Here is a 72,089-nt window from a genome sequence, read left to right on the forward strand (position 1 = left end):
AAAAGCTGTCTCTAACTCTTTTGTTTTCCTTCTTAAATATGTTATCACAGAGGCGCTGATTGGCTTGGCCTTGGCCAGCGGCGGGCCCGTCTTGGAGCCGGCTGGCATTGGCTCTGTCAGACACAGGGGAAGCTTCTAGCAGCTTCTCACAGAAGCCACCCCTGTAGCCCCTCCCACTACCAAAACCTTGCCACACATAAACCCAACACAAAGTTCTTGTTATAATCAGGGTAAAATTGGGCTCAGTTCCATCATCCACAATGCCCTTTCAGATGCCCTTGGGTACCTGAGACATCCCCTTGAGGCTGATATATCTGATCAGAGCCTGTGAGGCAACCTGTACCTTTTTGTAGAGACATATAGAGTTCAGATTGAGTCACTCATCTATTTTGTCAAATGACCAAATTCTGGAGTAGGACATAGCTGTCTAAACAAGGATATTAAATTCTGGGGTAGGACACAACTGTCTAAACAAGGGCATTAATGTCATTTTAGATTTCATGGGATAATGCCACCTAGCCCCCAGCTGATTCTCTGCTATGATTTATGTCTACTTTAGGTGCTGTCTTATAATTGACAGCCCCAAACACCTGTCTGGGATAACCTAAACCATCTCAAAAACCACTAGACAACATTATTAAGAATCTAAATCCTATTGCAGGTGTCTATTATTTATATGAGTGAGTCCCATGAAGAATTACCAGTCTGCAAAGTTGAGCACAGCCTTATGACAGTCTGATGAGGGTCATAAAGAAAGTTCGTCAGCTAAAGAATAAATAAAGATTAGAACACTTATGCAAGACACCTTTTCTATAGAAGTAATATGATCGTGGGCAAAGAATGCTTACGTGAATTCAACAATATGTCCTTCAAATTCATAAATGTTCAGACACACACCCAAAATCTTAATGATTTGGGGAGCTGAACTGAAACTAACACTATACAAATATTTTGTAGATCTCTTCAAAGAGATTCAGGTATCTCTTGATCAATGTTTTACCTCCTCTCTTTAGGATCAGTCTGGTCATTTTTAGCCTTGAACAGACACTCTGCCAAGAGAGTATACTCAGCTGAAAAATATAAAGGAATTATTTATTGGTTTACATGCACAAGAGATAGGTAGTATCTAATTTACATGCACAAGAGATAGGTAGTATCTAATGTAAACGCTGGTTTGCTCACCATCTTTCATAAGACACCTGAGTAAGTGCTGGCCTCTACAAGTCCTAGGAATGAGTATTTTCAGTATTACTGAGTTGCCATCTTCCACAAACACCATCATGGTGATGATGATGATGATGACTCAATTTTCTGATAACTCAAGCTCATGATCCAATGACTCTTGGCTTACCTTTGTGTTGGCTTGTTTGGTTTGTTGAGTTTTGGGGGTTTTTTGTTCATTGGTTTTTAGGATAGTTTACCTTTCTTTCCTTCTTAAGTCCTTGAGATACTAACAATCCCAGGTCATCTATCCTATCTCTGTTTCTAATTTTGCCTTTCTCATCTCTCTACATACTTCCTTGGAGCTATTTTTCGTAATTTAATGTTTTTCTCAGAAGGCTGGGCCAGAAGCCTGGAGTGGTGTTCTATGAGATGTAGGCCTTATATTCTCATAGAACAGGCAACTCCATCTCTAGGAGGGAGAAGGAATGTTTTAGAGGGTCTAACAGAAGAGAAAGCTTACAAATGGTCCCAGGGAGCCAAGTGGTCTCTGAAGCTCAGAAATAGATAAAGTTGTAAGCAAAAAGAAGAATTCGGAGCTTAAATGCCAAAAAAAAGTTGTATGTTTATTCTGCAAGGACTGAATAGTTCATGTGATATGAATAGAGTGAAAAGGAGGGGAAATGCAGGATGAGAAAAAAAAATTGAAATAAAAAGCAAGCAATGAACTGAGGTCAAGTGGCTTCCATGCTCTGCTGCAGAATGATTTGCCCTGTCCATGTTTTCAAAGCCAAAAGAAAGAAGCAATGCTAGGAAGGTAAAAGCTGTCGGTAGAGAAAACAGCATCAAATGAAGATGAGGTCCTGGAAAGAGCAGACAAATAACATAAAATGTTAAGGATAGTGAAGTCTGTGATCCCATTTTAATAAAGGTTTACTGGGTTTTTTCTCCTTATTAAGGTACTTTGGAAAGAAGAAATTAAAAACATTAGCATAGGATCTTATTCTTAGGAGGTTCTGAGTTTATTGAAACAGAAAGGAGAAGCTGCTGGCCTTACAAACAAAACAGAAGTCAAAGAAAACAATTCATAGATGACCTATACCATAGATTAGAGGTGCTCTGCAAGGGATATTTTGAGTTTGTGGGAGTCAAAGAAACTGCATGTTTACACTGTGGAAACAAATAAATCATATTTTATATGTTAGAGAAAGGGTAAATCCTGGGTGCATAATTCAAGAACAGTTTCTGTGTAGTTGATGAGCTACAAAGGAAATAGGGTAATTTTGTTTTTCTTTTAGAGTGGTTTTCCCACCAGCTTTTTCTGTATTCATGCGTTTGCTTCTACACATAGATGAGAAATCAATGGTAAAACCATGGACTTGGGGTCTAGGGAAGAAGGAGGTAAAGATTTGGGCTGGAAAAAAGATCCTGAGAACAAAGAGCTGCATGAAGACTAATGCCAGGTGGTGCCCAGCAACCTTGGCTGGTGACACTCAAGACTGGCAACTGCAAGCAGTTCCACAGCAGAAAGAGACACAACCTTCTGCCTGACCTTCCTGGAACAGCAGTGAAGGAAAGTCAAGATCTAGTGAATGTAATGCTGTGGGGGAAAGAGTGAGTGAGCGAGCGAGCACTTGAATTAAACAGACAGGGTAAAAACTCTAAGCTTGTTGGTCATTAATTAAACCCCAGTATTCAGATCCACTACAAGTTTTGGTTTACTCTGCCTTGCCTGTGACGGTAACACAAATTACATTCTCAGTATAGTACCATTTCTGAAATTAGCATCTCATTCTCAGAATATTTAGAAATACACTAAAAAATAATAATAAAAAAATCTACAGGAAACATCAACTATTAGTATAACTGGATACTCAAGCCACACATTTTGGTGATTTATTTATCATTACAATTATCAAGTTTCACACCTGTTTCCATTTTCTAATATTTTATACAATTTTCCATTACAATAATTATGACGATAAAGAAGTAAAAGAAAGAAATAGATGATCTAATGATCTTAAGCAGATCATCAGAAGATGTAGTTTCTTTTTCCTTTTTTCTTCTTTTTTTTTTTTCCTTTTACTAATGAAATGTTGATATTAAATGCCTGATAGGAGATATCTCTGCCTCTCACCCTTTACCTGTCAATACCATTCTTTAACAGTAACTCAGGGAATCTGGTAAATCTTGAAAACCTCCGTGGGTTTATGTGCAAACATTGGTCTGCAAGGAGACATTAATTCTGGAGAAGACATATGTTATTGTTTGTCAATGTCATGTAAACTCCTAAAACCAGAGAAGCTTATAAAAGAAAACAGACATTTATTCCATAAAAGCAAAATTACAACTATTTTTCAGCTATGGTGTTACAAGAGAGCAAAATGCAACAATGAAAAGTAATTTTAGAGTGTATGTAAAAAAAGAAAAGCTCTTTCCTGTCCACTTAAAGTTCACTAAGATATCATTCAGTCATGGAAAATGAAGAAACAGATCCGCAGGCAGCTATTTTGTAGATGTTTTATTTCTCAGAGTAGTAGTCATAGAGAGATTCCAAATCATGCCTGGAAAGAAAACCCTTCGTTTGAGTGGATATGTCTCAAAGGATTGTTTTTATTTGGCAGAACTACGTACTTTGAGGGAAAAATGTAGTTGGAAAATGAATCAACAAAATACTAATTTTTATTTTTTCTACAAAATTACACCCAGTACTGTCAGTAACTGTCCTAAAAGACAAAAGATGATGGTATAGAAATGGAAAAAGTTCATTTGTTCAAGTTGAAGAATATAATTTTAGTGGCTTTACTGCCTGTTTTATCATGAAAATTATATGCAATAAAAATATCAGGAAATACTGACTAAATAATTATAAGGCAATGCTATAATATTGTATCACAAGAAAGATTATACTCATAGTGAAATATTGTGATATTGTATCAGAGGAAAGATCATACTTACATTAAAATATGCAAATATTGTGTTCCATGACATTAATTATATTTATGTTTTTAAGAGATATTTAATTCTTCCTATTTTTTTCAAGATATATAATTTAATTTCTTTAAAGCTATAAAATCATGTTCTTTTATCTTATAATTGGTCAGTTAGATTTCAGACAAGCAGCAGTAAAAATTCAAAGAATCTGTAATACGCATAAAAAGGAACTGTGCTTTAGAATAAATATATTATCAGTGGTCCTAGGTGGCCAAGAAGGCCAACAGCATCCTGACTTGTATCAGGAATAGTGTGGCCAGCAGGACTAGGGAAGTGATTGTCCCCCTGTACTCAGCACTGCTGAGGCCGCACCTCGAGTCCTTTGTTCAGTTTTGGGCCCCTCACTACAAGAAGGACATTGAGGTGCTGGAGTGTGTCCAGAGAAGGGCAACGAAGCTGGTGAAGGTTCTGGAGCACAAGTCTTAGGAGGAGTGACTGAGGGACCTGGGGTTGTTTAGCCTGGAGAAAAGGAGGCTGAGGGGAGACCTTATTGCTCTCTACAACTACCTGAAAGGAGGTTGTAGCCAGGTGGGTGTTGGTCTCTTCTCCCAAGTAACAAGTGATAGGACAAGAGGAAACAGCCTCAAGCTGTGCCAGGTGAGGTTTAGATTGAATATTAGGAAAAATTTCTTCACCAAAAGGGTTCTCAATCATTGGAAAGAGCTTCCCAGGGAAGTGGTTGAGTCACCATCCCTGAAGGTATTTCGAAGATGTGTAGACATGATGCTTAAGGACACGGCTTAGTGGTGGCCTTGACAGTGCTAGATTAGTGGTTGGACTTCATGATCTTTTAAAGGTCTTTTCCAACCAAAAAGATTCTATGATCTTATGATTCTATGATACTTCCCGCCCTCACATCCACACCTTTTTGCAATACCTGAGCAGATTGTCTTTCTTGCCAGATCTGATATAGATTCGCCATTCTGTATGACATTAATTTAAATAAAATTAAAAAAGCTTAAAATTGAAATGTTCACCAAAAAACCCCTGTGTCTAACTAAATACACTTTAGGTTTCATCACCAATGAAGTTGAGCAAAATCAAATAACTCTTCTAACTGTAATACAATTAATTTACCTAGTCAAATAAAAGAATTACTTAGATGACTTATGTGACTTACATGATACTTCCATACCCTTAAATTTTCTATGTAGAAACAACTCTTTATTCCATTTTTTTCTTCACTTCCTGTTATGCTTCAAACTTAGCTTTTTGCTTTTAAACCTTATATGCCACCTACCAGCTCAATCTTACTTTTGCATTTTTATGAAATTCTTAAAACTTCACTCACTCTGTAGTTCTTCCACTTGTTAATTTGGAGACTGTCAATTCTTGCAACCATGTGAGATGAACAGCACACAAAATGGTGTTAAAAGTGTATTTTCACACAATAAGCCTGTGAAAATCAATCTTTGCATTTTTTAAGAACATTTATTTAAAGTAAAAAGCTAAAGAGATTCCTCATTTTAGACACTGCATTCTTCTGACATCTCTTTTCATAAAAAGGCTCCTTACTGATGTGTTTATGTTGCAGCAGATTAATTTTCTTTTCTCCTATTTGTTCTTGTCAGAGAAGACCTAGAATAACAAAGATCAGAGCTGGAATAACAGGAAAACATCCATACCAGAATGCCGGTACCTGTCTGTAGCACTGAGATCTCCCATATGTCAGAGGCCTAAAGTAACAGGAAGGAAAAAATACTACACATCAAAGAAACCTATTTATTTTATGTACTAAAAAACACAAAAAAAAACCCCAAACAACTGAAAACTCCAACCCAAAATAAAAAAAAAAAAAAACAACCAACCAAAAAACCCCAATACATTAAAAACTGTCAAAAAAGGACCTTAAACAAGATAAACCTTTAGAAAGACCTGTTAGGAAAATCTGATATCCTTAAAAAATAAATAATGAAGAGACAATCTGATTTTTTATAGAAAAAGTTATAGCACTCAAGTCTTCTGCTAATAAAAGAACATATGATCAAGAGATACATAAATTGTCGACATTTCTCATCTTAGTTGATTTCTTAATACAAGTCAGTCATGAATGCAAAGAGCAAGACCAAGGGTATTTTTGTTGTCTAGACTATGAATAATGTACAACTTACAGCATTCAATGTTTTTTCATATGATATGAAGGAAATAACTCTGTAAGCAAAGCTGACCTACAGTTTCTGAACCTAACAACTATAGCTCTATAATTACTTCCTTAATTCATGTCATTTTTATTAAACATATAGGATTTTCTTTATCTCCATGTACTTTATTAAAAATGTATCATGCATTTTTATTTCATATGAAAAACTGTTTATGCTATTTATACAGAAATTATGTCATACCTTATTAGAAACAGCAAAACATTGAATTAATATAATTAGAAAAAAATAGACAAAAAATTGGAACAAAACAGACACCACCCCCCAAGCATTTAATCCATAGTGCATTACCATTGACCCATTTAGTGCAGGGAGGACACAATAAATCAATGTTTGTTAACATATGCATAAGCAGAAAAAGGCAATTTCATGGATCAGGCAACATAGTCATGAAACGTCTGTGAAGTAGTGGTGCATTGACTGTTGAGGACAAAGCCAAAATGACAAAAATTCTTTGACTTTCATGTGCATTCTTAATTCCTTTTTTTGTTATTATTTTAGTCAAACTCTCACTTTTGTGTCAGTATCAATTGTTAACAACATATCCATAAAAACTCAGATAAGTGTTGAAAACATTTAAATTAGTTTTGTTTTTTAAGTTATTGGGGTGGTGAAGAAAGAAAAGAAAATCATCAGCATAAAATACAGTAAAATGCACAAAATTTTGTTACCAAAAGTTTCATTCCAGGGCTGGATCTGAACCTTCACTGGTCCAAAGAGATAGTTTACTTTCAAAGTCAGTGGAGATATGGACAGAAAAAAGTCACCATTTTGCCAAATTTGAGATTAACTCTCACCTGGTTAAATAGATGGCAGTGAATAAAACAATGTGTGTATACATATTAGTGCCATTAGATGTGTCCACAAGGTGTATACATTTCGAAAGGACAAAAGCAGACATAAAATCTGAACCCCCTCCTGTGAATCAGGAACTAGACAAGTAATGTATCTGTGTCCTTAAAATAATCTCTTCCCTGCTGCCTTAACTTTATGCAGGTCCAAAGCCTCTTTGAATTTTTTCCAGTGCTATGTTTCTAATAAGGCTCAGCTGATTACTTAATTCATAATAGAACTGTCTTCAGCTAAAAATATTAAACCTTTTGTCCACCTACCTTGACCTCCACATTAGCATGTAAGGAATATGACAGTGAAAAGAAGATGCTGAATTTTTATTAGACATTCTACTACTTTCAGTTCTGTTAATTTAGAGCTGAACAAAGGTGTCAAGAAATTGCCTTTTTGTATTATTTAGAAAGAATAATTTATGCATTATTAAAATACAGTATATCCTGACAGAATTTAAGAAAAGGAAAAAAGAAAAAAAAATTAAAAAGAAACAAAAAGAAAAAATCTTATGCATGTATGTTCTTTAATGATTTACCATTTAAAAAAAAAAAAATAATAATTTCACTGACATCTACTAAACAAACTAACATTATTTTCCTTCCTGAGTAGAGAGTGTTTAGGTTCATCTCAGAGTTTTCAAAAGCATTTAATGGATCTTTAAAATGATAATGCCTAAGGTCTGAGCTCTTCAGTCCTCATTCATATAAAGCTGTTAGTTGAAGTAAAAAGACAAAAACTTGGCCCTATTTTATATTTCACTTTAAATATTAAGTAATATCACAATTAAACTCTCTTCATAATAGATTTGCATTTACTGTTAAAGTGCATTTTTGTTTGAATGGTATTTTTAAGTTAAGGTTTAATTATCTTGTAGGTATTTCTATAACACTGTTCATGGAAAAGTACATTGTTATCATGATATTGATCTTCAATGAGTAAAGGTTACTTTAGGAGCAAATATACACCAACTTGTCTGTTAAGATAACTTCTAATGGCTGTATTAACAGTGTGCCCAAATGACTGGTAGTTATGTCACACAAATTATTGTGTATGGGTGAGAAAAAAATGAAAGACATTAAAATGTGTACTACTTTTTTGGTATTTCCTTCTACATACTAGAAAAAATAAAACAAAACAAATCAATAAATCAAGCAACCAGAGCTGGGTAGGTATACTCAAGGTCTCTTTTGGAAGGTGCTTTTGGGTTGGTTTCACCCTCTGGCAGTGTATTCATTATAGGGTAGACAATCACCCTGTTATGTATTGGAGTGTAAGGTGATACAGATTCCTTCAAAGAGCATCATTAAATAATTGAATGAGGTGAACAGTATCAATCTTCCGTCTCCCATGCTTTCTTCTTTTTTTCCCCCCTCAATTACTTTAGCACTATCATTCTGTTTTAAGATGAACCACAGCTGAAATAAATACAAAAGCAAAAATTCCAAAGACAAGAAGAAATCAGTTTTAGGAGAGCCATTATCAAATCATCGGTACATTTCTTAATTGGGGCTTTACACTTTGAAGCCCCATAAGCTATGCAAGCTATGCAAGTAGTATATGATCTAGCTTCTAAAATGGTGTAGAAAGAGGGTTTTTCTGGACACCTGTCTCTGCTTATAGACCAATTCATGTCACCATGTTCTCACTATTGTGTCTTGCTTTATGAAGATGTTGCAGCTGTTTGTTAAAATATCAGTGGTAGGATTTATTCACATCTCACTGGGCAGAGATAAACTGGAAAGGGAGAAGTAGAACATTAGACTTCAAACTTGATGCTCTGAAGGGCCTAAGGCAAAGGACAATGGCCTTCATGCAGTTTAGGTAGCCCTCGTAGCTAGTCTGTGCACACAAAAATAATTTAAAGTATCAGCACAGACCAATTTCTAATGCATCGAGGCATACATGCAGGAATATTTGTTGATTTTTAAGTAGGCTATAGTGTTCTAATTTTGAACAGAATCGATAGTCTCATCAGAAGTAAGGAAACTTAGACTATCTTATCCCTATTTTTTATTTTCTAGTGCATGTTCTAAAATAGGTTCAATACGTGATAATTTAATGTCTCACTTTAGATATAGATTGTAAATAAATGTACTTAAACACTAGTCTGTAAACTCCAAATTTTTACAAAGTAATTGCTTTGACTTCTGAGGACAAAAATGTGCATCTAGTAATTAAGCAGTTAAGAACAGTGCCTGAATTATTCTTAAATAACATCACACCTTGAGGGCATTGCAAGAAATGAAACAAAATAGATTTTTTTTTTTCCACTATTGCAGATCTGGTATTAACAGACTCTCTGGAGTTTATAAGATAATGGTTAATTAAAACTATTGCAAGAGATAATTAAAAGTACAAACTTATACACATGTACACATACAAAGTGCAGCATATTAGAACTCAGTAATATTAATTTAAATATTTTAAAATGTCTCTGACAACTTTTGTAAGGCTTACTGTCATTAATCAGAACTGACCTGATCCCCCCCAAAACACCCAAAATACCACCCAAAACCACCTACTCCTACAGTTTTAGTACATGACTGCATTAAGCTTTTAGTTTTAAAAAAAAAATTATTACTTGCATTCTAACACTCTACCGTAGTTGCTTCACCTTATGAATGCTGTTTAAGGAAAAAAAGTAGAGGTGTCATTCTGCATGGTGCCAGTGGAATATTGCATATTGCAGTCTATCTTGATTTTATCTATTTTTTTCTGTGCTAAAAGTTCATTCCAAGTTTCTTTTTTGGGAGGGAAGGGTCTTTGTTTTATTTTGTTTTCTTATAAATCAGAGTATTCAAGATTAGAAGCACTTTCAGTGTTTCTGATGTGCTTACTTAAGACAGAGGAGCAGGCATATTCAGATTAAATATCTAGATGACTTGAAGCCCCATCACAAAACTCATGTATCTGTGATTAACAGCTGTGTGATAGTTAGTACAGTGGTTTTAGTAGATATCATCATTACCGGAGCATATACGATGTGTTCCATCCAGAACAAAAATGGCTTGAAGCAGCATCCAGAAGAAAAGTTGAGCTGAATAGTTATGGAAACTTAAACTCATATAAGCTATATAACAACTGTATTTTTGTACATCCACAAAATTTGTATAAGCAAGATTTTGTTATGTTCCAGTTTCTGTTTTTTGCAAAGCATTAATGGAAGCAGGAAGCCAAATCAGAGACTAAGAAAAAGAACCTTGGGTGTTTTGCTAATTACAAAGAATTCATGGCCAGCTGGAAGTCTGTGTGCTTAACTGCTCTGAATAGTCTATGTTTTACATGTAGTAGTCTGTGCATATTTGCTCTGATTGCTCAAGGGGAAATAATTACTGTTTATGAAAGATTGTCCATTATTACCCAATTAGAGGGAAAATACTTTCTATAATAGGGAAAATCTGGCTGCTATTCTGTAGACTTTGACATAAACCCTCCCCCACTGATACGGTGCTCCATAAATAATCCCAGTCATGTTTTTCATGCAAGGTGCTACATAAGCAAAGGGTCAAAATCTTCTGAATTTTTAAATACTTCTTGAATCACTATGAATTTACTGAAAAATTGTAATTGAACATGAGACAGCATTTGAACTGTAAGGAATTAATGTTCAGTTGTGATTTTATTTCTTCCTCCATACTAGTTTTAGAAAGGACAGGAACACAAAAAACACAGTACATGAAAGAATGCAGTCTGCTTCTCAGTTTCTGACCCAGAAAAAGAGTAGACAAGGTTTCAACTTCTTCCCATCAATTCTTTGTCTGGGGGGTGATATGTGGAAAACAGTATTTATGCTGCACATCCCTGTAGGACTGGTATCTGCATGGGTCTGGCTGGTTGATTAAAGTAACCTTTAGGGCTATTTACAGTTCAGTAAGGCAAAGAGATAATTTCTTCTATTCTTACTTTAATTAGTTATTTATAAAGTTTATATTAAAACAATTTAGATGGTAGCAATTACAGATTTGGAGTAAAGGAATGCAGAAATATATGAAATCTCTTGCTCTGAGAAAGATCTAACAGAAAATATTTCTTAGTGATGACATTAAAAAATTGATAAACAACAAGCAAGGTCGCTACACCATCATCCAGAGGCAATGCTGCAAAAGCCTTGTGTCTATTCTGAGACTTAATTAAAGATGAAAGATGCCCCTCAGTTTCTATTAGGAATGTGTCCTAAAAGAAGTGGTATTTCTGGGTCTGACACTGGTATTAATCTTAATTTTCCTAACGTTTGTCCTTCATTATTTTACAGATAATAATATTTTAGTCCAAGGTTTTGAACTCTCCATGGGTCTGCCTGGAGTTGTGTTTGTGGAGTTGTGTTTGAGGCCTATACAGACAAGAATATTTTGTCCTTGACAAAACAGAAGAAACAGTATTCCAAGTATGAATTGTCAGTTGTACATTTTCATCTTTTTTCGCTTCTTATGAAAAATATTATCTGGGTTTACCCAATCTCATAAGGCCTTTTCCTCTTTGAATAAAGCTATGACCTAACTCAGAAAGCCAAAATCACTTCTCACCTCCCTGCGCTAACTTCATACTGGCTCCAGATTTGCAGTGAGACACAAATGGACCAAGATCTGCACGCTGATTTCTACAGAAAATGAGCCTGTGTATGCAAGCATGCAAGCTGGATCAGTCTCAGGGTACTGCAGCCAGCCTGCTAGAAGCCTCAGTGTGCACTGACAAGTCAATTAAGTTATATTTTGAAAGTCTTTCACCAACTAAAAAGCCCAATCCAAACCAACCAACAAACAAACAAAAAAAAAAAACCCAAAGTTTTTTCAGAAAGATGTTGAGATCGGCTTAAACTATTAGATGTCTCCTGTCAATTAAATAGCTATGGAGACAAGCAGATGTCTTGAAACACATATAATCAAATAAATTTTTATAAAGTTTTCTCTTAAGGAAAAAGAAATAAATGCAAATTTTTAAGAGTGGGAGATCCTAAAAAAAAATCAAGTAGCTGTTACAGGCTTGGTCATATTCTATAGTGTATTGATGTAATCCCATACAACTTCACAAGGGAAGATATAGGTGTTAGCCTCAGGTCCCTCAGGCTTGTGAAATTGTACATCTCTATCTAAATTATTTTTACAAGAATTAGTATTTTCTTTTTTTACATAAAAGATTTGTAATCCAGATATGGAGCTGAAGAAGGAAACAACAGTAATTTCTTTCAGTTTATAACTGTGAAATACTTATTCTACTTATCTGAAAAGAGTAAAACATGTATTATCCTTGCTGTTCCTTTGGGCTATTTTACTGTTCAGAAATAGTTATTCAGGGTATCTGTCTTTATTTGTGATCGCTCTAGGGCTTACCAGGTTGCATTTCTATACCAGACACCAAATTTCTAAGGCTTTTTAAAATATCTGTATAAATCATCTGCATATGATTCCCAAAGAGAGACAGGAATAAATGTGACATAGTTATATAAACAGTATCTTCTCCATAGGAAGAGACAAAGTATTCCTAGGGTGTTAGGCCACTGCAGCACAATTTTTCACTCGAGTGTGGCTGCACGTGCACTGTGGTCTTTACTGCATTATCAGTACAAGAAAGATCCTACTTTTGAAATAAATCATTAACTTTGGGCACATTAACAATCCAGTTCATGCTAATAGACCTGTTCATGTAAATATATGTGTAAAAGTTTGCAGAATTAAAATAAATACCTCAGATTAAATATTCTACATTTATGTTTGTGAGGTAGGGGACTCTCATAAAAATTAAGTGAGCTTAATTTTCTTTTTGGTTTTAAACAAGATTTTTTGATTGCTGAGGGGGAAAAAAAATTAAAAGCAGTATGGCGACGATAAAAAACCCCCAAAACCAACAACCAAGTTAACTTAAAAGGACAAAGGAAGACGAGAGATTTAGGTCTGAGTGCTAGATACATATCTGAACTCTTCAGGGTCATGAAATCTCTGCCAGCACTGATATGTTCTTTGGCTGAAAGCACAGCACATCACTTTAGTACTGTCTCTCAGTCTATTAAAAATCCGACTGTGAAAGAAAGGTCAAGTGAGAGCTGACAAAATGACTTAGTTTCTTCATTTGATGTTGCAGTTGTTTCTTTAGTTGAACTATTATTTTTTATCACCTTGGTTTCATGGTCCAATTCTTTTGATAACAGTGATAGAAAATAAAAAGTGTATCATAATACTAGGCTCATTTTGTAAACTCCGTGTAGGCTGAGTGTGCTACATTATTACATGTTTTTTAAAATAATTAAACTAAAAACAGGACAAGATCTCAGTTCCCTCATTTTCAGGTGCCTGAAGCCTGCTGGGATAGCTAAAAGCAGAGCTCTAGCAGCACTGGACTAGCACTTTATTAAAAACCCAGACTCCATATCATTTCCCTCCTCCAGTACCTGTAGTGTTCATATTGTATCCAATCCCAGTGCAGTTACTTATTCTCAGAGTTTCTTCCAGGCCATGAAGCATGGGTATTGGAGACTTCCTAATTTCTAGCTCCACAGAAGACAAGTCCACAAATACGTCTTCTATGTTCTCTCAAGACTGTAGACATGAACCAGCTTCCTTTCCATCACTGAGGCTGACAGTTCACCTCAGATTCTGTCAAAAAACATGCAGGCCACCAATTTTAGAAAAGACAAGAGATTCTAGCCCCCCTAAATTTTTGGATCCCTTGCTGCAAAGAGATAAGGACAGTTATGCTGATTGTCAAGTGCAAAAATTTTTTTTTTTTTCTGTTTTGCTGATGTCACTTTGCCTGGGAGAGAAATAGATAAGCACATGATAATCAGACTGACTTTCTGCAACATGAATTCTTGCATTACCATTTTATAATTACATTAATTGTTCTGAGGTCTTTTTCCTATACAGTGTTTTTATTCTGTGGAAGTTTTCTTCGTTATCTCTAAGCTGAAGCACCTTGACTTTCATAAACAAAACCATAAGCAAACAGAACTGGAGACAGATGACGTTATGACAGCCATGATACTTACTCTCTTGTGCTCCCCCTCAGAAGCTGTTATACTGTAAAGGAGCTGGATTTGCCTCCCAGGCTGTCCTGCAGCTGGTCCTGCAACATGACAAGAGCATGCTGAGGCCCTGAACCTGCCCAGGGCTCACTCTGACCCCTGGTCAGTTTGTGGCCCAGGTTGCTTCAGACCTGGGAGCTGCAAAGCTCTTCCGACTCCAGGGTTCAGACATGGACATGGGCTCAAGCGGGTGGCTGAGGTTTCCTTGAGTTTGAGTGATCTTTCTTCTGATGCAGTTTTATTTTAGTGTTTCAGATATTTTGGTATCCTTTTTCTCACTTCTGAAGCCATCTTCACTGATCCAAGAAGAAACGTGACACAGATTCGATGATCCTGTAAGTAACATGTCTGATCTCAAATTTACAAAATTTACCAAACAAAGAACTATCTAGTAAAAAGACAGATGTGATTCAAGTGTTATTATGACTTTTATCCTGGGAAGGTATATTTTGTTCCTTTAGACACTAGGTCAATGGCAGGAGTCAGAGGAATACTCTGAAGAGATGTTACTTGCTGAAGTAATTTCATTAAATATTTTGTTTGCAGCTTAAACATCATGTCTACTGATCAGCCAGGGCAACCTCTGGAGATGCCTCTTTTTCTTAGTTCACAGGTGAATTGTGGATACCAATGAGTTATTATGTCCCCACTTCCCCCTCCCCTGCTTCTCTCCCCCCTGCCCTGTGGCACCGTGGCCCCAGTGGCGGCAAGGCAGGTCTATCTCAGGGGGCCAGGATGGCCTTGACAGGTTGGAGACAGTCCCTTCTGCCCCTGCTCTCCTCTGACTGTTGCTGTTGTGGGTTAATGTACATACAGGTAAGAAAAAAAGAAATTGGTGAAATCTGAATACTAAATATAAGGAAGCAGGAGGAATCAGAACGCTAGTGAACAAAAGTATTTAAAAACCCCTTCCTCCTATGGATTAAGGCTGTAGAAAAAAGGTAAGGAAGCAAGAGTAATTGCATGACTAGAGAGAGCGCAAGCAATTCTTCATTCTGTTATAAAGACTGCTGGAATTAAACTGCAGTGGCAAATGTGTGCAGTCATTTCCTCCTGGAAATACAAGGTGGCAAGAGGTCTAGCAGTTTCTGAAATTTTAGAGAGACAGCTTATTTTTTAATCAATGCTACCCGAGCACTAGTCTCTTCTGGTTCTCCCCTTCTCACTCTTTCTTCCACTTCCTGAGGGATAGGGGGAAAAAAAGAAAGAAAAAAAAAAGAAAAGAAAAAAAAAGTAGTAGACTTGAGTAATAAAAAAGATTTGCTCCAGTGATCCAATGTACTGTTTTTTATGTAAACTGGCTGTCTCTTAAGGTTATCACAGAGCTATTCACTGAAAACCCCAGACCTGTACTGCAGGGCATATAGCCACATCATAAGAAACCATGGTCTTCTGCTAGCGATATATCGTAGAACCCTTTTTGTGGCAGGCACTTTGATGTGTTTTCTTACAAGAAAGATAGAGTAGGATAAGAGTCTTCAGTCTTTATGCAGCCATGGGAGACTGATTTCTATCTCATATGGAAAAAATAATTTTATGCCTCACAGGTCTGTTTCAACATAAACTATAATGCTACGCAGTAAAGAGAGTTTTTAATTTTACTACTTTAAAGCTGTCATGTGTGGTTTTGCTTTGTTTAGGTTATCATCCTTCTAGCATATTTCTATATCAGTTTCAATATCAAAAGCAAAAGCTGCATTAATATCCAGAAGATAAAATCAGCTATACAATTCTTCATGTGCAATGTCATTAAGCAAATCCAGGCAAACCTAATTTATATAAAGTCTAAAATGCCTACATGGTAGACAGGGCAGACTACAAGAAAGTTGAATGAGTTTGACCCTGCTTACAGACTTCCACTACAGTAGTTGCACAGAATTAATCAGAGGCTCAGTACTCATGGTTTGTCTGAAACATTTTGGAGGCTTTTTTTTCCTCCCTGAAATCAAAATATGCTTTTTAAAAAAAGATTTAATTGTAGAAGATCATTTCAGTGCAAGCCTGCTAGAAGATAAAATGCAGGAACTATCACATTTTTAAAGTACAAATATTTTAGTCTGAAAATCAAGAGATCATGCTTATTTGCTTTTGACATGTACTTCTTACTATATCTTGAGTAATTTCCTTAATTTATCTGATACATTTGCCCCATTAAATTTGCAAGACAATAGTAAGCCTTTTCTTCCTTCCTACAACATTCCAGTCTGCTTTTAAAAACTGCTTTCTGAATTAGTTATATTAGTATCTTTTTCTATCTTTATGAAAAACATCACAGCCTTTCAGTAATTTCCCTGCTCTCCTTTTATTTCCTTCATCCCTGCACACACACAGACACAATCACACATACTATCTTTTTTAGTTGGAAAATGTGAAAATATGTCACCAAATTAGAAAAATTTATACCCAGTTTGCAGTGCAGTAGCAAATAAAGCCTTGCCCAGTTAAGAAACAAGTTCCATGGTCCTTTTCTGCTGTTTCTTTGAATTTTCATCATAATCTAATCCACAGTGAAAGTCATCATGTATAATTTGGAAGAATGTTCTCATTTGGGAGCTCTTAGTGTTGTGGAGGGAAACTGGAATGATGGATGACCTTGGCAATGAATCTGAGGAACAGCTGTGCTGGTTTCTTGGAAGATATACATTCAAATACAGTTGAAAATATTCCTATTAGATACTTCATAAAATGCCATAGCTTCCAAAAGAAAAAAAAAAAAAAAAAAGATATATAGCTCAGTAGCTGAAAGAATCTTTAAGCTATGACCATCATGCAATATATTTTCCCAAAAATGATCCTACTGATGAACACTGAATAGGTCTGGATATTTTATTTCAAGTCTTTCATCAAGTGTATTATTTTGCACTTTGCAGCATTATTATTTTTGAATATGTATTTAAACTTTTTCATTCAGGTCTTTAAGGCAGGGAGGGGGATTAATAATTTAGCTGACTTCACCCTTACTTCAATATTTCTTCTAAACTAGTCATTAGAAGTATTTTTCATTTATGTGTTTTGAAGCTTAAGAGCAGTAACTGTGATTAGATTGACACATTTATACTTGATAAATTTATAATATTTATCTTGAAAGAATTCTGTATTTGTTTTCTGACAAATAACAGATACTGTGAAACAACAGATAAAAATAAATAAATACTGTAAAAACTCCTTTTGTTACAAAACATGGTATATTTTGAAGATTAATGTTTAACACATTCTTACTGCATACAGACGGTGCTTAAGGATTAAAAAGAAAAGTAGTACATTAGTCAAATCTACTTGATAATAAAATATATAATTTTCATCAGATACTTTATTCTTCATGCAATTAAAAAGACTGCTTTTTAGAGGAGAACTATTTAACAGAGATTATAGAATGAGAGATTTGGGGTTATATTTGTTTAAAGTTTGTTTTGATGGGAGAAGCTTGTCTTAATTGAGCTTACCAGTAGGGTGATATGTACCATTTATAAAATACATTCTTGATATATTTTCAAGTGAAATTGAAGATAGTGAATCATTAAATCTATTATTTCACCTGTATATACTGATTATAAACTTTGGAATGACGACATTGTACACTTTTGATCTGACAGTCTAGATGATCAGTTAAAAACGAACATTTCTTTGCACTGAGGGAGATATCAAATGCAAATATACATTCACACAGTCTTGCTATTACAATGAGGACTTTAAATATATTGGTTAGCATGTCCAATGCTTTTAAAATTCCTCTTTGATTTCTGACGGATACTATTAGTCAACTCTAAATCGCAGAAGAATAAATATATGGAAAGATACATGCAATGGGACAGAATTATTAAATTTGTGCAAAGATATTGATGTTAGTCTTCATATGCAGTTACAAGAGTACCTCTGTTATTCATATAATTGCATGGACCATTTCTTCAACAAAACAAACCAAAACACCCACCAAAACTAAGCTAACAAAATTTCCATTTTTTTTAAATGCACCTTTATCTACACTATACTGAGGAAGCGTTTCTTATGCAAAAATAAGATAAATAATGTAGAATAGTTACTGCATTCTCTTTCTTAATTCATGTTCAAAAAACACAGAACAAGATTGCCTTTTTACAACTTTTCAGAAAATGTTAGCATAAAACTCAAAGTTGCTGTATTTACATGTAGCATGTTTGCTGGGTTAATTGTTCTGATGTACCTTGTGATCAAGAGATATCACAGCTATGTGTCATTAAATGAATATTTGCATTTCATACCAAGAAAACAAGTAATTTAGCTTGTAATAGAACTATTCTTATAATCTTTTTAAAATAAAAGCTTCTTAACTAAACTTAATTCTCCCGGTCTTTTAAAATATTAACTGACTTCACATTGAAAATTATTGCAGGGATAATAGACTCTAACACAAAATGTTAGCATAACATTAATACTTCTATTTAAATGTACCATTAATGTTCTCTTGCTCTGGTTTTCTTTAGAGTTATTGCTTACCTTTTGACTATCAGAAAGCCTTACTCATAATACCAGATAGCTATCTTCTAGGAGCTATATAAGCAGTATAGAAAAGACAGTTCTTTCTTTTCCGGGGAATTTTGAAACTGACTTGTTTCATACTGTGATCCACTTACCGCATTAAGTTATCTCTAGTCTTCATATGCTGGATGACAACTGTATTATTTACCCATATACAAACTTTTGAGTCATAACCAAAATCTGAATGGACACCTCCTTCCCATTCATTGTTTTACTCTCATTAATTTGCTGAGAAAATCTGTTGCAATTTTTTGTACACTGGGACACTAAATCATTCAGAGTCTGAGATACCTGTATGGTATTTTGTTATATGGTACTCAAATGATTTCTGAAATTCAGCTTATGTCAAATGAACAATATGTGACTACTCATATAGTAAAAATATATATAATCATAACAACAACAACAAGTTAATCTAGTAAGCAGTTGTGCCCTTGTGTATCTTTGTTTTCAACATTTAGAAAGTGGAATTAACCAGACCGGGTGATACACTGTGTCCTACTTATGCCGCTACGCTTCTTTACCAGTCTGAATTTTCATGGTGTGCCATATATTACATGTTAGACATAGGAGTAATGTAACCCTCTTATCTTAAAAGGACATTGCACCACTTCCTGGGTACAATATCAAAGTAAAAATCCCACTTTTCTCCTACCCACTATTTATCTTTCTCTTTTGACTTAGGCAAATAAAGATTGTGTAATAGAATTGCAGGTGTTCTACATAGCACCTTCAAAGTGATGGTGATTAAATTATTTAGAATTTGTTCTTGCAGCAAAAAAATCTTACTAGGAAAATTTTTAAGTACTGATGCAACTGTGCTGCAAAACAATTTATAGAGATTGCGATAATTGTTTTGTCTTTCAAACTTCTTTGGTATAAGAACAACACTGCACTTATTGTTTTCCTTTAAAAGGTGTGAAAATGTAATTCGGTCACAGAAGAAATGCTAAACAACTGAAAATGTTTTTGACAGATTTTGTTCTCAATGAACACCTACTGGTTTTCTTTCATAATTGCATTGCCCTCTTGATATATGTAGTGTTTTGCAGAAATAGAAGAGGAATATTTTTATTTACTTCAAATTAATGGTGCGGTAGAGACAGATACTTAGAATTCTGGAAATATCTGCTGAGCTGCTATTTTGGAAGACAAAAGAAAATAGGGGGAGAAGTTTTTAGACAAACTGATGTAAAGAACTTTTCCATTAAACTGAATTGCTGTGGCTTTTTTCTTTTCTTATTTTAAAACTCATTTGTAAATCTATATATTAGAAACAAAGTAATATTGCTGTTCATGTGTACTAACAGTCTAAAATTATTTTCTGAATAGGAAGGAGTTATTTGTCTGAATATTTGGAAGTATCCACTCACTTTATTTTCTTAGAACCATGAGGTTACAGCCTATGAGTGCTTAATTATGAGAGCAAGTCAGAATCTGAAGCCTGGATATCAATCTGAGTGTCATCTGAGCCACACACTAAATCAGAGCAGATATCTCTCTTAACAGCTCTGATATGGCCTTATGATATGGGCCAGGCACGCATTTCAGTCAGCATTTTCACTTTTGTACAGTATTATTCTAATTTGCATTTATTTAGTTGTCCACAAATTGGATAAAGTTGAGCCTAGATGTTAGTGAAGTCAGTGCTAATCACATCATCCTTGTTTCCTCTACCTTGCACAACCAGGGAGAGTGGGATTTAAATAGGCAAGATGATGTCCTTTAGGTTTGGTACACCCAGCCTGGCCTCATCGACCCCTTGCAGCCTGTTAACGGAGAGGGTATGGAAGTGTGAGAGGTCATCTGCGTCTGTCTCCTGGGGTAGGTACCCGCAAGTACCCACACGAACAATGGTGTAGACAAGCACCATAGTCTCTGGCTCTTACCAAATGAGAACTGCGAAAAAATAGATTTGTCCACTGCTGTTTCCTTCACCATCAGTTCTCACACCTGAAAAGGAGAAAAACACTGTTAAGGAAACAATGATTACTCTTACAGCCACAGGTATAAGTGACTCTACTTATGATTCTTTATAAAGGAAATATGAAGAAACTCAATAAAATGTGCATGAAAATAAAATTGAATAGGTGTAGCTGCCAGTTCACATAGGCAAGTACATAAATCAGATATTCCTATGGAAGCCAGTTCAAAATTTCTTTGATTCTGAGAATTTCTATTTAATTTTTTTCAAGATGGAACTTTTCTGTGGTGACATTTAATTCTGAATTAATTTTTGAAATGGATATCGAGTGTCTCTTTGTTTTGATATTTTTTCAGGTGAAAAATATATGTGATGATAGAAACCTCTTCCTGTGTAAGACATTCTAAAGCAAATGAAAATGCAAACAACTACAATGCAACTGTCAGCAATACCCTTAGGCTGGTGTCCAGCAAACTGCATAGGAACCCAGTGATATTTAGTTGCAATTTAGATTTTGTATTGGAGACATGATTCAGGAAACTCCTGTCTAACAAGGCAACTGAAGTTTTAGGGGCAAATGCTGCTGAGCCCCAGCAGTAGTGCTATTAGGCATGTTCAGTACTATATAAGGCTTTTAATAAATATTGGAGGACAGACAAAGTAAAGACTTAGAGATTTTATAGAATATAAAGTGGAAGACCAAAGAATAATCATGCTTCATTTTGATAATGACTTCCCCAGAGAAGGGAACTACAGCAGACCACATATCTCTTCATTAGAAAAAATAGTGGAGATAGCACTACGTAACCATTAGTTAAACGGAAAAAAAAAAATTTTTTTTTTTTTAAAGAAGGGATAATTGTTGTGATGTAAAGAGAAACATGACTTGTATAAAAATGAAAGTGTTTTAAATGGTTGGAATGATGTTAACAAGATTTTTTTTTTTTTTTTTTTTGCCAAGGGAGGGTCTTCAGAATGATCTTGTTTTATGTTTTCCACCTGTTATCTTCATGTAAAATTCAGGGTTTTGCTGATGAAGTTGAAATGCAAATAGAACAGGCAAGAAAAAGAATATCACATAGATAGAACAAAAATAATATAAATAAGACAAAATATAGAAACCCTTTTAGAGTAATACCAGCCATCTGTTCTCTAAGCCAGAATCTGACTATAAATGTCTGAATAAAAGGATTATCATTTGATCATGGAACGATCATTAAACAGCAACGTCAGAGAGCTTTTGAAAAGTTCAGCTGACAACGAGGATATATCGGTGAGGTATTTCTGATAAGGATCACTAAGTTGTAAGTAAGTGGAGTGTTGCAAGCAGCTCAAGGGAGATGATGCTGTTTACTCAGCCCTGATGAGACCACATCTGGAACACTGTGCCCAGCTCTGGGCTCCTCAGTACAAGGAATAGGTACATACTGAACCAAGTCCAGTGAAGGGCCATGAACGTGTGAGGGATTAGAGCATCTGTCATCCAAGGAGAGGCCGAGAGAGTTGGGATTGTTCAGCCTCGATAAAAGAAGGCTCAGGGGGGTATCTTATCAATTTGTATAAGTATCCAATGACAGGGAAAAGGGAAGATAGAGTCAGACTCTTCTTAGTGTTTCCCACTGTAGATCAAGGGGCAATCAGTACAAACTGAAATGCAGGAAATTATATTTAAAAATATATTAAAAAAAAATTTATTGCAGTTACGGTCAAACACCAGAACAGCTTGCCCAGGGAAGTTATGGAGTCCCCACTGTTGGAAACAATAAAAACCTGACTGGATGTGGCCCTGAAGTACCTTCTGTAGCTGACCCTGCTCTGACATGCACAGTTGGCCTATGCAATCTCCAAAGATGCCTTCCTACTGCTAGACTTCTGTGGTTCTGGGAAACTGTCTGTGAATAATTGGAAATGGGAAAATATAAGAAGGTTTTGAAAGTTCAGTAGAATGATTTGTAACATGAAGGGGATTGATACAATGGTCCACAAATTCCACATCAATTGTATTTCTTACTTTCCCATAAAGGAGCTATCTATTTTTTAAAATTCGTCTCAGTACCTTCATCTGGCTTCTGGAGTCTGAACAGAAGATATCTTGAGCCTTTTACATTCTTAGTGTTCCAGCCTTGATCCCTCAAACTGCCTATGACATCTTTAACTACGATAAATAGCTTTTCTTTTAAACCTTGCAGCCATATTCTTGCAGGATGTTTTGATCAACTTCTTAGGCTTTGTCCTTTGTATCAGATTGGATGTGTCCTAGACTGTTTCCTGGCAGTGAGACCAGTTGTTACAGAATGGCTTATATCTATAATATTGAATTCTGTCACTCTCCAAAACAGATTGGCCATTACTAAACTGCCTACTGAAAATGGTCTGTTGTCCATGTTACTCTTTAAACCATGGGCGATAATGAAATGCTTCAGGAGATCATATTTTATCATTCCTGTTTATCTCTTGGCCAGTTTAGTTTACTAACACGGATGTAGCCACAGTATCCAAAGCCCTCTCTAGTCTTTTTCCTTAACAGAAACACCCATTCTGAGTTCTGCTTTATTCTCAGTATCTTTTTAGGGGTAGGCATAGCTTCTGCACTTGATAACCCTGGAACAATGTTTACATATTCCAAATTGCTTCTAATTTAAGTGGTAAATGTGGCAATGCTGGGTCATATAACTGTCTTAAAGTGCCACTATACCTGCTAAAGCTTCTGTAATGCTTCTGTTGAGAAGACGTAGGGACAGAGAGAAAAGGAGACAATAAACAATATTGAACTTACTAACTATACCAGAGTGAGTATTCAGAAATTTTCATTGAATATACTGTTTGTTATACAGAATATGGGCTTTTTTACCTCTGTTTTGATTAAACATTTATTTAGTGGGGGCAGGAGGAGGTGTGTTTTGGCAATTCTCTTGATTTCTTTCTGTCAGCGGAGATTTTTTCTTTTCTAAGACTTCCTTTCAGATAGTGGATGCTATTCCTTTTCAGCTAGATGTTTTTTGTTTCTGCTACTTGTTTTCTTTCATCTTTAAGTTTAGATAAGTTTAATTTGATTACAGTGTTCTGTAAAATTTCATGATTCATGTATGTCATCATATTGGTAAAATTTGTTATAAAAGTTCACATATCCTGAAAGATATATAATTTTCTGATTTTATATATTTAGGATTGATTTTTTATTTGTTTTCTTAGTCTAACTCTCTCATGCTTTTTTCTTTTTTTCCTTTCTCAGACTAATATCTGTCATTAAATTTCTATTTGACATTACATTTTTCTGTACTTATGGAAGTCTTAACATTTATCATTCCAAATCCTTCTGATTTGCTCATATTCTTTTTGCTCTGTTAATATTTTTCCCTATGAAAAATTGTTTAAAAATTATTATATTAATGTTCATGCATTTTAATATAGGAGAGAGAGATCCACTTAGGGAATGGAAAAAAATTAGCTACCTTAGTTGAAAGGTACTATTTGGACTACTACCCACTACTGCTCTTCCATGTGGGTGGTGATGAAGCCACAACACATAGTCCAAAAGCAATCAAAAGAGACTTCAAGGTCTTGGGATGGTTACTGAGGGAATCTGGAGGGCAGGTTATTTTTTCCTCCCTCCTTCTAGTTATGGGCAGTGATGTTGGGAGGAACAGGTGGACACAGTCCATAAACACATGACTGTGGCTGCTGTCACCATCACAATTATGGATGTTTTGACAATGGAATGGTCTATACAGCACCAGGCTTGCTGGTGTCAGATGGGATTCACCTTTCTCAAAGGGAAAAAGAGTCTTTGCTCAGGAGCTAGCGGGGCTCATTGACAGAACTTTAAACTAGTCTTGAAGGGGGAGGGGGATAATATCAGGCTTGCATGCAACAAGTTGTGGGATGGCACACCAAGGCTGGAGGGATGAGGTGGCAGCGAGGGCCCTCTGCCTGCTGCTCGGAGACATGTTGGACACACTGCAGCACACTTGAAGTCTTACAGAGATAAGCCAGGGGCTCCTGAGGTAATAGGAACTAACACGGAAACACATCAAAGGAACTCCAAAAACTCCAGCCAGTAAGTCAGAGTCATCTGGGGCCCAACTGAAATGCCTCTATGCAAACAAACATAGCGTTGGAAACAAACAAGAGGAGTTAGAGACATGTGCACACCTGCAGGGCTGTGATCTCATCAGCATCACAGAGACATGGTGGGATGGCTCCTATGATTGGAGTGTTGAGATGGAAGGATACAGGCTCTTTAGGATGGACACCCAGGGGAGATGAGGAGGGGGTATCCTCCTCTGTGTCAATGATCAGCTGGAGTGCATGGAGGTCTGCCTGGGGATGGATGAGGAGCCAACTGAGAGCTTATGGGTCAGGATTAAAGGGAGGGCAGGGACAGGGGACATTATAGAGGGGGTCTGCTACAGGCCACTCAGTCAGGAAGACTGAGCAGATGAGGTCCTCTATAGACAGATAGGAGCAGCCTCATGTTCACAAGCCCTGGTCCTCACGGGGGACTTCAATTACTGTGATCTGTTGGAGGGACAACACACTAGGGCATAAGCAATCCAAGAAGTTCCTGGAATGCATTGATCATAACTTCTCTTCTGAGTCATAGAGAAGTCAACAAGATGTGCCAAGCTGGACCTTGTTCTCACCGACAAGGAGGGGTTTGTAATGGTTGTGAAGCTCAATGGCAGCCTTGGCTGCACTGACCATGAAATGGTGAGTTCAAGATCCTCAGGGCAGCGAGGAGGGTGCACAGCAAGCTCACTACCTTGGACTTCAGGAGAGTAGACTTTGGCCTCTTCAGGGATCTGCTTGGTAGAGTACCATGGGACAAAGCCCTGGAAGGAAGAGGGGCCCAAGACAGCTGGCTAATATTCAAGGGTCACCTCCTCCAAGCTCAGGAGCGATGCATCCCAACAAAGAGGAAGTCAGGCAAAAATGCCAGGAGGCCTGCATGGATGAACAAAGAGCTCCTGGGCAAAGTCAAACACAAAAAAAGGAAGTCTACAGAGGGTGGAAGCAAGGGCAGGTAACCTGGGAGGAACACAGAGAAACTGTCCGAGCAGCCAGGGATCAGGTTAGGAAAGCCAAAGCCCTGATAGAATTAAATCTGGCCAGGGCTGTCAAGGACAACAAGATAAGCTTCTATAGGTATGTCAGTGATAAAAGAAAGGCCAGGGAAAATGTGGGCCCTCTCCAGAATGAAACAGGTGACCTGGTGACCCAGGATATGGAGAAGGCTGAGGTACTCAACGACTTCTTTGCCCCAGTCTTCATCAGCAAGGGCTCTAGCCAAGTCACAGATAGCAAAGACAGGGACTGGGAGAATGCAAAACCGCCCACTGTAGGAGAAGATCAGGTTCGAGAATATCTAAGGAACCTGAAGGTGCACAAGTACATGGGACCTGATGAGTTGCATCCGCGGGTCTTGAGAGAACTGGTGGATGTAATGGCTAAGCCTCTATCCATCATATCTGAGAAGTTCTGGCAGTCTGGTGAAGTTCCCGCTGACTGGAAAAGGGGAAACATAACCCCCATTTTTAAAAAGGGAGAAAAGGAAGACCCGGGGAACTATAGACTGGTCAGTCTCACCTCCATGCCTGGCAAGATGATGGAGCAGACCCTCCTGGAGACTATGCTCAGGCACATGGAAAATAAGGAGGTGACTAGTGACAGCCAACACAGCTTCACTAGGGGCAAATCGTGCCTAACAACTTTGTTGGCCTTCTATGATGGGGTTACAGCATTGGTGGATAGGGGAGGAGCAACTGATGTTATCTACCTGGATTAGTGCAAGGCATTTGACACTGTCCGCATGACACCCTTATCTCTAAATTGGAGACACATGGATATGATGGATGGACCACTCAGTACATAAGGAATTGGCTGGATGGTTGCACTCAAAGAGTTGTGGTCAACGGCTCAATGTCTAAGTGGACAACGGTGACGAGTGACATTCCTCAGGGGTCGGTACTGGGACCGGCACTTTTCAACATCTTTGTCGGCGATATGGACAGTGGGATCGAGAGCACCCTCAGCAAGTTTGTTGACAACACCAAGCTGTGTGGTGTGGTCAAGATGCTGGAGGGAAGGGACGCCATCCAAAGGGACCTTGACAGGCTGAAGAGGTGGGCCCGTGAGAACCGCATGAAGTTCAACAAGGCCAAGTGCAAGGTCCTGCACATGGGTCAGGGCAATCCCAAGCACGACCATAGGCTGGGCGAGGAATGGATTGAGAGCAGCCCTGAGGAGAAGGACTTGGGGGTATTGATTGATGAGAAGCTCCACATGAGCTGGCAGTGTGCGCTTGCAGCCCAGAAAGCCAACCATGTCCTGGGCTGCATCAAAAGAGGTGTGACCAGCAGGTCGAGGGAGGTGATCCTGCCCCTCTACTCCGCTCTTGTGAGACCCCACCTGGAGTTCTGCGTCCAGCTCTGGGGGCCCCAGTACAGGAGAGACATGGAGCTGTTGGAGAGAGTCCAGAGGAGGGCCACAAAGCTGATCGGAGGGCTGGAGCACCTCTCCTATGAGGACAGGCTGAGAGAGTTGGGATTGTTCAGCCTGGAGAAAAGGCGGCTCCGGGGAGATCTAATTGCGGCCTTCCAATACCTGAAGGGGCCTACAGGAAAGATGGAGAGGGACTGTTTATGAGGGAGTGTAGTGACAGGACAAGGGGTAATGGGTTTAAGCTGAAGGAGGGTAGCTTTAGATTAGATATTAAGAAGAAATTCTTTCCTGTGAGGGTGGTGAGGCACTGGAACAGGTTGCCCAGAGAGGTTGTGGAGGCCCCCTCCCTGGAAGTGTTTAAGACCAGGTTGGATGGGGTTTGGGCAACATGGTCTAGGGGAGGGTGTCCCTGCCCACAGCAGGGGGGTTGGAACTAGATGATCTTTAAGGTCCCTTCCAACCCAAACCATTCTATGATTTTATGATTCCATGATATTCTATAGTATTCTGAAGCATACACTTTCTCGGTCTCTGTAAAAAGTGTGATATGAAGGTTTGATCTGAATTTTATAAAATATGAACAATGATCAAGATCTTGAGCTAGAGTTTTCAGGTTCAATTGTTGATCACTGAGAGATACAAACCATGTCATGGAGACATTTATTTAACGATAGTTATAGGCTGTATAAATTCAGATAAAGCTATCATATTTATTTGACCTGCAAAATTAGACTTAAATAAATTTCTCTGGTAGAAAATTTTATTAATTTAGAATATTCACCAAATTGTCCTTTAAAGATCAAAGAAATGTAGAGAGTTCAATCTGTACAATTTGAAGTGGAAAATATAAAGAACCCCTCTCTAACAGAACTTAATTGAATTCAATCCCTGAAAAATATTTGACTTCAAAACCAGCTAGATCCAAGCTGGTCCATCCACTTTACAGAAGTCTAGGATTTCTATATAACAGTCCAAGGATAAGTGATACTTTTCTAACACTACTGTATCAAAGTTAAACCCCAAATATAGAATGACGTTGTGAAATAAAATTATAGTATTGTTATTCAAACACAGAGGGCTCTAAAGTGTACTCAGTAAGAGAAAAAAACCCCACCAATTTACTCGGAGTTTTTATGTGTTTGTGCGCATTTAAGATAGTAAAGGATCATGTGAACTAAGCTAACCCAGAAGTTAGAGAAAATATGAAGTGAAATGTGATTGATTAGGCTTTAGATCTCTTGAAAGTTATTGGACAGCTGTAACATTTGAAATAAGTAACCATGTAAAATATAACATGGTTTTATTTAGTTAAGTTTAGCTACTTATGCACAAGATTAGCTTTTTTACAAATTTAGAAAGGATTTCTGGAGCAACTGCTCACTAGGTAAGTATGTCTAATTGCCTTTTTGAAATGGCAACTGTGGGAAAAAAATAATAGCTTTCTGAAGTAATCAGATCAAAGTGTGAATGGATGTAATCTTCAGAGAAGTCATGGCACTTTGGACAAGTCAGGGTGTACAGTTAGTGACCTATTCATTCTACTTTATAAAAAGTGTCAGAATTTCATAGTAAGCAACCAAACAAAAAAACAAGTACGGAAAGGGCAATTCATGCTGGGGGGGAGGGGGTTGGAGGGTGGGGGGAATGTATTCAATGTAAAGAAAGTTTCCTGTACATTTAGCTTCATAATTTCATGCTTCAGATGCCAGTACATCATGGCTAAGAAAAGGTAAAATGATACTGTATCTAAGTGAAATGGAAAACCATTTGGACATAAACTCTAGCTCCTTTTCTTTTCCCTAAATAATAAAGAGCAATTGAAATTAGAAATATGCTTAATGGTGTAGAAATAACTTGAATGCCACCAAAGATAATATACAGTTAACTCCCAGCTTGTCTACTTTATTTCTGACTCAAATTAACTAGCAGACTTCACTAACTGTATCTTATATCTAAGGTTCCTAACAAATATGAATGTACATATGATTTAATGTGATAAAGGTGGTGAGACTGATCTTGGTAGTATCTATCAGTAAAATAAGCTGTATAAATTTAATAGATGAAATTAAGGTATGGGAGTGGGTTATATACATCTTAATAAAAAACCCCTATCCTGGTAATGTTAGAGATAAGGTGAGCTCAGTGTTGCCCACCGTTAGAAAACAGAAGATCACTTACCAGTTACAGTATTTACAATCATTATTTTACTCATTAAATGTCTATCTGGATTTGCAGAACTTGTCAGTGGAAGAATGCAGGCTTAAACTACGGCTCTGATGGAATATGTTAATGAATATTTAATCTCACTGCTGAGCTGTCTATATTGACTTTCAGTTGACATTGACATCAATGGCAGTGGTATTAGGTCAATGACTATTTCTTTTAAAAATCCAATGTGTAGACCTGAATGGCATTAAGATATTAACAAATGTCAGTAATAAATATATTACAAAGTAAAGCTTGGACTCATACAAACTCATATGTTCAACGTGAGAATAAAATGGAATCATTCCATAGAATGGCACAAAAAGATTTTTTTTTTTTTTCTGATTGGATAAAAAAGTGCTGATGAAGACTAAGTATCTGGAGAGGAAAAAGGCTTTGGGAGGAAAATATAGGAAAACTTCTCACCTTTTTAGATATACAGGCATTATCATGTTATTAAATGGTAGTATATGGGGGGTTTTTTTACTTTTAACTTAGGTATTCTTGAAAGATTGACTCTTGTTTTCCAAGGCACTTTTTTTACACAATAAAGATTCAGATAAAACACCTCAAATTGAAAACTTCAAAACTTAAGATTCCAGTAAATAAACAGTAAATCACCTTGATCTCAGAGATGGAAAACTGAGCTGTTAAAACAAGACAAGACTTAGCTATCTTTAAGTGAATTAAAATCAAGAAAATCAGAGTGAAAAAAAATGGAGATTTCTCTAAAACTCAGTAAAATTTGTGTGAGAGATTCATTTCTGAGAACTTATTAATGAGATTTATCAATAAATCCCAATGAATTATATGCAAGAAGCAAAATATTAATTAATTATACATAACACCTAAACATTTTTTGTTTCTTTGCTTTGTGTGTTTATTTTTTTCTGGTTGAAGGACTGATTGCAACTTTTTTGAGTAAACATGATTACTAGGCTTGCTAATACATTTTTTAACAAGTGAACGGTATATTACATTTCTTTTCTGCTTTATATGTAATTATGGCTGAAGTGATGGATATTTTAAATACGATTTTCCTATATTACTCTTCAAACCAACAAGTTAACATTAATTTATTTCATGAATCATAGAATCATAGAATGGGTTGGGTTGGAAGGGACCTCAAAGATCATCTAGTTCCAGCTCCCCTGCCATGGGCAGGGACACCATCCACTAGACCACTTCCTTCCCTTATAGAAGGAAGAAATTCTTCACTGTGAGCACAGTGAGGCAGTGGAACAGGTTGCCCAGAGAAGCTGTGGATGCCCCGTCCCTGGAAGTGTTCAAGGCCAGGTTGGATGGGGCTTTGGGCAACCTGGTCTAGTGGAGCGTGTCATCAAGGCCAACCCTGTAGCTCCCTCTCGAGACCAGTGCCTAAGCTTAGGGTTAAAGTTATGGTTAGAACTATGGGAAAGAAGACCAGATTAATTGTCTCGTGAAATTTTCCAACAGTCTTCAGCTCAAAACAAGGCCATTGCTCCCAGCTGTGTCAGCTAACCCTGACCTTCTTGGATGTAGCCTATGCCTGGTGCTCTTGAAGATGATACACATGACAAGTTAGATGCAAGGCAAGTGACGTGGATGGTGCTGCTTTCAGCATCAGCAAGAAGAATAGCATTGGCCAGGGACAAGGTCTGATTGATCTGTAGGCTTTCTAGTGGTGCATCTGAGGAGAAGGTTAGGGTCAGCAGAAAGAGAACTTGGAGAATGTTAGCAGTTGTAGCCTTGTCGAGTTCTGTGGCTCAGCTGAGAGCTGAGATTTTCTTTGCCACCATCTTTTATCTTGTAGCAGTTGTTGTGGTGTAACCCCAACTGGCAATTAAGAACCACACAGCTGCTTGCTTACTCCCCCTCATCCCTTGTGGGATGGAGAAGAGAATTGGAAGAGTAAAATTGAGAAAACTCGTGGGTTGAAATAAAGACAGTTTAGTTGGTAAAGCAAAAGCCATGCACACAAGCAAAGCAAAATAAGGAATTCATTCACCACTTCCCATGGGCGGGCAGGCAGGTGTTCAGCCATCTCCAGGAAAGCAGGGCTCCATCATGTGTAATGGTTACTTGGGAAGACAAATGCCATCACTTCGAGCGTGTATCCCCCCCTTCCTTCTTCCCCCAGCCCCTTATAGGCTGAGGATGACATCATATGCTATGGAATATCCTTTTGGTCAGTCAAGGTCAGCTGTTGCAGCTGTGTCCCTCCCAACTCCTTGTGCACCCCCAGGCTACTCACTGGTGGGGTGGTGTGAGAAGCAGAAAAGGCCTTGGCTCTGTGTAAGCACTGCTCAGCAATAGATAAAACATCCCTGTGTCATCAACACTGTTTTCAGCACAAATCCAAAACATAGCCCCATACTAGCTACTATGAAGAAAATTAACTCTATCCCAGCCAAAACCAGCACAGTCGGGTGGGGAAGAGAAGCAGAGAAAGATGGTGAAAGATGGTGAGAGATGGAGGGGAGAGCAAGTGAGGGAGGGATGAAGAGGGAGGATTGGAAGCAAGACTGAAGCTGAAAAGTAAAACAAAGGTAAGGTGTGTAATTTCTACATGTTCTGCTCTGTGTGATCCAAGACTCAGCTCTGATGGGGCACAACTGTATAACCTTGACTCAGACTTCTGAGAAAATTGTTAGATTATAAGAAAGATCTGTGAGAAATTCTCTAGAGTGTAACTATGCCAAGTAAGGAAGGTAACATTTCAGACAGGTAAGGCTGTTAATAATAAAAATCACTAACATTTCAAAGAGTAAAGAGGGAAAATACAAACATGAGATGTATAAATTCCAAAAAAGAAAGAACAGGTACTCATGGTGGCAAATGAACAACATTAATAATCAGCCTGTTCTAAGGAGCAGTAGAAACCTTTCCTCTCCTGGTTGAGGACTAATGGTCAGCAAAGGTTCTTCACAGAATTGTAAAAATGTTAATGCTTTGCCTATCTTTTTAAAGTCTCGCTGATGTATTAACCAATAAATAATAGGTGCGTGTGTGTGTGTTTGTTTTTACTTCTCAAGCATGTACATTTTATCTACCTGGACTTTAGGAAAGCCTTGATACTGTCTCCCACAGCATTCTCCTAGAGAACCTGGCAGCTCATGGCTTAGACAGGTGCACTCTTCACTGGGTAAAAAACTGGCTGGAAGGCTGAGCCCAGAGAGCTGTGGCGAATGGAGTTAAATCCAGTTGGCGGCCGGTCAGAAGCGATGTTCCCCAAGGGGAAAAAAAAAGGGGGGGTGATTGTGCCCCTGTAGTCGGCTTGGGGGGGCCAAATACTGTGTACTCGAATACTGTGTTCAGTTTTGGGACCCTCAGTACAAGAAGGACATTGAGGTGCTGTAGTGTGTCCAGAAAAGGGCAATGAAGATGCTCAAGGGAACTGGGGTTGTTTAGCCTGGAGAAGAGGAGGCTGAGGGGAAACCTTATTGCTCTCTACAGCTACCTCAAAGGAGGTTATAGTGAGGTGAGTGTCGGTCTCTTCTCCCAAGTAACTAGCGAAAGGACAAGAGGAAATGGTCTCAAGTTGCATCACGGGAGATTTACATTAGATATTAGGAAAAATATTTTCACTGAAAGAGTGGTCAGGCATTGGAACAGGCTGCCCAGAGAGGTGGTGGGGTCACCGTCCCTGGAGGTTTTCAAAAAACGTGTAGACATGGCACTTCAGGACATAGTTTAGTAGACATGGTGGTGTTGGGTTGACGGTTGGACTTGATGATCTTGGAGGTCTTTTCCAACCTTAAAGATTCTATGTTTCTATGATTCTATTTTGTTTGCAGTCTCTCTGTGCGTGACAAAAAATTGCCTAAACAAAGTGACTAGGAGAAAGAGTGTCACAGCTTGATGGAAAATGAGAGCAGTTCATGTCCTTTGGATGGAGTTCTGAGAATCCCAGGTGCTTTGGAACTGCAGCCAGAGACTATGAAATTAGAAAGGAATCGTAAGAAAAATGGACAACAAATATACAACATTTCACTATGGTGACTGTGGTCATCTGAGACTTCTTGCTAGGATTTTACAGATGGTTACTATCAGATTTACAAATGACCACTTTCCCCCTCCACAGTAGGTAGGGAAATATCTTTCTCCCATCCAGAGGAATGTTTAGGGACATGGATCATCCAGAAGATACTTTGTCTGTGGTAGCAGGAAATGTGAAGATGAATTGAGAGAAATAGAAAAAAGCAATCACAGTCTGTCAGGAAAACACTAAGCCTAAAGTAGATATTGAGGTTGCTATAGTATGTGGAAGTGGTAACCTTGACTACTCTATTAAGGCAATAAAAGGGGAACTTGTCACTGTGGAGTGCAAAATCACATATTTGAAATTACTGATTGAATTGTTGGTAGAACAGAAAGAGAAATTTAGCACTGAAGTGGTGGGAAGGAATTGAAATACAGTAAATGTGCAAGTGCAGAAAAACAGTGCTAAGCAGTATGTCTCTGCCGCAGTGGATTTGCATTCAGCATCAACAATAGAGCAAGACCATCTGTGGTGAATGGCTTAAAAAGATGGCAAAACAGAAATTCAAACTGGGGGCTAAGGCAGTCAAGAGAAGTTGAGACATGTCTGAGGGCAATCATGAAAGACAATGGCAAGGATTAAATAATTTGACTTGCAGGAACAGGACTCAGTCTTTGAAAAGAGCATTTCAGGAGAAGCAGGGTGAGCTGCAGCTCTCAGTGCAGGTGTCCTTCCAGCAGAAGACATTGATGTTGAGACCAAAATGGGGTAACTGGTATGACACACATCTTTTTGATTGAGACCTACTAGATTACCCATGAAGCACATAAGCCTTCTTTGTGTATCTTCCTTTGCAGAAAGAGCTGGAATAGTTAACACTCCCCACAGCTCCAGTAGCTCTCTTTTTTACCAAAGCAGTCATGAGAACTGATGATGATGGATATGAACAAGTCTAAGCAGTTATCTCTGCTATCAATGGGCCTTCTGTATGAAACAAGCACGGTGATGGAGAAAAGTCACTATTTCAAGGTCAAAGCAAAGACCAAAAATTTAGCTGGACTACTGGAGGTAGACATTCAAGAAGGAACTGCAATGAATTGCACTGAAAAGTCCTATGGGAGTCCTTTTTTCGCAGCCAAACAAGAATCTAATTTGGAATGAGCTGAGGGACTGAGGAGAAGATATAGATGCTTGGAATTGTTGTTAACAAAAAAGATTAGAGCTCAGATTAGAGTTTAAAAGGAGAGTTGTGTTAATTATTGAATCATTATTTATTATTAAAAAAGAAGAGTTTCAGAGTTTGGATTATTTCACAAATTTAACTGCTCTCTGAATTAAAGTGACACCTGAAAACTTGAAAGGTCAACACTGAGGTTTTGTAAAGGCATTTGGTGCTTAGGTATGCTTAAGATTAGTAATAGACTTTAAAATAGACTTTAAATTAAACAGAACCATTTTGTATTGCTTTTTCTTGAAGAAACATCAGCATTTCTAAAGACCAAAATCAGGGCTGAGATGTTAAAAACTTAAGGCTCATATGATGGTTTTCTACTCTGCTATCTACGTATCAGAGATCTATCTGTAGTTAAAGGTGAAAATTCCTGATTCTGTTAGTTATACTTGCATAAAAGATGAGTTTAATATTTAATTTTTATGTTCATCATTCATGTGACCTAGAGTCCAAGGGGTGTGAAGAGGCTGCAGAAGTTCACAGACTTATTGACAACTACTACATGTTATATACAGCTGTTTATAATTAATGCCAAGGTTTGTGCTAGAAAGGCAAAACTGAAGAAAACAGTTTATTAAGTCTGCACTAGACTTTGGGGCTAAATTGGAGATATATTGATCTGCAGTTCTGCCAGAAGGCACTTGGCAACTAATAAGCGAGAGTTAAGATTAGTCCTAGGACTTACAAGGAAACAGAAATTTCTTTGGACAGGAATATAATGAAAGTAATGATGTTTATTGTATGTAGGCTTCATTCTGCCTAAATAAGAAGGATGCATGCTGAATTATTTCTTCTTTCTTGTTCTTCCCATATCAATATAAAGAACTGCAAATTTAATCAAACCAATCATTACTATGTATATGCTACGATGCTACATCTAGAATTTTGTTATGTGCAAAAAAAGAGCACACTAGGTTTCTGGAGCTAAGAATTTATTGTTACTCCTGTTTATGTTTCAACTCTCCTATAGTCCAAATTATTGAATTAACACAGAAAAGCACAATGAGTATTCCTACACAGTATTAACCACAACAATCTCCAATATCCATTTTTTCTCCTTACCCTTCCAATGTTGCACTGGGTTGGAATGTTCAGTCTTCCTCAAGAACAATTGAAGAGGGTGCTGTGTGTTGACTTCTCAGCATCCCAAGGCTTCTGCTGGCAACAGTGGAATGCTCATGGTAGGGATTTTTTTCTTCCCAGTCTTAGGGACATCTGTGTTTACCTGTATGAGTTTTCTTAACACAACATGCTTCCTTCTTCATAGCACCCACCTGAAGTTTGAAAATTGCACAACAGTCTCCCCCAGCCTCAATCAAGATAAAAGACTATTGCTTGCTATGTGATAAACACCTTGGTTTTCTAGAGCTTTTACCCTATGGACAGTTATCTCTAGTCAGATGTTAAAGCAAGCTAAAATTAGGTCAGGCCAAGGTAAGCCCAGACAAATGCACTGCCAGTAGAAAGAAACCACTTATATTCTTCAGTAACTAAGGCACTTGTATGTATTTAATATGACGTTAAGAATATCTTAATTTGGAAGGAAAAAGAAATGGTGGAGGGGAGGGGGAAGAAAGAAAGGCTGAGCACAGCAAGGTGAGAACTGAAGGTTGAAGAACTATTGAATTAATGAACCCTTGAGTAAGTTTCAGGAGTCACTGTTCTTTTGTGACTAGGACCCAGCTGTGAACAAAAGGTATGATATGTAAGATATGTAATATGATTTATAGTGTTTCTTTATTCTATTTTACTTAAGAAAAAAAAAAAAAATGTTTTGTATGACTGTAAATGTCTAGGTTCTTGTTCATTGCTGCTTGACGACCAAAATAAGTTTGGTATGGGTTGGCATGGGAAAATGGAATCTATTGTTTGGGCATAAGGTTCCTTGGGACAGAGATGAGAGCTAGTGTTGCTAGAGGTTACAATGACCCACCAGAGGTTACAGAAACCTATAATGGTTGTTATGGCCATTTATCCGTACTATGGTCATCTGTGCTAAATCTTTAGGTTAGATTTATAGTTAGAAAAAGAGGAGTTAGTCTTATAGCATCCTCCATTCTAGTTATGTTCTGAGCTCAGGATTTCAAGGTGTTAGATGTCCATGTCAATTTTCTGTATTCTGCAACTGACTATAGTTCAAGATAGGTGCCCTTCAGAAAATAAGCTTAAAAATTCAGTTTATTGTTGAAGCTTCCCTTTAGGGTAAACTGAGGGACCAAAAAAAGAAAAAAAGTCATTATTTATTCATTCATTTATTCATTCATTCTTCCTCAGTGAACATATTGGTCTACATGCTGTGAGTTAAATGAGCATTAGGATTATGGTTAGTATTGCAGGGTCAAGGAAAGAAAAAAAAAGGAGTTGAAGATTTTAATTTATTAATGGATATTCAGATGTTGGTTGTTGGTTAGACTACCATGAAAAACAAGGGGTAGGCATTGGAAAAAGAAATGTTGAATACAATAATTCATTGAGGACTTTCATCATAGAATAGCCCAGGTAGAAAGGGACTTCCAAAGATTATCTGGTCCAACTTTGCATGGCAAAAGGAGCCTAGATGAGATTATCTAGCACCCTGTCTATTTGCATCTTGGAAACCTCCAGTGCTGGGGACTCTACCACCTCCTTGGGGATCTTGTTCCAGTGAATGGTTGTTCTCATTGTAACAAAGTTTCTTTCTTATATCAAGATGAAACCTCTCCCAGTGTAACTTGTACCCATTGTCCCTTGTCTTCTCCAGGTGACTCCTTGTGAAGAGAAAGTCTCCATCATCTTTGTAGCTACCTTTTAGGTACTGAAATACTGTGATGAGATCCTTAATGAGCATTCTCTTTTTCCAGGGAGAAAAGACGTAACTTCTTCAGCCTTTCCTCACAGGGCAGGTTCTCCAGCCCTTTGATCATCTTTGTGACCCTCCTTTGGACCCTCCCCAGCCTGTCCATGTCTTTCTTGAATTGTGGGGACCACAACAGAACATAGTACTCCAGGTGTGGCCTGACAAGTGGGATGATCACGTCTTTATCTCTACTAGTAATGCCCCTATGGATGCAACCCAGGATCTGATTTGTCTTTGTTCCTGCTGCAGCACACTACTGACTCATGTTCAGCTTGTTGTTCACCAGGACCCTCAGGTCCCTTTCATCAAGGCTGCTCCCCAGCCACACAGATGCTAGCCCGTACCAGGCTCTTTGATTATGTCATCCCAGGTGCAGGACCTTGCACTTGCCTTTGTTCCTTCTGTTAAGGAACAAAGGAACCTTCCTCTGTTCCTTCCTACTGTTCTTGCTAGCCCACTCTTCCAACCTGTCCAGATCTCTATAAGATGCCTCTCCCTTCTGACATGTTCATCTCACCACTCAGTTAGGTGTCATCAAAAGTGATCTCGGAGTTAGACTGCGGGTTTTGCTGATGGCTGATATTGCCCTTGATCCTGATTTTTAAGATGAGGTTTTAAAAGTAGGATTGGATAAAACCTGAAATAAGATGTTTGCTTTGTTGCTGTATGTGTTGGGTTTGCGTGGCAAGGTTTTGGTAGCGGGGGGGCTTACAGGGGTGGCTTCTGTGAGAAGCTGCTAGAAGCTTCCCCTGTGTCTGATAGAGCCAATGCCAGCCGGCTCCAAAACGGACCCGCCCCTGGCCAAGGCCAAGCCAATCAGCGCCTCTGTGATAACATATTTAAGAAGGGAAACAAAACAGTTGGGAGAGTTTTTGTAGCCGGAGAGAGGAGTGAGAAGATGTAAGAAACTCTGCAGACACCAAGGTCAGTGCAGAAGGAGGGGCAGGAGGTGCTCCAGGTGCCGGAGCAGAGATCCCCCTGCAGCCCGTGGTGAAGACCATGGTGAAGCAGGCTGTCCCCCTGCAGCCCATGGAGGAAGGATGAGGGGGTGTAGCGATTCCACCTGCAGCCCGTGGAGGACCCCATGCCGGAGCAGGTGGAGGCACCTGAAGGAGGCTGTGGCCCCGTGGGAAGCCCACCCTGGAGCAAGTTCCTGGCCGGACCGGTGGACCCGTGAAGAGGGGAGCCCACGCCAGGGCAGGTTTGCTGGCAGGACTTGTGACCCCGTGGGGGACCCACGCTGGAGCAGTTTGCTCCTGAAGGTCTGCACCCCGTGAGAGGGACTCCATGCTGGAGCAGGGGAACAATGAGAGGAGTCCTTCCCCTGAGGATGAAGAAGCGGCAGAAACAACGTGAGATGAACTGACCGCAACCCCCATTCCCCGTCCCCCTGTGCCGCTGAGGCGGGGGAAGGTTGAAGCCGGGAGTGAAGTTGAGCCCGGGAAGATGGGAGGGGTGGGGGGAGGTGTTTTAAGACTTGATTTCATTTCTCATTCCTCTACTCTGTTTTGCCTAGTAATAAATTAGATGAATTCCCTCTCTAAGTTCAGTCTGTTTTGCTCGTGACGATAATTAGTGAGTGATCTCTCCCTGTCCTTATCTCGACCTACAAGCATTTCATTATGCCTTTTCTCCCCTGTCTAGTGAACGAGGGGAGTGATAGAGCGGCTCTGGTGGGCACCTGGCCTCCAGCCAGGGTCAACCCACCACACTGTATTTGCAAGTAAGCAAGGTAGCTGAAGGCTGGAACTGTCAAACATCATTCTCATAAACTCACTTTTATTGTAGGTGTCTGTCATCTGTCATTCTTTAGGTAGAGTCATAGTATCATGCTTTAGAAGAAGATAGTTGAAGTATGCGTTTTACTTTAACACTCAAGTATTGTGGTTCTCTTTGTGCACAATATTAAAAAAGGTAGAAATTTCTAGGTTCCATTAATGTAATAATAAAGAACATCTACATATATTTGACCAGAGGAAACACACCTTAGAACCGTATAGTTCTTTTCATTGACTACAAAGGGGTTCCAACACAACTAACTTAGCTGTGGACAGATTCCTTATACATACTATACATATACTATTTATATACAGGCCACATGAATACATATCATATTGGAATTCATGTTCCTAGGAAAACTCTTTAGTGTAAGACTAACAAACCACTGGATTGGCTGAGGAGATCATTGTGAAATATGAAATCTTGGACAACTTCATAGGTACATTAGGCAAAACATTTACAATAGTGTACAGTTGATGATGCCTTGAATATGTGAAATAGATTTTGGGTTTAAACCTATGTAATAGAAATTAAGAAACATCTAATTCATTAAAATCACCATGATTGTCCTGTCAGAGAAAAACAATTATGTAGAATGGCTTTATCTTGTATATTTTTTGAAACAAAATCAAAGGGTTTGTAACAAAAAAATGTTGCCAATTAAAAACCAAAACAGAACAAAAAACCCCTCTGACTGCATGGAGTTCACTGATTTAAGATGGTTGAGAGGATACACTTAATTTAAAAATAAATTTTAGAAAATTCAGGAATGGATAGTTTAACCTGTCCAAATGTATGTTAAAGAGAACATCTTCATAACTGACACACCAGCAAAGTTATCCATAGTCAATAGTGAAATGAACTTCATGATCTTCAGTGCCTAGACACCTAAGTATTAATATTAATTATGCATTTAGCAAGTTACAGATATGAGACAATAGATCATATCTGGAATATGTCACTCTTAAATGAGTCCTCTTTGTCACAGGTTTTATGTCACAGAGTTAGTACTCTTTATACATGCAGAATCACACAGAAACAAGCTGTGATTAGTTATTGCAGTTAAAAGTAGAATCAGAAACAACGATCATAACCCATGGCAAAGAAAACAATAATAGCCTCCTGAAAAAGATTTCTAGCCCTTTACCATAGGGGATTAGGAACACATAAGATTAGGAATAAGAAATATAAAGGATTGTGAATCCAAAACTGAAATACACTTCACTGACATGGAAAAGAACTTCTAGAGGAAAGGGGTTGCCCTGAGGCCTCTCTACAACACTCCTTATAGTTGATATGTCTGTTGCTTTGACTCTAATTCTTGTGCCACATTTTACAGTGAGTTTATTAATCAGTTTCTATACTACCAGTTCAGTCAAAAGATTACACAATTTTCTGCCTCATTTGTTTATTAATGCCAATAAGTACCATAGCCTTAATAAAAAGGGAAATACCTCTTTGTACCACATAGTCTTCTGACATTACATTCAGGAAAAGAAAACATCTCTGGACCTGATTAAATACTGTGATAGCCATTGTCTATTTTACAAATTCTATTCCTTGTACATTTTCTGGTTTTGCTCCTACACATATCAAAATTTAGATGAAAGCTAAATAGAAAATTTGCGGTCTGCTTTGTTAGTCATCTGTATTTATGTGGGAAGTATTCACAGGAAAAATCTGTATTTTTACAGTAGCAGTGGTTAAAAAAAGCTGATGCCCAAATCCTATCCAACTTCAGTTTATAAGAAAAAACAAATACTTGATTCAAGAACATGAGGTTCATTCAAGCAAAATGAAGCTTAATTGTTTTCATTATTAATGTATAGAGCAAAATTCCCATGGACCATGTCCTCTCACAGTAATAGAATCAAATGAATAAATCAATAAATAATGTATGAGAATACAACATTCAAAGTATTTGGAGACCATGGAATGAATTATTAGGTATGCATCCATACTTTACTATAAAGTAGGTTTACCTGAGATGACTACACTTACATGTTTTTGAAAGGCAATAACCTATTCATGAGTGAATTCCATAGGTCCTAGCTAAACGTGAAATGGATGTATTTAGCAGAGATTAATGTAAGTAACAATTTTGTCCAAGTCAATAATTTTCTTTGGCACCATAATTTTAAAGTAGGAACTAAAGATTGAATATTTCTGATATTAAGTTAGTGGTAAAAAGGGCTACTTAATTTATTCATCCTGTTGTTTACTAATGTTTACATGGAGGTAAGTTTGAAAGATGGTAAATAAAACATTTTGAAGAAATAATAATTCACATAATTCCTGTAATACAGAAAACTGTATTTTATAGCCCTGGAGAGAATCAGAATAGAATTTTCTCCTCTTCCATTTCTTCTTTATGCTTTCTTTTCAGTTTTTTCTATTCTTCAGAATTATCTAAAGAGGATTCTTTAACATATATAGTTCTTACTTTGTTATTTATTTACTGTGCACCCTGTTCTGTTAATAATCTTGGATAACATTATCTATAGCTGAATTAGGAGACAGAGGTACATGTTTCCCTTCTTCCGTACTGAGAGATTCACCTTACCTGCACTTTCTAAACAAGGAATACTGGTAGATAACTAGTTATTTTTGTGGTTATGCAACAGGCTAAGACAGATCTGCCATACAGAGGTCAATTGCCAATAACTTGTCTTTGGGGAGTGGTCTTTGTGAGCCAGTCTGATCAGAGGTACCTGATCAGAGTAGAGTGAAAAGGGTCCCTTGTAGAGATCCAGAGGGTATTTCATTACTAAAGCTTGTCATATGTGTCTTGAGGGTATTCTTTTATCCTGGAAAGATAATCAGATAAATAACTGTGGATATCAGTACATATTGGTATTTATCAAGATGCCATATTAATGAAAAGGTTTAAAGAAGACAGAACATTTCTATTTTTCTTCTGCTTTTCCAGATACACGACTTTTTAATTCCTAAAGGATAGGCAATATATTTATTTATTTTGCTGAGTAACTTAAACTGACTCTAGTAAAAAAAAAAAAAAAAAAATCACTATGTCATTTGAATATTTTCAGGTACAAATATCATATTATGGAATAATACAGTTTTATCCATATGTTGCAGGGAAGTCTGTGGTTTTATGTTCAACAGCTGTTCTGTCACTTCCTTTCTAGCATTATAGAAACATTATTATTTTGGTCGGTAACCTAGCACAGTTGACAAGGACAAAAAAGGAACATTTCCTCTTGTCACATAAAACATCATCATTTTATTAGCTGACAGCAGTTCCTCAAGATCACATCAAACACAACCGACACAACAGAGTGGTCCAAATTAACAACTTAAAGGACTTTTCCCCCTTCAAATACAGTATTAGTTACATATTATAGAGTTTTTTGTTTGGGTTTTGGGGATTTGTAGTTTTTTTTTTTAATAATGAAGTTTCTTTAATAAGTTTTCTTTAATAAATAAAGATGTTTTCCTCTAGTATTTACTTGCATGTGTGAAAAATATTACCCTATTTTACCCTACATTTGTTGTCATTGTTTTTAATATGCTGTGGGAATTAATGTAACATTTTGGTTTCTAATCTTAGAGTCTTTTGACCGCTTTGAGACTGTAATGAAAATAATTGTTAATGACTTATAATGTGAAATAACTATTAGCATGATGATGTTGTAAGACCAGGTAAGGAGAGGACTGTCATAATATATTTTAAACAAGTACTTTACATGTTCTTCTGGTCAATAAGGTCGATATTGTTATAGGTTAGTTTTGAAATAGTAACTGAAAGATGAAAGGCTCCCAACATTATTATACTCCTCCATCCTTCATCTATTATTCAGAGTGGTCTTTACATCTTCAAAAGGAAGATGCTGCAGTTGTTCAGTTTTCAGAATCTTTGAAACTGCTTGGTTTTGCTGAATTCCTCACAGTTAAAATGTTAATAAAACATTAAAATTCCTTCATATAATGTTTTTAGACTCTATACACCTAAGAGTCCATAGGTTTTCATGTTCATTATTCTGCCCATAATGAGAAGAACAAATGGCTGCTGAAATACTGGTTTGAAGAAAAACTCCAGCAAAGATGAAAGAAAGGCTTAGGGTCTTGTTTAAAGAACCTCTCTACTTCTGCAGTTCAGTGAAGACAATACAAGAGGGAACTGCATGGAGTTGGAACAACTGCTGCATGTAAAACAAACTTCAGAGTGGAAAACTGAAGTGTAACATAGGTTAAAAAAATAAGTCTTTAAAGTATATATGCTATATCCCACATAAAAAAAAAAAAAGAAAAAAAAAAAGAAGAAATTACTGTAGGAGGAGATATTGAGAAAATTTTCTGCTCAAAAGAGTGTATTCTAACTGTTCCCCAAGACTTTTTCTGGCTATAAAATAATCTTCAAGGAAGATTAAGGCATTATTTTCCTAGATTATTTTGGTCCTGCTGGGCTTTAATATTATGGAAAAAAAATAGATTCTGAACTTAAATCCAATAAAGGAACTAGGCCCTCAAGCATTACATGTTAGAATCTCTCTCTCTGCCTTGGGAAGTGGTATCTGCATTATGATGGTTAAATGCACTATAACTCCAGAGGAGTGATAGGCAACTTGCTATACTTATTTACAGAAAGCAAGAAGCTGTGAAGACTTGCTTACGAGAGGTTTCAAGGACAATTCTATTTTTGAAATTTCAGAACGTTATTCAAAGCTGAAGCACCTGGCTCATATGTAAAGAGCCAGAGTTACTATTCTCTCCAGAAGTCCTTATGGTTATTCATTGGGAAAACAGCATGAAGATTTTTAATTTAAGAGGCAATGCTAATTAATAGTTTTATGTCATAGGGTTGTGCTTTTAACGTCTCTTATCCTTCCCCCTCAGAAATACAATGCTTTAAACAGTCATTAGCTAAAATATATAAGCAAACACCTGAGTAGGAATCCTGAATCCAGGAGTCCCTCTTTTTATTCTGCATGGTGTAACTATTAAGTTAAATATCCATGCTTTCTTTCACTTGCTGTGCCTCTGACCCTTGAAATTATGTGTTCTTTTTCTCCATTACAGCTCAGCTTTACTACAGTATTGGAGAGGCTCGAGGTTTCATGGTCCATGAAGATAAGCTTTCTATGAAGGTGCTTCCAATGGAAAGGAATCCATGTTTGCTCTTTATACATAAAGACAAGATAGCAACAACCCAGATGTCAGGGTTTAACACTCTCACCAGATTCTTTTAGATATTCCTCATGTGGAGGGTCTATTGTTTAATGCCAAATTTACTTGCATTGAAGATATTTGATATTACATAGGAGTTTGATTTAGCACAGCAGTACAGCAATGCACTTAAATCACCATCACAAATCATGCTTAACAGAGTATAGCAATTGTAATATGCATTTGCATTACAATATAAATGTGATTCTCATTACCATTCTCTTTAATATACTCACTCTATAATACACCCTTGCTGGGTATCCCCAAATCTGGAAAGGAATATACGTGTTTAAACCAACTCAAGCCCATTGTTCTTTTTAAGTTCTTTTTGTTGATTGTTCATTTTCTATACTGCATATTGGACTAAGTCATATATACAATCTCCACCACCATACTGGTCTGGCTAACTCAGGAAGACATTTATAATCTTCTGGTTAACTCAGGGACAAACAGTAACACAACTGGTTGATTCACTCAGGTGATATAACTGCTCGATTTGGTCAGTTAATATGGCCAGTTGATTCACTCAACTGTTGTACTCACTGATCTAAAATAAAAGCCATCTCTGGTTCCCTCTGTGCTGAGATGATTTCAGCTTTTTTGCAACAGCTGTGGTCAGTCATTCCCTACAATTTTCCCTGAGTTCATGAGCATGTTGTCTTTGTCTAACTTTCTTCCACTGTAGGGGTTTATTGATCAGTCACACCAAGAAAGCATGGTGTATTGAGAAATGGTAGCTTGGCTGAAATTTATGAAAAAGGAAATTACCCAGTTGAGGAGAACTATTCTAATAGATAATTCTTCATATTTTTAAAAAAAGATCTTAGACTAAGAAATACTTTTACTTTTCACTGTCAGTCACACAGCTATCTGGGAATTTACTTGAAATGTCCCAAAATCTAACATTTTTCTAGAAAGAAACAAGGGAAATACCTGGCCTATATAGCTCTAGCATGTGTTCTATGATAAATTCCAGGCAAAATTACATCATGTATTTCCTTTGTGGCATTTTATTTTGGATATATGTGCAGAAACACAGATACTACATTGAATCCTGCATAACATTGCCTTTCCCACTTACTATTTCCATTTTTACAAGCATGCCAAGAGTTCTTAGGAGCTTCATAAATAATGAATGAACTAAATCACATTGCCTAAAGCTCGCATCAAGGAAAACAGGTTGCTGTGCAGCTTTTGATTCCATGACTCTTTCACAGTTGTTGCAACATTCAAGAGCCCCAGATAAAGAAAGAATTCATGTGACAGTGCCAAAGCTATTTTCAATAGATTTCACTGTACCATTACAAAATATATTTCTGAAGTCTTTGCTTTTAAACTGTAAATGAGCTCACTGTGATAAGTTAAGATCCAATACTCTCAATGCCAAGGTATGAGTAAATGATTTTGGACATCATTTGTAACTTAACATTACGGTTTTTCAGTATTACCATTAGTGAATACAAGTTTCTTTGTCTTAAGTAAATGAAACAGTGCTGGGGTAAACAAGTATCAACATATAATAGTCAACCCTAAAGACAAAAAGGAACATGGGAATAAAACCTTCAGATAATAAATCACTGAGAATCTGACATCCTGAAAAAAAGATGTCTTTTCGTAAAATGTCACAGTATTGTACCTAGAGGCAACATTTGCTCTGTGCAACAGAAAGGATCTATTTCCATTTGTTCTGTGACAGGAGACTTAAGGAAAGCAATCAGACAAGCATGGCATGTATAATATCAAAGGGCCCAAAGAACAGGTTATTTTAGGTGGGTGACACAGTTTTGATCTTGTATCTTCTTATATCACAATGTTATTTGTAAAAATCTTCTACACAAAAGACTCATTCCCTACACAGGCTTTTTTTTTTTTTTCCCTAGAGTTTATTTGCACCAAAAATCTCCATATCAAACAAAAGAAAAATTAGACAAAGAAGACTAAATCTTCTCTCCGCAAGATACTAACAGGATAGCTGGCTAAGAAAGCTTACCCACTCAACAAAGAGGATGGCAAAATCTGAAGCACACAGTGCCTTCTTTTGGCAACCAATATATTGGTATGTCTTCTCATTAAAAAAAAAAATCATAGCTTAAGTAGGTGTTGTGGTTTAACCCCAGCCGGCAAGCAAGTACCACACAGCCACTCTCTCACTCTCCCACCAGCAGGATGGGAGGAAACAATCTGAAGGGCAAAAGTGAGAAAACTCATGGGCTGAGATAAAAACAGTTTAATAATTGAAATAAATAAAGTAAAATAAAATAATAAAATAAAATAAAATAATAAAAATACTAATAAATAATAAATTGTAATGAAAAGGAAAATAATAGAGAACCCAAGAAAGACAAGTGATGCAAATGAAAACAATTGCTCATCACCAACTGACTGATGCCCAGTCAGTCCCTGAGCAGCAGCCTCCCTGCCAACCTGCCCTCTAGTTTTATTGCTGAGTATGACATCATATGTTATAGAATATCCCTTTGGTCAGTTGGGGTCAGCTTTCATGGTTGTGTCCCTTCCCAGCTCCCAGTGCACCCCCATCCTAAAACATCTCTATATTATCAACACTGTTTTCAGCACAAATCTAAAATATAGCCCTGTACTAGCTACTATGAAGAAAATTAACTCTATCCCGGCCAAAACCAGCACAGTAGGTCAATATTTCTTCAGAATAACACCACCTATGATTATTGTTACATTCAACATGATATATCACAAAGCTAGTCTGATTATTAATATAATATTTTAAAATAGGAATTATATAAGAGCAGAACCTTACACAAGCATCAGGTGACTTTACATTTTTTAAATAAAAAATAAATTTCTCTGACAGAATATTTATTTGTAAATTCATGTTGTTGAAATTTGCCAGATGAGTGGTTTGAACAAAGATTTAGTAGGTGAAAACATATTTTACTTCTCCAGCTAGCAGATGAAGTATGCACTTTGTCTCAAGTTGGTCCATCAGCTGGAATCCATCCATTCCTCATCAATGCAGAGACAAACTGGGGACCTCCTGGGCCACCGCAGAATTAATGACTTTATTGCACTTGGTATTAGTGTCAATCCAGCAGCACCACAATTTTAACTATAGGACAAAGTGGACTTTCCTCCTTAAATCTCACATATAACTCAAATTCCATAGTTCTTGCCATAATGCGAGAATACAATTCTCTTCACTGACAGTAAGACACAGCATGATTCCCTGCGGCTGGGGCAGTGTCCCTCTCAGGTGAGGCAGTACACCAGGTTGGGCACATACAACCAGCCCCACGGCAAACCCCTCTGGCAGGGTCTGGGTGCTGCTGCCATCCCTTGGGGCTGCCTCAAGTCCCAACCTGCGGAACGGCCAAGGGGATCCTCACTGAGGTAGGGAAGTGCTGGCTCTTCAGGGCCACCTGCAAGGAATTTGTGACCAGAGTTGTAGCTGTGAGCAGCTTAGCCTTTGGTCTGGCCCAGTCTGGTCTGACCTGCTGCTGCTCTCAGGAGCTGGAGAGGTGTGGGATGAGGCAGCCTGGCTGGCTGTGCTGTGCCGGCCAGCTCTGACTGTGTGCTGGGGACTACCAAGAGAGGCAGGGAGGTCAGCACTACAGTGCCACATAACCCAAGCAGGAGAGGCCGGCATGGTGCCCCCAGCCCTCCTGTGGGCAGACAGATTCTGCCAACCCCACCCTGAGCACCCATCACCAGAGCTTGCATGGCCACTGGCTCTATCCTGGGTGAACAAAGAAGGAGGTTCCGTGGCCTGGAGAAGCAAACGGGCTGGTGGCCACAGCAGCTGAGGCTGACAGTGACACCAAACGAGGTAATCAAGGGCAAATGGACCTAAGCAAGAGAACGTCTGGCAGAAGTCTCTGAGATGACCCAGCTGGCAGCTACCCAGCTTGGCACTGAGTGCCAAGAATCCTTGCTACCAGAGCACTTTGTGAGGTGAGAAGCATGGCCAGAGCCCCAGGCACACCCTCTATTTCTTGGAGGACCACTTGACCAGTGCTAGCAGGAGTCACACTCCCCCTTGTCCATGCAGCATCCCCACAGGAAAGGGTTGTTCCTCTCCCTGTCCCTTATCCCCTGGATGTGTCCCTTCACTTCTTGGTAAGATCTTCAGAGATCTGTCAGACAATGACTAGGACATCTGCAGCCACACAGCAAGGAAATATCTGCTTTGGTGACTTAACCTGCTCCCTGCCTCAAGCATAGTGGCGCTGGCTGGCATCACACCAGCTTGCCTCTGAAATGGGTCTGTGAATGCACCATCTGCCTCCAGTGCTGCTCTTCTGCAGGCGAGCCTCTCCTGCCCCTAGGTCAAGGCAGATCCAGGATGTCCCTGCCCTTCAGGTACTGATAGTTTATCATTAGGTGGTTTTTTTCCCACATATAGAACCTGGATCAAGATCTTTATCTGCTGTGACTGACATCTCTATCACAACCATCCAAGTTCTGATTACCCAGTGCAGTAGTCCTTGTTAAATATGGTCAGGACAGTCATGGAAAGAGTATTCAGAATATCGTTTACATGTGAAATAAATGCCTTTTTCCATTACTGAACAGGTTTATTTCTGTCTGTCCTATCAATGGCAAGCATTGCTTCCCTTTCCTCTCAAACTTTTTTCCAGTTTGTTATGGATAAAAAGTGATAATGTATGGTGAATGATGGGGAATGAAAAAGTGGGAAGGCCTGCCGTAAAGCTCAGCTCATTCCTATAAACAGAGAGGGACAGTATAAAGGTTTGATCAAACTGGAATTTAGAGATGAAATGACGGCATAGGAGGAACTGAATTGTGATCTTCATTTGTAATCCTGGGCCAGGAAAGTGGAAAGTTTACTATACTATACTGTTGAAATACTGAGGGACAACACCAGGAGCTTGGTAATCTTTTGAGGGGAAAACCTATGAATCATAAAATGTGGCTTTCATTTTTTCACCAGCAGGTATCAAAATGTAGCAATGCATTAGAAAATCAATGCCTAGGAATCTTCTAGAGCTGTGGAAAATTGCAGTAAATATGTTTTATATTGGTATATCCGGAGAGTGAATGTGAACACATGGGGGCAAAATATTAGTGTGATGAGGGTTATAAAAATGTCATGTATTGTTAAGACTTACCGTAACAGGTCAACAAGATCCTAGCACACTGCTACCTGCAATTGCTCAGGACAACCAGATCTGAAAGAGAAACAAGGACTACATTCTAATGACTCACAGAGTTGGGGCAGGATAGAGAGATTAATCACTGTCAGCTCCTAAAGGGTATGATGAGACATATCCAAAACCAGCATGTCCCCAGAAGGAACCCAGGAAGCCTGGGGAGGGGCTCAACACCCAACACTCTGGCTCCTCCATGTCATTGCAAGCAACCCTGCACAGACTACCTGGATACAGGCATCTTAGTGCCTGCATGTCTGCAAACTGCTTATACGTGTCTTGGGACTTGTGGGTGTAAGAGTGTGAGATGCTGAAATCACTTGTGTTTTGAAATACATTCATCTTTCCTTTCTATGAGGTTTTGCACTGAGCTACATTGCTGCTACAGTGTTGGAATATTATTTCCTTTAGGGCAATCTGGAAATTTTTATGTTTTCCAGAGCCTGTAAAAGATATGCGTATTGCCATAAGCAATTCAACATTTGTTCATGTAATTACAACCTGTGAGATTAAATGGAATGTTTGTCAAAACATGGGGTCATCCTTAGTGCTAAAGTGCAAAAGAAAACCAGCATTTTTAGGACTGGCTTCATTTCATCCTGACACAGAGTTCAAAAATAGTTCAGATGAAACCACTAGAGGAGAGAACTGAATCCCTCATGGTATTTTTCAGTATCAGACTATAGACAGCTAAACATAGATGTATAAATATAGAAAAGCAATTAAAATGCCTAAACATACTTATTTAGAGCAATTTCAGATGCCCTAGAATACTTGCGATATTCCCATAGACCTGGCATCACTGACACAGTATCTATGGGAGATCTGTGAAGCTGCATCTTGAAATCAGGAAGGATGCCCTATGACATCTAAAATGCCTCTAGACATCTAACTTTAAACACTTAAATTACTCTGCACAGAGAGTTTCAGATACCACAGAAAAATGTTCAGTGTCATGTGGTGGTTCACAGGGCATTTGAGACAAGCAGACAGAGCAGGCACCCACTCTCCAGCTGGAGATAACATCGACCATTGCAACACAGACTTCTGCAACCAGCCAGCCAGCAGCTGACCATTCTGTTTGAAAAAGCTGATTCTCCATGCAGAAAACCCAATCTATTACTTTTTTAACAAACACTCTGCTCTTGAGTATCTGTGTAATAGTATCTAGTCCATGGGTTTGTTGTTTCTGTCTGGTTGTCTGGTTTCCTGTCCTTGAAATAGCCTGGTTGTTATCTGGACTGAACAGTTGCTTAGTTTTAGTATGTCTTTGGCAGTACCAAGCATTCAAAAATCTTATTCTTATAGCAAAGAGTAATTTGACAGGATCCATGGAAATGTCCTAATGTCCTCTGGGCCAGCTGACTGCTGTCATAAACCCACTGTATTTTATTTTACAAACCTTCTGGCGTATCTCAATGATTCATAATTAACATGGTCCGTAAAATGTCTGAGGTCTTTTGTGGGAACAAGGACCACATAGCTTTGCATTTTAAATTAATAAAATTACATACTTGCATATAAGTATATTGAGTGCACACGAGGGTAACAATTTATTAAAATTAAACATGTTTAACACTGAGGCTTAAGCATCTGTTCTTTAGAAAGCCTTAGCAAAGAATTCAGGCTACGCAAAGAGGTTACTGTGCTTGTCAAAACATACTGGATTTTTGTTATCACTGCCAGGAGTGCATCCTCTGGCTGTTTCTATACTTCATAAGTATCAGTGGTCTCTCTAATTGGTGTTCCATCCTCCTCCCATATGCAAAGATTCAGCCAGTGAGTGCACCTGGCTGAAAGCTTTTTTTTCTTTACTCTGACAACAAAACAGTTTACCAGAGTGATATGGGAGGTACTTGGAAATGAAGCAACTATACTGACAATGTGAAAGATTTTAAAAATCCTTCTGAAAAACTGGGATTTTGGTTCAGTTTGTTACAAAGATCCTAAAATCCAGTGCTGACCTGAATCATCACTACCTTGTAGATGTGGAAATTGAATGAATGAATAAAGCCAGAAAGTTAATATTTTGATGTTAAGATACTAACAATCACGCACTCATACCCTCTTCTAGAGAAAGAAAAGAGTGGGATCAGAATTTAATCATCAAATCAAGCATTAATTACAATTAGTGAAAATGTCAGAGCAATAGATGTATAGGTACTCAAGATAAGCACAGTGACAGAAAAGATGTCTTCACATTTCTACAGAAATAAAGAGCCATTTAATTTTGAAGATTATTTTTTTTTTTCCCCCTGGTGTAAGTAAAGATGAGGATAATAGCATATAATAAATTAATCTTAGTCAATCTAAAATACAACAATAAGAGAGAGGCGCATACATAACATTGTTCAACATATCTTAGAAAAGTTAATTAATTTTATATGTAGGACTATTTGCCCTTTGGAGGAATCTTTGTATCTCCATTAACTATGGAAGAAGACTGCATGACTAAGAAGAGGTGAGTAACTTTTAGATGGTAGCTGTTGAGTTTCATCCGTCGTTCAGTAAGGATTCTCTCTGTTCTTCTGTGAGGGAACCTTTTGACCCACTGTCAGAAATGTCACGTGGACACAATTCATTAAATTCAGGATAGTAAGAAGAGTTTTATACCGTGTTCCAGTGACATTGCGTAGCAGTTCACTGCAACATGAGGTGTGACTGGAGGCATGCACCATTGTGGCCTGTTTGCAGCCAAAGGAAAATTCTTGCTTGAAGGCTGGTTGTAAATCTTCTGTGTTCAAATGTGAATGACAGTAAGGGTGGACGTTGATTGTGTCCCCTGCACATAGTGGTCTAGTGCCCTCTGAAGTTTCCTCAAGTACCTCATCTAGCCTCCAGTCCTGGTCCAGGGGTACCGCGGGTTTTCCAAAGTCCTTCCAGCCCTGTTGCAACAGCGTCTCAAAGTCTGCTACACATTTCAGCAGATTAATCAAGCCTGATGTTGCTGACAAATGAAAGTGGGAAAATTAAACTGGAAGCCCAATTACCCATAGAATAAAGCACTTAAGCGTGATAAGAATGTAGGTATGCATTTTCAATGGCTTCAATGTGTGTGATTCACGTTTAACCTGAAGGAGGGGTTTACGCATTCTGATAGATGACGTCCTCTGGGCAATCTGGCACATTCTGTATTAGTGTAATTATTTCCTCTAGGAAACCATAATGTGTGGCTGCTGCAATGTAATAAGTGACATTTAGTTTCTGTGAGCATAAAGTGGGCTTCAGTTTTCATATTAAATTTTCATTGTGTACATCAAGAACAAAAGAAAATTAATTGAATGCGATAATGTATATCCTATGTGCAAAAGGTAAAAGGAACCTTTCATGACAGCCAAAAACCCTGAGCTTCTGAAGTTTTACATTTTGATTAAAATGTTTTTACTTCTCATGCTTGCATTTTGTTCCAGCGTCAATTTTTTATTTACGTCAAATTACAGTATGGTGTTTTGTCCTCATTCTTATGCTTTTCCCTGGTCCTAAACATCATCATCATCATCATCATCATCATCATCATCACCACCACCACCACCACCACCACCACCACTACTACTACTACTACTACTACTAATAATAATAATAATAATAATAACTTTCCTCTCATCCTTTTAGCTAATTTCTTTGTGTTCTGCATTTTAAAGTTTCATGAGTTAAGTGCTGATGAGGCTTAAGCTCATAAATATGCGAACTGAAGACTGTTGAGGGTATTAAAGACTTTTGTAATTTCAGTCTTTTGAACTCACATCTTCTGCTTCTATAAACTGCATAACAACATATTATTTTTGCAAAGGAAAGCAACTGTTTCATTTTTAATGCCATTCAACAAGTTATTAATTAGAAGTGGATACAACTGCAATTTTCAAGTCTAAATGTGTATTAATTTCATAATGATCTATGGTAATTTGAAATACATTCTGTCTTTTTACTTTTTTTCATTTTAAATAGGTTTTCACAACCAAAATGTGTTTTCTTAGTAAACAAAAATAATTGGCCTTTTCTCTAAACCACATTATTTTTAAGGTTAATACATGATTTGCAGTTATCTTCTTCTTTTCAGACTCTGACTGTGTATTTCAGGGCTAGCCATTTAAAATGTACTTTTCATAAATTCCATCCACACTTTTTAAAGTCTGTCAGGTAGCTTTCAGATACCCAGCATTTCAACACTTGGATACCACACTATCTTTTATTGTATATTTGTTTTCAAAACATGTCTATGGGAATACCTCATGTATGATTAACTGACTGATTATGATGTACATACATATTTTTGCAGTGACTTATATGTTAAAACTGACAACCCATGGTTCTCAGAAATTAAGCACTTCAGAAATCATTTCTTATTTAGTGATGTCAATAAAAGATGCATCTCCATTAGGGCTAATTGTGGGAAGATGGTGGATGTCAGCCCACATATCTATCTCACTACCAAAGGAAAAAAAAAAAAAAAAAGAGAGAAAACCAAAAAGTATTAAGTAGCTCGATCCAAAACATTGTCAGAATATGGGCTAACAATTGTACAGTATGGACAATCTGTGATCTAGTGTTCATTCTCTGGCCCACTATTTTTCATAGCCTTGTACACATATCCTGATGGCCTTTCTCTTGTTATTTGCTGCAATGGTGGCAATTTCCATGGTGAGGCCAAGAACAGCTCCAGCTATGCAAGTACTGCAGTGTTCAAAGCAAGCAAAGAAACTAAAAGCTCAACAAGCTAGAGCATCCAACTGCAACAGTCTGGGAGACTGAAAAGTGATATTTTACAGAAAGAGAGGGTTTCTTGAGGCATTAAGAGACATTATAGAGGCATTGTACAAAAGAAGATACGTGTCATAATTCTTGGGACTCCAAGGTGTTCAGCTCCCACGCAGAATTTAAATCTCTGTGTAAGGTACCCTGTGTGAGTGAGGTTCATCGTGTAGCATTTGAAAGAGAATTAAACTCCACCCTTTGGTAAAGAGAGGTATGTGTACAGATACAAGGTAGGGGCGTGATTTGTTTGCCAACATATAGGCATTTAACGACATTTGTGATGTTGTTCAGCTGACCAAATCTAGAGCTGGGATTTAACTATCTAAACACATATACACACACAAACACACTTATATATACTCCGATGCTTCTAGGGAGCTGGGAAACTTTCACAGTGTAAAGCCCCTCTTTGAAGTCACAACAAGAGAATTACTGGTCTGAACACAAGCCCGTTGGCAACCTGGGTGACAAACCAGGAAACTTATAGCTTAGACAAAGTGGCAAGAAAGCACTTTAGAAGAAACAAGGTTATTGTGGCAGAGGTGGGTGCACAATGGCAGGCAGACCATGCCTGGGCGGCTGGTCTAAAAGGCAAAAAGGTTCTCAAGATGCAGGGGTTTTAAACCCATTTTTAATAGAGGTCACACAGCTCAGAAATTACACACTGACTGACGAAAAGAAAAATTTAAACCAGCCTTTAAACAAGCTGCTAAAGCAGCATAAAGTTCACCATTTTGTTGCTAATAAAGTAAAAGCCTTCGTCATACAGAGTTTTAACACGATGCTGAAAAATGAGATGTGGAGGTATTTTATAGCATACATCAATTTTCATTACATTGATCACCTATCAAAGTTCATAAAAAGCTGAAACTGCTTCTTATTAACATTGTCACACATATCTAATCATGATAAAGTTAATGGCAGTAATGCAACTTGTTTACTTAAATTTGTTTCTCTTTAGACTCTAACATGATTCTTATTATCAGCATTTTCAACATCTTTTCTGGTAAGTCAGAACTTTGCCTTGAAAAGATCCTGAGATGCTGATTCATACAGAGCTCAAATTATATACCTGGAAGTGACAAAATTGTGCAGCAGTCCAAAGAACATAAAGTATGGATCCAGAATCTCAGCATTTTAAACTTGAAACTGAAATCACTGAACAGTTTGTCATTCTGAGGTAGCCATTCAAACTGAGTATTATTAAACTTCAAAAATCATTTTAACAATAAATCTAAATGTAATTAACATAATGTAGTAGAAGTTATAAAAAGGAGCACTTTGTAATATGAAGGTTACAGTTGGACATTTAGTAATTTACAAATATTACTTCTCAAAGTAAACACTAATTCAAACTGTAATATTTATTAAAAATTGGTTTTTATAATGTCTCCTTGGAGAACTAAGAAAAGATTGTTTGCAAATATTAGAGAATAATTAGTCATAAAATAATATTGCACCTATATTCTTGACATCCATTAAGACTCTGACAGTACTATTTGTGATACAAAAATAGCACAAATTAACAAAGATATGTTTCCTGTCTTGAAGCCCTTACTGTTCAATTAAAGTGACGATTCAACTACTATCACACACCAAAGAGTAATGGACACCTTTAAGACAAAAGAAGAGTATCTACAATAGCATTATGTGATTATGTGAGCTAGTTAAATGCATCAGATAACGATTATGGATGTTTTCTTCTTTCTCTTTCAACTCAGGATTTCAAAAACCTTTTAGAGTTTATGTGGATTTATTCCAATTGAAATTTATAGCAAAATTTGAACTGACTTAGATTTGGGCATAGCTAAGTGCTAATCAAAATCTGAGCTTTAAAATACAAGTTTAGTAATAAACAAAATTATATCAGATCTTTTCTGAGCATTAAAATCTCTCTAATCCCTTCATTGGTACTTAGAGAGATGAAATGAATTGCTATGGAGTCCTTGTTCTAAGACTGCAGGATCATCTCACTTTTTGAGCTTTGGAAATATGCACTTTAATTACAACCATATTAGCGAAAAATTGCAACCATAAAAAAGTATTATTTCTGTTCTCTTCCATTCTTAACTTATTAATAGACTAAAATTTATTATTAGTAGTATTCATAATGATATTTTTAAAATCAATGTTAAAATCATATTTATATCTTTATCCTGCTATAAATTAGTAAAAAAACCAAAAACAAACAAAAAAAACCCCCACCCACTGAAAAATGAGTTGGTAACTTGTGTTAAAGTAGATAGGAAAAGTTAATCAAAGATTCATATATAACAAGACTCTGTTTTATGGTTGAACAGTTAAATTTTTATTATGGTTCTATCTTAAGCCTACCATTAAAGGTAAGGGCTTCATTTTGCCAGACATTGCACTTAAACAGGAAGAGAGAGACTCTCTTTTGCTAAAAATTGTACAATCTACATAGAGAAGATGTAAAAAACACGGGTAAAGTTAAATTATTTTTATAATAGGCCTAAGGCGAAGAAATGTTATTACTCTTTTCCCATGCCAGATGAAAAAGCTGTGGTAGAGTTAGAATGAAGCCCAGGACAATCTGATTTCCCTAGCTGTATCAGAAAGGAATTATAGCTCTGTGGTTATCTTGGACCAATACAATGATATACATATGCATGCTTAATATTAGTCTTTAAATAGCTTTAAACAAATAGTTAACTCGTAATGGCGACTCAGAATGCCATTTGCAAGCTTTCCCAACCCAATACTTAAAGGTACAACAAAGCATAAGCACTTTGTTAGCAAAGTATTGTCTGAAAACCTTTTCTGTTTCGGTGAGACATGGGAAAATGCAAATAATGTATTACATCAGCTGAAAAAAATGTATTTGTGCCTCATTGTATGTCAACATATAGCAGCAGTTAAATATTTTCAATTGACAAAGAAATAAAATACCTCCACCCAACCAGATATCAGATCACAAGATTTGAATATGTGCCCTGAGAGCACAAAAAGGTGGTCCCAGAGCTGATACAACAAAGTTCCTCAGAATTACTTCACTTTATCTACTTTATCTACTATGAACCTTTTTAAACCTCACTGCATATCTTGTAATAGTGATACACGCTTTATTTACCATCAATTTCTTTCTCCTTCAGGACACAGAATTCCATGAACGAGTGCACATTTAAAGGTCACAAGCAAAAGCTGAATAACTCTTTTTATCCTAATTGCAGCTCTCAGCCTAACCAACCTAAAGTATTTTAACCAACACTCTGGACAAATAAAAAAAATGTCCTATACCTGAAGCAGACTGTCTAAGAGAGTAACTTTCTTTCATGAGTTTAATAAGTAGAAATACTGTGGAAGGCTATACTCAAGTAATTTTACATCCAGCAATTCATTCATACTTCCAGCTAATGAAGACTGAAAAACTATTGGGGACAAAAATAAATAATGAGTTATATCGTTGACTTTCGAATATGTTCACTTGGGGGAAAAATTCACTTACCATAATGGTCTAAGAATATTTTAATTTTGTTTTTAAAGTAGAAGCAATTAAACTGATCAGACTCAAGATCTCATTCAGTTTCTTAAATGAACTTCATTATCAGATTGTGGAATATAGTAATCAGGATCTTGGAAATGAAGCAAACTAAATTTCCTAAATGGCAGGTAGTTCCTAGAATTCGTCCTTAAAAATGAATACTCCCCTCAAAGAAACAAATAGTCAAGAGTCAAAAGTTAACAACCTTCTAAAGTATTTCTAATATTTAAAATTTTCCAAATAAGGGTTATTCTGCTGTGTCTAGGACAACACAACATTGTCACATGAAAAATGAATTGTTTCCAACAGAGCATAGGTCTGCAAAATGAGGCCAGCATGAGGCAGTCATGCTAAACTTGGCGTCTGTTGTGTCCTGAAAGTGATACACTTCTGTACCCTCATCAGAAAGATGGGTGGCTGGGTCAAATAGGAAGAGATAGACAAAATTACTTCTCTCTCCATCTGTTCAAGGAGCCCTGTAGCATAAGACTTTTTAGATTATGCTTATACTACATAAATTATGCATTCTGAAATAAAATAGATCTTAAACTTCTTGTAAAGAGACTATATCATGCCTGGCTTGAAGTCAATTATCTTGATGTTTTTCCTCTTTTTTTTTCTCTTTTTTTTCTTTTTTCTTTTTTCTTTTTTTTTTTTTCTTTTTTTTTTTTTTTTCAAACAAAGATGCTGCCCCTAAAATATTCTGTCTTGAGTCTTTGCTGACTGTATCTTCCACTGTTCACATATACTTCCTGATACAGATCTGCTGTTTGGATCAGTTTTAAAATTCTTGTGCTCAGTATTTCAGTTATCACCCACTTCTTTGTCCCCACAAATCTTTAAGCAATCCCACTCAAAGCTACACAAGTGTCTTCTCCTCTGTCTTCCTTCTATCCTTCTCACTGTGTCCTGCACAGCTGTGTGTTCTCAGCCATAGTCTAACAGGTAAATACAAGGAACCAGGGTCCATTCTATAACCCTGAAGTCAAGTCACATGGTGTGGCTTGGCCCCTATACTTAGATACTATATCTTTTTCCCTCAAAAAGCAAAGTGGTTTCATCAATACTTCCCCGGCCCATTTTATCCCCTGAAGTGTGCCAAGGCTTTATGTAGAGCTACTGCAACTCTGGACTGCAGGAATGATTACTGACCCAGCACCAGTGGGCACACTAACAGGTAATGGACGCAACAGTGCTTAATCCTGTGTCTTGCCTATGTTAAGTTTGCTACTGTAAAAGTATTGCTGAGTGGTGCTGAGCCGAAGTGGCACGTGTGGTTGGCATTCACGCTGTTTAGGACTGCCTTCCTCTGGGACAGATCTATCTGGTTGGACTAGTCTGGAAACAGGGAATGAGTTAATTCTTAATTCCGATTATAGAAAATCAGTGATCCACCACTTAAGTGCACTCTGGGCTCCCTCTTAATTTTAGTAATACCATTTGGATCCTCCTATCTAGGAGTATATGATACATTAGCTAAAGTAAAGTCTTTAAAAGAAAAAAAAATACCCATTAATTTCTATAGGTTAGCAGTAGAAAACAAATTGATTGCAAGGAATGGTAAGCCATATTTTAATGACATACTCAGTAATATAAATAGGTAAGAATGTAACCAATAAAACCCCAAGATTTTCTGAAAATCCATACTAACGGCTTTTAACTTGTGTAATCAGAAAAGATTTAAGAAGAGTAGGACTCTGGAGGTTAGATTTTCCTCTACAGCAGTGTACATGGCAGGAAGAAAGGAGTTCATTCCACTTACAGAGCCATGACTGAGAAAAGGAAAAATCAGAATACTCAAGCTGTAATTTAAGCAGGTGATTAACATTAATATCTCTCATCTTATGAAAAGGAGTAGAAAATTGTTTTTAATTAAGTTTTATTAGATAAAGCTGAATGAAATATTTGTCTTTATTTTTTGTCCTCAAACACTTATAGATTAAGTTTCCTAAACTGAGTGAGACATTGTGCTTAGTGTCCTTTGGTTTACCTCAGTTTTAACCCATTTTGACAAAATTGCTTACAGATACAACAGTACAGAATATTAGAAATTAGATGGTGTGTCTCCCCACTTTCACTTTCTAAAAGTAACTGTTTAAAATTTGTAAAGGCTTTCTGAGAAACAAAGGAGTTGAAAAAGAAGACATAATTTACAATATTTCAATTCATTTCAATTTTTAATAGCTTAAATTGATCATTCTGTTTGTTCAGTAAAGTATTTGACAGAAACTGGAGGTGATGGTTAAGTAATTCCCAAAATATACATCGTTGACATATGACAACTGTACTAAACTGAAGGAGTTAAACACTGTTATTCACAACACTTCTGAAAAATGACTGCTGCTTTGAGCTTGATTTTATACATAAAACACATATTTGTAAATGTATGTACATATATCTTTATTTTCTCATATACAAGGGAAATGTCTACAAAAGAGTCTGCACATTTTTTGAAGTCATTTAGAGAACAATATACATGACAGGGACAGGTCTACTTCAAAGATAAGATGAATTTGCCAGAGGTGACAAGACATCTGAGACAGGGTTATTCTTTACTGGTCACAGCACCTGATGCCAAGGATGAGAAAATTCAAAGAAAATAACTTTGCAATTTAGCCAAACTAAGTATGAAGTATGAATCAGGAGCTCTAAGAAGTTTAATGTCTTTCTTTTCTGATTTTGATGAAAACTATCTGAAGTGTAGAGGCACCAAATATTCTTATAATATACATCAGTTATAAGTCACCGTAGCCCTACTTTTGCTCACATAATCAGAAGGCAATCACTCATGCTGCTCTTCGCTTAATAACAGACAGGATTTCAGTAATCAGTTCTTCCAGATGTTAGTTCCTCCAAAGGGAACTAGATGCAAGAGGAGATGAACATCACATATCTTGGAGCATTACTCACTTTGATAAAAAGTCTCAAACCATAACTATGGGATGTTCAGTGAAATGATTTGTTCATTCTGAGTGCTGTGATCTATCTGTATTGAAATGAAGTGCATTTCCAGCACTTGGATATGTTACCTTAAAGTATTTTACCCATAATACATTCATCTACTCAAAATTATGCTTGCTCTAATTCACCATTTAGACCCTGGACAGTTATTCTGAAGTATTTGAACAGACCCATTCCTTTTCAAAACCAGGATTTCTAGGATTTTTGAATATTATTACTTTGATGTGAGTTTGAATCAAACTTTTAAAAACAATTAAGAACCTCTTAAATGTAAGAGTTTTGGAAAACTTAGCCTAAGAATTTTAATTTTACTAATTTTCAGATTAATATTCTTCTGTGGGACCACATTTAGTGCAATTGTTCCAAGACCAGAAATCATTGATTTTTAAGGTCCTCGACTGTGTTTAAGACCTGTTAGCGCAGCTGCATCCAACTATCCCTCAGGTTGCTGTAACCCATCTTTTGTATTAGGATCTGTGTGGCTGGGGAGCAGCCTTGCTGAAAGGGACCTGGGGGTCCTGGTAGAACAACAAGCTGAACATGAGTCAGTAGTGTGCTGCAGCAGCAACAAAGACTAATCAGATCCTGGGTTGCATCCATAGGGGCATTACCAGCAAAGACACACATGATCATCCCACTCAACTCAGCACCTGTCAGGCTACAAGTCTGTCCACTGTGTCCTGTTCTGGTCTCCGCAGTTCAAGAAAGATATGGACAGACTGAAAAAGAGTCCAAAGGAAGGTCACAAAGATGATCAAAGGGCTGGAGAACCTGCCCTGTGAGGAAAAACTGAAGGAGTTAGGTCTTTTCTCCCTGGAGAAGAGAAAACTAGGGGGGAACTCCTGACAGAATTCCAGTACTTAAAGGGTAGCTACAAAGATGATGGAGACTTTCTCTTCACAAGGAGCCACATGGAGAAGACAAGGGACAATGGGTACAAGTTACACTGGAAGAGGTTTCATCTTGATATAAGAAAGAAACTTTGTTACAATGAGAACGACCATTCACTGGAACAAGATCCCCAAGGAGGTGGTAGAGTCCCCAGCACTGGAGGTTTCCAAGATGCAAATAGACAGGGTGCTAGATAATCTCATCTAGGCTCCTTTTGCCATGCAAAGTTGGACCAGATAATCTTCTGAAGTCCCTTTCTACCTGGGCTATTCTATGATGATTCTAGTATTTCTATTGAAAATCCAAAAAGGATTTTCTCAGAACCCATCTTAGATTAGGCTTTCCCAGAAAAAAATTCTGAAGTCTTCTGCTCACATAGGATTAATTTCAGACATCCAAATGTAATCTGAACCAAGAGTAGCTTCTAGATAGTATTAGGAAGGGAGCAATCTCTGTCTCACTTTTTAACAAGTGAGGAGCTAGTGATTCCCTATACACTTCTCCTAAATGCATATGCGTAGTAGTATGAGCAACAGTGGTGACTGATACTTTTCCACAGGTGGAGTTCTCAGCAGGAAGATAGGCAGATTAAGTACACTTCCTTTTCCAACGTGGTGTCGTACAGGGTTTGTCGATACTCTGCATGGACTGCATGTGTAGTCCATGCTTAGTGTAAGAGGGAAATAAGATGGGAAAATTTAACTCATGTTATAACATTCTGGTGGTCATGGGCTCCCCTGACCCCAAGAGAAGAGCTGCTTGTAACGCAGACTGCCGCATGCAGATCCTTCACGAACCAGCAAAGCTACAACTCTAGCTGAGGGAAGGGAAGACAACATTTGGCCTGAAAGAGTTTTGGATGAACCCGTCCAAATCTTTTCTTTCACAGAGCTTGCTGCAACACTCTGTTCCTTGCAGAAACTACTTTCCCTGAGCAGATATGCAGCAACAACTGGGAAAGAAGCCAGGGCATAAGGTTCCTGCAGTGTTCTTGGATTAGAGTGAGTAGGAAATTTTATAAGGTAAGTATAACTGTAGATGCACTGAGACAAAAAGTTTAAGTACTGGCAGATTTCTTTTTTTTTTTTTTTTTTTGGCAGCAATGCTTAACAATCCTCTAGCTCTGACTCTCAGTGGTATACTTTGCGTGGAAAGTGAAACATGAGTGAGAGCACAGATGTTTGTCATGTACCTAATAAGCGCCATCAGCAAAACAACGTCTTCTAATTTTTATGGTGAAAAAGAGTTGAAAATAGTTGTGGCAGGTTTTTTTTTTTTTTTTTTCACCAACATATCTACATATGCTGCCTTTCCTCTTCAGCACAAACATATGATATTTGTCATAATATCATAACTGAAAGGCAAGTCTTCAATCTTGAGGAGTCATTAGCAAATTTCATGATATGCATATCCTATGCATTTTTGATATATAATGAATTGCAGAGAACATCCTGCCAAGCACTCCCTGTCCTATATAGAAGAACACAGGTCACAGTTGGACTGTGCACATTGGCATGGGAATAGAGGTAAAAAGACTGAATTACCTTCTAATGCAACTACTACTATGAGACTTCACCAAGGCTACACTGTACAAAGTAGACATGTCAGCTTATTCTAGAAAAGCTAGAGGGTCTCTAACATACTGCTGCATTCTGCCACCAAGAAATTGCCTTATACATCTAAATCCATTTGGCTTTCAGACATAATAAAGAGATATTTTACCAAAATTCCTCTCTAAATCATCTATGCCATTATCAGTTCTAATCTTTGTGACAAAAATGCAGAAAACATGTATGATTTATTTACCATTACATACTACACACACGTCCACTGGAATTCAGGGCTTCAAGTGTGGAGTAACTATGCACCATGTTTTATAAGGCTGAGTCCGATGACAAGAGTAATAAAGTTTTTATATTAACAAAAACTTGATGATTAAATATATATCTCAAGCACAGATTCAACAGGGGATGAGGGGAATTTAACCTCCCTATGCCCTTTTAATGCCAAATATTTAGCCACTCTGCTTTTTCCATTCTTAGAAATTACTGAAGGATATATATGAATAGTTGATTTTCCTGGAAATTCTACTTAAGTATATATGACATTTTAAGGCTTGCTTAGAGCCACAGGAGCTACTAATCATCTTCCTAAAATTTATCATCAGAAAATAAGCAGCTGCTACAGCAATTTGCAAGAATCAGTCCCCAGCACACTAGGCACATTTTTCTTCAGGATACATGCATGTCCTTCTTCACTGAGATTTAATACTTCTGAAGTAGCAATTTCTAGATTTAGTGTGGATTCAACGTTTTTTAGTTTCATTTTACTCTCATAATATGGAACTGTCTCAATAGTATAAAAAAGGTTTATTATTCAGTGGTCAAGGGCAGACATCTTGCTACAAAGCTGAAACAACAGGTCAGGCTTTTTTGCTGTGTAAGTGTGTCCTGGTTTAGCCCCAGCCGGCAGCTTAGCACCCAGTGGCTGCTCATTCACTCCTCCCACCCGTGGTGAGATGGGGAGGAGAATCAGAAGACAAAGGTAAAGCTCATGGGTTTGGATAAGGACAGTTTACTCGGGCAGCAAAAGAGGAGGATAATAACAACAACACTTAGAACATACAAAGCAGGTGATACACAACGCAATTTGCTCACCGCCCAGAGCCCAGTGCCCACCCTGTCCCTGAGCAGCACCTCCTCCTCCCCAGCCAGCTCCAGGTTCGGGGTCTGGAATATCCTTTTGGCTAGTTTGTGTCAGCTGTCCTGGCTGTGTCTCCTCTCAGCTTGTGAAAATTAACTCTATCCTAGCCAAAATAGAGGACAAATTGAAAACACCACAAACAAAAAAATATAAGCCTAGAACCCTAGTGTAGTTTCCCCTCTGCTGACATTTCTAGTGTTACTTATCTTGTATCTATGTGTATCTCAGAGATTGCATTTCTCCATGCAGTTTACATCTGTTGAATACTTCCCTCAGCACTCTCTGAATACTGTTGTCCCAAAACTGGGGGTTCGTTTACGCGGTGTGCAATACACCAATATACACACAGAGCAGAGGTATTTTATTACATATTTGCACAGATATGGATGTCTGTCCCAAGACAGCAGACCAAAGCTCCAAATCAGTGGTTATTTATACATACAAGATTAACATATTCATCTTTCTAATACATATGCATTGTTATTCTATTAAATGATTGGTTTAGATTTCTTTGTCTAGCATGCAAACTAGAATGCATGCTCAGTTCTTTTCTCCACCTTTATCTTTTGAGTAGGTGTTGTAATTGGGGTAGGTGGTCCATGGGTCCGTGGTCACAGTTTCCCTTGCTGGAATTACCTTTCCCTAGTTTCCCTGTATTTTTGGCAAGTCCAAATGGTTCTTCAAGGCTTGTTGTTCAAACTAACAATTTATCGGTTGTGCTTCTACTTCTTGACAATCACATCGTAGTTAGTACATTGTTTGGATAAACATTAACACAGGAGTAGGACTATACAATGGTTCTCCTTAGCAGCAATAGTCTTGGTTACATTTGATTTTGCTGTAACATTACTATTTATTTTTAAAGTAGTCTCAGCATAAAGGGCTGGTGACACATCCTTTAGGATATGTATCTCTTACCCCATATCTTCTGTCTGTGGCATACGGGAGCTTTGAGGTCTGGTGGCCTCATTTTCAAGACTATAATCCTATAGGAACATCTCTAGTCTCAGTGCAGTTTCCAGTCTCATTTCTCTCCAGTTGGTTTTCCCTGTTATTAGCTAGCAGAAATAGATAACACTGTGAGATTCTGAGTTTCTTAGTAGAAATTTGGGCTATCGTCCATGATATTCAACCTCCTTTTTACCTACTCCCATTCCACGCAGAACATTTAACACAAACCACAGGCCCTGAGGATCTACCAATACCAAAGAAGAAAACTACAACAAAATAACTGTTATTCATCTCTTAAGCATGTTCATGAGGCACTTTTTACATTATTAACTTTCTGAAGTCATGATATATTATCAAGGCAGGTGACAGATTTTGTGATGAAGTAGTTCATCCAACCTGCTTCTCCACAAGGTAGTATTGTTTCAAGGGCCCTGATGTTGCAGTATAATGCCTAAAATACAGGATCACAAGCCCTTGAGACACTGCTTTTTGGAGAGGAATTTATTTATTTATTTATGTTCTACCTTACATTTTAGCATAAGCAGTAGAGACCTCTAATTACTAGCACAAAACGGCAGGAAATCCACTCTGAAGTCTACTAATAGCCTCATGGCAATAAAGGAGTAAGCTTAGGAAAGTGCTTCTTACAACATCCTTTCAGATACATTTGCTCTTTCTGCTTTATGGTGGTGGGAATGTAACACCTGCTGGTGGGATATTTTTTCCGTATACTCTCTCCAATAGATACATTCACATAGACCCTCAGGAAACTGGAAAATAGATTGCTTAATTTTCCTTAGAATTCAGCTATCTAGTATGTCTGGGCACCAGAAATTTGTTCTCTTGATGGTAAACTATTTTTATTAAAATAAGTATTGAAGATGGCATTGATAGTACTTGAATGTCTTTGTAGAAGTAACTGGAATTGTGACTATCATAGTTACAAGGTACTTTTTTTAATTGTTTGTATCTGCAGTCCCAGCTTAACAAGTAAAATTTTTAACTGCAATTTATAGTAACAGCTAAGCCTAAAAACCTCTTAGAAACACACTATCAATTAAGCTGAAAAATAATTGTCTTTCATTTTAAACTTGTTAAACTTCCAAGTGGTTATCTTTATACTGGTCCAAACTTATACTGATAGCATTAATATTCATGTTCATAACTTTACATATTCATTAATTTTCTTTAATTTTCCCTTCTAAGCAGCAGTTTTTTGAACTTTAAAATGTCAGGACTGTTCGCTAGAATTAATTGTCTAATAGCATCTACCACAAGGTCAAAGTCATAAGTTGGTTTTGTGTCATTTATCCTGAACATCTAAAGAACTTTTTTTGAAAAAAAAAAAAAAAAAGGAATCATATTATTGTTTATACGAAGTTTATAACAAATGCTCTGCAAAGCAGTCTAAACTGATGTTCAAAAATAACTTAAAAAAATCACAGACAATTAATAGGAAAGGAGCAAAAACAAATTAAGTGCATTATTTCACTCCAAGTCCACAATGTTCCTGCAAGTTACATATATTCAGCTACTGTTCCCCTCTTCTCAAATAGGATTTAACAGACAAAGAAGGCAGAAAAAATCACTGAGAGAGGTAGGAATGATACAGAATTATTTCCATTCAAGGACCAATTAATAGATTAAGTCTCTTCAGCCTGGAAAAGAGTCAACTGACTAGAAAGATGATCAAAGTTTTTAAATTGCGAGTGGCCTGGAGAGGCTAGTTGAGGAAGGTTTCCTTATTGTTTGCAGTACTGGTGCAAAAGTACAGTACAGTACAAAAGTACATTACAAAAAGGACGTAAAACTATTGGAGAGTGTCTAAAGGAGGGCAACAAAGATGGTGAAGGGTCTAGAAGGGAAGACATATGAGGAGAGGCTGAAGTCCCTTGGCTTGTTCAGCCTAGAGAAGAGGAGACTGAGGGGAGACCTCATCACGGCCTACAGCTTCCTCACAAGGGGGAGCGAAGGGGCAGGTGCTGATCTCCTCCCTCTGGTGACCAGTGATAGAACCCGAGGGAACGGCATGAAGCTGCGATGGGGGAGGTTTAGGTTGGATATCAGGAAAAGGTTCTTCACCGAGAGGGTGGTCGGGCACTGGAACAGGCTCCCCAGGGAAGTGGTCACGGCACCGAGCCTGACTGAGTTCAAGAAGCATCTGGACAACGCTCTCAGTCAAATGCTCTGATTCAGCTGGTCCTGTGTGGAGCCAGGAGTTGGACTCGATGATCCTTATGGGTCCCTTCCAACTCAGGATATCCTATGATCCTATGATCCTATAACATGAATGACACTTGGGTGCTGGGTTAGAACAAATAAGAGGAGGTATTTCTTTACACAGTGGTGCTCAGATTGCTTTCCATAGGGAACAGGAACAGCTTTCCGTAAGATATTTTGGATATAAAAATTTTGCATGGGTTCAAAATGTTATTGAATGAAATTGCATAGAAAAATACAACATTTGGCTTCTGCTGTTTCTGAGCCACAGAAAGCTGTCCTAAGGCTGGCAGAGTGTACTGGTACAGAATTAATGAGAAGCCTGCCTTGATCTTATACCCCTCCTCAGGTGTCACTGCTAATCCATGTCAGAAATGGGACATGGACATCTTGAACATTTGTTTAAATGGACATCATGGACATTTGTTTAAATCACAGATGTTGGCAGAGTTGAAAACAGTGTGGTGAAGGAAATGCTCTAAAACCAGAAGATATGAGGAGGGCAGGACGGGAAAGCTGTGGACCTTTGTAAAAGCACTTTTATAAACTTTTTTGTTCCCTGGATGTATTCTAATTGTTCCTTGGCTGATTCTCACATTTCTAATTCAGCATTCTTGTCTGCTAGACAGTTCTGTTTACTTACTATTCTACAAGTGAAAAGGTACTTTTTAACATCTACTCTGCATTGTTTTTCTTTCATTTCCACTTATGCTCACTGAGCTTGTCATCTGAAATCATCTGGAAATAGTTACTTTTGCTGTTATTAACCACTCCATTTAACAATGTGAGCACTTTTATATGGTCTTACTCTTTTCAAGTCATCTTTTCCTTTTTTTGGAGTGAACAGGAAATGACTTAAAATCTCTGCAATCACTGTTTTCAACAGGGCAATGTTACTGTGGAATTTTTATCTTATCTACACAAACACTACACTAGCTTCTTGTGAAATATATCAAAGTATAAAAATGCTGTGATGACAAATCACTGGTTAATCAGAGATATAATTGACATGCTTTCAGATATTAAAGCACTCGTCATTAACAGGAAATCAATGAATCAAGGAGGATTTTTCTGATCAGTTGGGATTGTTTTCCCCACATAGTTATTATTTCAATTAATAATTCAACTAATGATAGATTTCAATCTTTGACATAAATATGAAGATAAAAGCTTTTCTTCAAAGACTGACAAAGTTTTAAAAAATTTTAAACATTTCTTTTCTCTGTTTATGGTTAGAAGGCACCCAATACTATTTGGATGTCAAGGACAAAATTATTGAACAAATAGATATCTGCTTATAAATATTAAGAGAAGGAAAGGCAAAGCCACAGGAGACTTGAAGCAAAAATGAAGAGTAATTGAAGCTCAGTTGCTCCAATTACTCTTCTTTTCCTGAAGAATAATTATGAAATGAAGAGATGAAGTGAGGAGAATCTAGAGTGGGAATGAAATGACTACTATTATCAACAAAGTGAGATTAAAAGAGTACATCATAATTTGTGTGGATTGGGACACTTCAGGACTAGATAGGAAAATTTCAGCTACTAAAAGAAGAGGAGTCAAAACCCCACAATTCTACTGGAAATTGTTCAATTAAATTGTATTTAAAGTTATGCTTCTCTCTATAGTCCAGCATGGTGAAAGGATATGGCTTAACATAAATGCTAAAAATAAAAGCAAAATATATTTATGTCAGACCGTCCAAAACTGCTGAGAAAATTTTCAAATGAACAATTAAGTTTTACTTTCTGGACACACTATATTCCATGCTATATCAACCATCAGTTTATTCTGCACATTTTGCAAGATTACCATAATGAATGTTCAATGTGAAATAATGTTAAAAGCCACTAGAACTAGGAACACAGGTGCAATTCCTATATTCTGTTTTTAATCATGATGACTGTCAAATTAAAATGCAAATTAGGACTAATTCACAAAAAATGATCTAATGACTTTCAAAATATGAAAGCAAGCCATCCACAAATCTGTTACTGTTGCCTCCAAACAGCTTATTGAAGGGCAAGGGCAAGGGCAAGGGCAGGGCAAGGAAGGGCAGGGAAGGGCAGGGAAGGGCAGGGAAGGGCAGGGCAGGGCAGGCAAGGCAAGGCAAGGCAAGGCAAGGCAAGGCAAGGCAAGGGACATTTAATAGAACTTGCTGGCCATGTAATTTCTATTTTATGTAATTCATCTGATATCTAAGCAGTAAATAGGTTTTCAAGAGTCAAATTCTAATTCATCTCTTTACAAGGGATGTTCAAAGGATTTTCATTGGGAGGGAGGGAAAATATAGTTTAAATGATTCAGTCTCCTTATGCTATAGTGTATGCTAGCTTCTGGGTTTCATACTTAATGGTTATTGCCTGAATAGCATCATTTCACAAGCAGCACTGAAATGTTCAATGTGAAGATTTTGTAACTAATTACTTAAATCATTAAAAAACTTTACCTTTTCCAGCAATAACAAATTGGATATGTAATCTTACTTTGCATTATCTAATTGGGTTTTTGTTGAGGTTGTATGAATATTGGACATAAAGCAAAATAAGATCTAATATATATTCAATTCTTCTTCAAAATAAGTAACATCCTTATCTTATTTCATATCTCTTTATTGACTACTTCATATTTCTTTATTTATTAAATCCCTAGAAAGATTTTGAGACTTAATAAGCCAGCATGGCTTCACTAAGGGGAAATCATGCTGACAAATTTACTGGCCTTCTATGATAAGGTTACAGCATTCATGGATAAGGGAAGAGCAATTAATGTCATCTACCTGGATTTGTGCAAAGCATTTGACACTGTCCCGCAGGACATCCTTGTCTCTACATTGGGGAGACATAGATTTGATGGATGGACCACTCGATGAATAAGGAATTCATTGGATGGTCACACTCAAAGAATTGCAGTCAAGGGATTGATGTCCAAGCAGAGACCAGTGACAAGCGGCATTCCTCAGGGGTTGGTATTGGCATCGGCACTGTTTAACATCTTTATCAGCGACATGGACAGTGGGAACGAGTGCAAAAAAAAGCTCAACATTAGCTGGCAATATGCACTTACAGCCCAGAAAGCCAACCGTATCCTGGGCTGCATCAAAAACAGCGTGACCAGCAGGTCGAGGGAGGTGATCCTGCCCCTCTGCTCTACTCTTGTGAGACCCCACCTGGAGTACTGCATCCAGCTCTGGGGGCCCCAGTACAGGAGAGACATGGAGCTGTTGGAGAGAGTCCAGAGGAGGGCCACAAAGCTGATCAGAGGGCTGGAGCACCTCTCCTATGAGGACAGGCTGAGAGAGTTGGGGTTGTTCAGCCTGGAGAAGAGAAGGCTCCGGGGAGATCTAATTGCGGCCTTCCAGTACCTGAAGGGGCCTACAGGAAAGATGGTGAGGGACTGTTTATGAGGGAGTGTAGTGACAGGACAAGGGGTAATGGGTTTAAACTAAAAGAGGGTCGATTTAGATTAGATGTTAGGAAGAAATTCTTCACTGTGAGGGTGGTGAGGCACTGGAACAGGTTGCCCAGAGAAGCTGTGGATGCCCCCTCCCTGGAAGTGTTAAAGGCCAGGTTGGATGAGGCTTTGGGCAACCTGTTCTAGCGGAGGGTGTCTTGCCCATGGCAGGCGGGGTGGAACTAGAAGATCTTTAAGGTCCCTTCTATGATTCTATGACTGTGTATCACTTCAGACAAGGAACTTTACTATTGGTGTAATTATGACACCCTGTTGATAAAAAGTATTTACTGGTTTTATTAAATATTTTTGTTAAAAGAAAAACAATGAAGTAAAGGTAGAGGGAAAAAGAGGTAGAAAATCTTGACAAAAGTAAGAGGAACAAAAGTGCAAAATATTGCAGGAAGGTATTATCACAGCATTTCATACCACAGAATTAGTCACAGAGTTAAGTCTTTGGCAATGACTAATATTAGAAGGTGAAAAAAGGCATTCATGCACAATACTATGCCATGGGTATTTTTTTGATAGTTCTTTCAAAGACCTCTATTAGTCAGAGTTGATTTACTTGTCAGATATGAATCTTGATGTTAAACATTATGTGTGTGTGTGTATATATATATTTCTTCCCTGATGTGGAATACACAAGTAAATTTTCTTCCCCCCCCCCAGCCCCGTTTTCAGTTCTTTCATCTACTAACATAAAACAGAATAAATTGAAGCTTCCTTGAACTCAATAATAAAATATCTTATTGAACAAAAATATAATTCTTCTCACCTACTTTTAATTAAAATTTGGCAGCCTATATTATCATCACTTCTTTATTTTGTTTAAGTTTTGGGGTTTGTTTGTTTCTTTGTTTGTTTAGGCTTGCCATTTTAGTGGCCAGACTTGAAACACTCCCCTGGAGCAAATGTATAGCTATGCTATTCATAGGCAAATGGATGCTGGCATATATAAGAGCAGAAGAAGAAAAATTAAAAAAAAAAAAAAAAAGATGCAGATATCTTAAATCAGTTTTATCAATAGAAAAAAATTACTTGTGGAGTCATAGTCTGGCTTTGCGGAAATATGTCTTCACCTTGTGAGTTCAGTTATACCTTGGAGTTATCCAAATGGATTGCAATTAGACTATATGTGGAGTAATTCCTACTCAGCATGAACAAAACCGAAGGCAACATGCAACAACTGTTCTACATTGTAGATTTTTCCTAATACTATTGTAATTTTAAGGCATCATAAATGAACAATTTTTAC

Source organism: Grus americana, chromosome 1 (assembly GCF_028858705.1).
Source record: "Grus americana isolate bGruAme1 chromosome 1, bGruAme1.mat, whole genome shotgun sequence".
Taxonomy (NCBI): domain Eukaryota; kingdom Metazoa; phylum Chordata; class Aves; order Gruiformes; family Gruidae; genus Grus; species Grus americana.